This window comes from Lissotriton vulgaris, chromosome 7 (assembly GCF_964263255.1).
Source record: "Lissotriton vulgaris chromosome 7, aLisVul1.2, whole genome shotgun sequence".
NCBI classification, from domain to species: Eukaryota; Metazoa; Chordata; class Amphibia; order Caudata; family Salamandridae; genus Lissotriton; species Lissotriton vulgaris.
In genome coordinates this window covers 440,117,738-440,189,826 of record NC_141695.1, presented here as the reverse complement: position 1 = coordinate 440,189,826, position 72,089 = coordinate 440,117,738, and the positions used below count along the sequence as shown (strand labels likewise).

Here is a 72,089-nt window from a genome sequence, read left to right as displayed (position 1 = left end):
GCACCACTCTGCAGCACCACTCTGCACCACCACAGCACCACCACAGCATCACTCAGCAACACCACAGCATCACTCAGCACCACCACAGCACCACTCAGCACTACCACATTATCACTCAGCACCACCACATTATCACTCAGCTCCACCGCAGCATCACTCAGCACCACCACAGCACCACTCAACACCACCCCAGCATCACTCAGCACCACCACAGCATCACTCAGCGCAACCACAGCATCACTCAGCGTAACCACAGCATCACTCAGCGTAACAACAGCATCACTCACTGCAACCACAGCATCACTCAGCGCAACAACAGCATCACTCAGCACCACCACAGCATCACTGGTTCAAATATGTTCTTTCAATGTTTTGAGCAGTTTTCAAGCTTACAAGCTTTATTACAAATCACAAAAAGATGTTAATTTTTCACTTCTGGTCTTGGATTTTCGACACAATAAAAAACACTGAACATAATCTTCACAAAAGTTATTTACAAAACTTAAAGCTATTGACATTACAAATTAAATAAATTATTTAAGTATTAATTATTTAAAAAAATTAAAAGCCATTGTTATTTGTAGGATCAATACATCTAAGTCACGTAAATACAATACATGTTGCATTACAAATGCTATAGGTGTCACATTTGCGAAAGTTATAATTATTGGTATTGTAAATGACATTGGGTCCGATTCACAGAATGAACTTAAGACTCAATCCTAAACTTACTACTGTTTTGGTATTCACAGATTGCACTTACTACTTTTGGTATTCACAGAATGAACTTACTACTTTTGGCATTCACAGAATGCACTTACTACTTTTGGTATTCACAGAATGAACTTACTCATTTCGGTATTCACAGAAGTTAGGACTCCTAACTTTAGGACTCCTAAATGCCTTCTGTAAATACCGAAAGTCTTAAAATTAGGATTTTTCTCAATTTAGTAGTAGTAAAGTTAGGACTCCTAACTTTAGGACTCCTAAATGCCTTCTGTGAATACCGAAAGTCCTCAAATTACGATTGTTCTCAATTTAGTAGTAGTAAAGTTAGGACTACTAACTTTAGGACTCCTAAATGCCTTCTGTGAATACCGAAAGTCTTAAAATTAGGATTTTTCTCAATTTAGTAGTAGAAAAGTTAGGACTCCTAAATGCCTTCTGTGAATACCGAAAGTCCTCAAATTACGATTGTTCTCAATTTAGTAGTAGTAAAGTTAGGACTACTAACTTTAGGACTCCTAAATGCCTTCTGTGAATACCGAAAGTCTTAAAATTAGGATTTTTCTCAATTTAGTAGTAGTAAAGTTAGGACTCCTAACTTTAGGACTCCTAAATGCCTTCTGTGAATACCGAAAGTCCTAAAATTACGATTTTTCTCAATTTAGTAGTAGTAAAATTAGGACTACTAACTTTAGGACTCCTAAATGCCTTCTGTGAATACCGAAAGTCTTAAAATTAGGATTTTTCTCAATTTAGTAGTAGTAAAGTTAGCTAGTACAACCTAGGAAATTTCTTGTCTTTTTAAAGTTGATCTCACTTCTTCGTCTATTCGATCAGCATTTAATTTTTCATCACTATCTCCACTTATTTGCAAATTCTCGAAATCTTCAAGAATTACATATGTTCATTTTGGACCCTTGTATATATTATTCAGTCTTTGCAATCGTGGGCTTCTCCTTCTTGACTTTTCAGTGGATGGCCCAGTTTGGCTTGTTACTTCATTTATTTGGTAAGGTTCTTCATTTATTGTCTTAAGGCGCTATTTCAGTCTCGTTATAATACTTGGCCAAGTATCACCTTTCCTGAGTCTTTTAGCTTGCACTGTGCTTTCAGTTCCTTTAAATGGTCTTTTGTTTTTGTTGAATTGTGGCACAACTTGATTATTTCCGTCTTCTGGATTCCTCTCCATCTGACCTTGTCCAGGACTTGTTACCTTAGCCGTTTCTGCCTGGAGGTATTCTTCTTCTCTATGCTAACCCTGCTCAGGATTCTGTTGGATTTTAGTTTGTTCTCCTTCTTGTTCCTGAACTTGTTTTTCTTTACCTAACTGGTCTTGCTCAGGTCTTATAGTTTCCTGATTTTCTTCTGCTTGGGTATTTTCTCTAATGCCTATCTGTCCCTCCTCAAACTCATGGGGGTTACTTCTATTTTCTTCTGTCTGAGTATATTGTTCTTTACTCATCTGGGCCTCCTCAGATTTAATGTCAGATTTGTCTTCTTTAATCTGAGTGCATTCTTCTATTCCTGACTCGTCCTCACTATCACTCTGTCTTTCTAATCGTGTTTGACTCCCTGTTCTCACATTAATTTCAGGTATGTCCACTACTGGGATCCAGTCATCCTGACTAGTGTTAGGTTATTCTTCATCAGCTACCTCAGGATCGATTGCCTGTAATCCTTTGGCTGTACAACTGTCAGCTGCCTCAACTGTTTCAGTCTGTTGTTGATCTACTTCATCAGGTCTTTTAGTATGGCTTGCATGAATCCAATTAGGCAAGCCTGCAAATTTTACAGCTGTTTGTTGTAACCAATATAACCTGACTGTGTTTTTCCCATCTTAGTGCTAGGCACGACTCTCCTGTGTGAATTTTCACTACTACCCAGTCGCCAGGATTCAGATCATGCACTTGGTTCGGCTGCCTGGCAACGGCGTCATACCCAACCTCGTGAGAGATAGAAAGCACTTGGTCAGCCAACTCTTTGCAACAGTCCAGAACCAAATCATCAGATATATTCAACAGCTTGTGTCCTGGTATACATGCTTGCCTCATTGCCCTTCCCATGAGTATTTCATAGGGACTCAAGCCTGTATTCTTGTCTGGGATACTTCTGAGTCCCATCAGGACAAGAGGTAAAGCATCAGGCCACTCCAGTGAGGTGGATGCACACACCTTTCCCAGTCTTGACATGATCGTGCCATTCGATTGCTCTACCACTCCAGAAGTCTCTGGGCGGTATGCACAGTGCAATTTTTGTTCAATCTTAAATGCTTCACAAATTAATCGAATTATTTCATTAATAAAATGAGACCCACTATCTGATTCAATAGTTACTGGAAAGACGAAATGAGGTATGAGTTCCCTCAGAAAAAAGTTTGGCCACTGTCAAGCGGTCATTTCTTCTGGTCGGTTTATGCCTCCACCCACTTTGAAAATAAACAAACAATGACAAGTACATATTTCAATCCTCGACAAGCAGGTAACTGAATGAAATCAATTTGAAGTCTTATGAATGGACCCTCAGCCTTTCCAATTTTCCCTTTGCAGACCAAAGTTTTCCTGCCGGGGTTCATTTGTTGACAAATTAAGCATCTCTGGCAAAGATTCTCTGCTACATTCCTGAATCTTACATTGAACCAATCTTGTCTGAAAAGTCTAATCATTGCATCTCTGCCTATATGTGTGTCTCCGTGAAACATTCTAGCCATAAGTGCAAGCATACAGTCATGTAACACAGGTCTTCCATCTAGATAAATCCACACACCATCATCAGCCCTTCTCTGACAACCTATTTTCTCCCACTATTCCTTTTCTTTTTCCTCTGCTTCATCTTGTAAGAGTCTCATTTCCTCCCATGTTCCTACATTCCCAAGTAGCATAAGTTGGCAGCTGATTCCACATGCATCAATTTTCTTGTTTACTGCTATTTTGTATTTAGCACAATGCTGGGCCACTTGGTCAGCATGATGATTACCAGCTGTAACATTATCGTTTCCTAACTGGTGAGCTGCGCATTTGACCACGGCCACTACTTTTGACAACTGAATAGCTTCAATTAATATTTTGACAAAATGTCCATTTTTAATAGGGGTTCCTGAAGAAGTCATGAAATCCCTTTGCATCCAAAACTGGCCAAAGTCATGCACAACCCCATAACCATACTGACGGTCAGCATATATGGTCACCCTCCAATTTTTCCCAATTTTGCAAGCTTTAATTAAAGCTACTAATTTGGCTATTTGTGCAGACTTGACTCCTGGTAAATAGGATGCTTCGACTATTGCAGCCAATGAGCTTACAGCATAAGCAGCACGAGCCATCTACGAACAGCTCATGTTCTGCATTCTTCAAAGGTTCTTCCTGTATGTCCGGACGAGGTTTGGTACTTAAATCAGTAACGTCGAGACATTCACGTTCAACGTCATCTATTACTTCTCCAAAATGTGGATCTGGCAACAAGGTTGCTGGATTTAAAACTGTACATCTGACTATTGTTACATTCTCAGCCTCTAGTATAGCTCGCTCATATTTAGTCAGCCGACTAGGAGTAAGGTACTGAGTACGAGTTCTTGTTAACAAAATCACGACTGCATGAGGAACATGCACTTCTACAGGCCATCCCATTACAATGGATTCACTTTGTTCCAGACTAATACATGTCACAGCTACTGCTTTTAGACACCCTGGCAATGCAGATGCCACTGGGTCCAATGTTGCAGAAAAGTATGCCACTGGCCGTCGTATTAAGCCATGTCTCTGTGTTAAGACTGAAAGTGCACAATTGTCTCTCTCATCACAGAAGAATGCAAAGTCTTTTGAATAATCTGGCACACCTAGAGCAGGTGCTTCACATACACAGTTTCGTAATTTTACAAAAGCTGTCATGCTTTCATCATCTCATTCTACTGGATCTTTTGCTTGTTTCTTAGTCATTTGTATCAGAGGTTTGGCTAGTACTGCGAATCCCAAAATCCACTGTCTACAGTAACCTACGACGCCAAGAAACATTCTAATTTCTTTCTGGGTCTGTGGTAACTGCATATTCCTTATTACTTTTATTCTTTGTGAGGTCACTCTTCTGACTCCTCTTTCTACTTGGTGTCCCGAATATTTGACTGAAGTGGTGCAACATTTTTATTTATCTGGTGACACTTTATGTCCACCTTCAGCCAGGTGATTCAATAATGCAATTGAATCAATAAAACAGTCACTTCTGGTTTTTGACACGACTAGTAAGTCATCAATGTACTGCACCAAGACTGATTGTCTAAGCAACACCAGAGATTCCAGACTTTTTTTCAAAATGTGAATAAAAATCGATGGACTTTCAGTATATCCTTGCGGAACACGATTCTAAACATAAACATGCTCATCGAATTTAAAAGAAAATACAAATTGGCTGTCTGGTTGCAATGGAATGGAGAAAAAGGCATGGCATAAATCAATGAAAGTGAACCATCCTGCATGCCATGGAATCTGATATAAAATTACTGCTGGATTTTGCACTATGGGACAACATGGTACGACAAATTTTATTAATTTTCCTCAAATCTTGGACCACCCTATATTTTCCGTTTGGTTTCTTTATACCAATTATAAGCGAATTACAAGCACTGCTCATTATTTCCTTTAATATGCCTTGCTCAATCAATCGTAAAATTTCTGCTGCAACACCAGCATTAATTTCTGGGCTCATTTTGTATTGACGAGTTTTTGGATAAACTGCACCTTCTTTTACAGTTACTTTTACTGGATCTACATTTGCCATTAATCCTACTTCTTTTCCGGTAACATCCCACACATTAGGATTTACGGTATTTTGGACCTTATCTGGTAACTCGTCTGGTGTCATCATAGAAAATGTCATTCACTTCTGTGCCCTACTTGGCTAACATGATCTTGTATACTTCATCTTCATCAGAAGTCTGAATTGCAACACCATCCGGCGTGCAAAATATTGTGGAATTCATTTTTCACAACAAGTCCCTTCCTAACAAGTTCACGGGGCACAAGTCACACACCACGAACTTGTGCATTTCTTTAAAATTGCCAATACACACCTCCATTGGTTCGGTAATTGGGATCCTAATTTTTTTATTAGAAACGCCCACTACTTGGATCGCTTCTCCCGAGAGGGGTAGGTTTGGGATGTCTGCTGTTCTCACAGTTGAACGTGTAGCACCAGTATCCAATAAGAAGGTGATTTAATTTCCTTCAACTTTACCACCTATAAATTAACGTGATTGATCTACCAGCAAGGATGTGCCAAGTACGCATTCCTCTACCCCCCCTCTCAGGCACCGTCATTGTGAGTCTGCCTCAAAAAATGAATCATGTAAAAGAAACGGTGATGTTACAGAATTTTTCTTACCACTTTCCTCCCGGAATCCGGTGTCCACACAGTACTTGGCATGACTCACAAAATCTGGTATAGGGGCAGGTAGCAATTGACTCTGTACAATCTGCTGCGGTTGCCTCATTAACACTTCATTCTGCGTCTCTGGATTTAAATTTTGATTGTGGACATTATTTTGTATACGTTTACACTCGTTTTTCCAATGCCCCAATTGTCCGCACTGTGACAGGGAAACTTTTTCTTTGCCTCTTCTTTGCTCATTCGCTCTCTTGGTTTGCCCCCACTATTTTCACCTTGACCGTTTCCTTGGTTTTCTGCCTGATAATTTAGCTGAAGTTTTTGCTGCTCTGTAAATTTAACTTGAGCCCACATCACCTTTTCTTCTAAATTCTTTCGTCTATTGTCAATTTCATCCCCACAATACTTTGCTTACTTGAGGATTTCATCTGTGGGCTTTGCTTGCCAGCATAACATATGCTGTTGAATCATTTGGAATATCTCTGACCTTAACCTAAACACAAAACGATATACAAAATGTGTCATATCCTTGTTTTCAATGCTTTCGAACCCACTATACTGCTTGAACACCTGTAAAAGTCGTTCTTAATATGCATGTACTGACTCATCTTCTTCTTGAGGTTGTTCTGTCTATTTTTATTCAATCAGTTTCCTTTAGGGGAATTTTCCCTTTCAGAAAAGTAATTACCTGATGATATTTTTTCATTACATCGTCTGACGGGGCTCCTGTCTTTGCATCTCTTGGGTACTCGTCATTAGGCCAATCTACTGAAATTTACATTCTGCCCATAAATCAGCAGGAACAACAATGTCAAATAAACCATCCAAATCCTTCAGCAAAACTTTCGAAACCTTCACAAACCTTTCAACTTGCCTGTACCATTCTACTGGATTTTCTCTAAGCTTTGGGAAATCATTTGTAAATGACAAGATATCCTGTCGGGTCCATGGTACATGTACATAACCTTCTCCTGGAACTTCTCTCATTGGGCACAACCTTTCAACCTTTTCTACTTTTTCATTAAATACTCAGATGTCATTCGATTTGCCTGTGCTTCTTTTTCTTTGTCCACCTTACCTTCCATTTATCCAAATCTCCCCATTTTAGTAACAATGGGCCATATGTATCAACATCCTCATTTGCGATTCTCAAATAGCGATTTTTTAGAAATCGCTATTTGAGATTTGCAAAACGGGATGTATTAAAGAAATCACAATTTTTTATGCGAATTCTTAGTATTCTTTAATATCGATTAGCAAATTGCAAAATCGCAATTAAGGAATACTTTCCCATTCATTTCTATGGGCCAGGAGGCCCATGGGAATGAATGGAAAGTCTTCTCAATTTGCGATTCGCAATTTGAGAATCGCAAATTGAGAATAATTACAAGGGTGTCATAAGGACACCCTGATGCACCCCTGAAATGAACATGTGTGCGCATATGGCGCACATACATGCCATAAAGGCATGTATGTGCGCCACATAGCACCTTTACAAATGCAAAAAAATGCATTTGTGAAAGAAATCGCAAATTACCACCAACTTGAAGTTGGTGGTAATTTGCGATTTCTTAATGAGAAATCTCACAACTTGGGTGCTTGATACATAGCATTTAAGGAATCGAAATTTGGGATTCCTTAAATGCTTACGCAAAATTAAGGAATCGCAAATTTTGAGATTCCTTAATTTTGCGATGAGAAAACAGCTCGTACATCGCGTTTATCGATTTTTTTATTCGCAAACGCTGTATTTTTGCGAATTGCAGCGTTTGCGAATGAAAAATCGGTTGATACATATGCCTCAATGTCAATAATTACTTTATTTGTAATTTTCTCCCTGAAACATTCATGTTTTCTAAATCTTTGTTGGAGAATTCTGCTCTATATGGTTTCTGCAATACTTTGGATTTACCTATGGCAATCCCCATTTCCGAAGCCAAATTCATTCATTTTTCGTTAAATATTTTTGTCTTTCGGGTGATGCTTCGGCATATAAATAGCAACTCTTCTTCACTGAAAGTATTTAACCTTTCTATCCCTACATTTCCGGCTATCATTTCTTCTGATTCTACTCCCAATTTAAATATATCCAATAACTTTGGTTGTGTTTTTGGCTTTTCTATATCTCGTGTCCATCTTTCTATTTCTTCTGGGGTTACTACAGTAGCACTTTTTGTTCCTGTGGGTGTTTCGATCTGTACGCCTTTTGAGTATCCTGGTGTGACCTTTCTAAATGCATCGCGTATTAGCTTTCTTATTGGCAAATCTATTAATAAAATTATCAACTCACACTCACTTGCCTGATCATCTATTATTTATTTTTTCTATTCTGGGCTGTGTGATCGGTGTAGTCAGAACAGGAGTTTTAGGACAGCCTTGCTTATCTCCATATATAGGAACTACAGGACCTTTAGTCACTGGTATCTTAAGTGCTTCAGGATTTTTGTTTAACTGAGCTATTTTCTTAATTAATTCACTTCTATTTTTATTTATTGCTTCCCTTTCTTTTTCTTGAAGTACCCTTTCCATTGCAGTCTCATGTACAACCTGTGGAACCAAGGGTGTTTTCGGAAGCGGGGCACTAGGGGTAATTCTATTTAATTCTTCCTGATAAGGTGGAGGATTTTCCATCAAAATGTCTTCAAAATAATCATCTTCTGAATCTCCAGTACCAGTCATTAGATGTTTTGTTTTCTCTGTACTTTTGCTTCCTGTCGTTTCTTCTGTAGTCATTACAGGATATAATCCTTCTACCATCATAGCCTGTCTTCATTGTTTCATCTGTTTGTCTCGAGTCTCACGTGGAAATTTAGGATAAAACCTACTTAAATTCTGGTCACTTCGTAATCTATCTCTCTCAAAGGCCTCACTTTCCCATTCTTCTAAGGTTTCGTACTGAGTTATTCTAGGTCTTGGTTCTAACTCATTCATGCGAGTTCGCAAATTATGTAAAATTCTCCCGTTAAATGTTCCATACTTAGGGAAGGCTAATATTCCATCATCTTTTGTGTATTCTATCCAATTTTCCAAACATACACAAGTGTGGTAACCTCTTTCTATCATCATGTATGATGCAGGGGTTTTCGGGGGAGGAATTATAATTCTTTCTCTAGTTTTAATGGGTCTATCCTCTTTAAAATAATTCTTACTTTTCTACATAAATGACATTTTTCTTTTTTCTTCATACATTTTGTTTGAATTCCCTCTAAAATATTGCAGATGGGCAAATCCGAAAAATCTTCTATCTGGACGAGTCCCTATTATAGTTGGATTGTGTCTGCACATGCAATCCCCTCTGTCTATTAACATTGAAACTTCTATTTTATTGATTTCTTATTTGTTTTCCTTTTTACTCAAATGCTTCTCTAATGACAGCACGTCTTTTATTTTAATGACCAATTAACATTTAGTTTACTGAATTTGTTTAACCAATTCTTGCGCTGTTTTCCTGTGATGTTAGTTTCACTCCTCCTGACTCACCCCTCCTTTACAATTTTACCTAAGCTACACGCCCGCTGGCTCAACCAATCCCAGCGCGGCTCTCAGTGATGTCAGTGCAGCACCTGCAACTGACCCCTCCTCTGCAAGGTCATCCGAAACTCAATTTCTTTCAATTTTACTTACAAATTTCGTTAATTAACAATGTTGAAACATTCCCTACTATGCCTGATTTACTAAATTCAAGAAAAGACCATTTATTTCACTGCTAGTAAAACCTTTCTGTTTACCCCTCACACACTATGAGCAAAAAGCTCTTCTACTTACTCTTCACTCAAGCATCAAAGAACCTGCTACTCCTTTAGTATTACCCTTTCTAGGTGATATAAGACCAAAGTTTCACCAGCGAACTCCTTTGCTACCAATCATTCTCACTTTTATACATAAAAATAATTCCTAACCTGTGCTTCAAGTTCTACCTAACTTTCCACACTTACTTCATCAAGGCCAGTAACCTCACTGCAGAGCGGCTTCCACTTACCACCCACTATTCAATATTCCCGGGGGTTTCTGAACAACATAAAACAATACAAACGGGTTTTGGTTAATACACAAATCCATATTTAAACACAACTTAACTACCTATCTTAACTACAACCTAACCATAGCTCTGCTACCAAGAAATACTGTAGTAGCGGGATTACCAGCTTGGGTTATTCTAAACACCATACTCACCTGGGCCCATATACACTCATACAATAAGCTAGTAAATCATCTGCTGGAGATCAGGACTTAGTTTACCTGGTACTATAATTTACCTGTACACCAATTCATACCAAACCTTAATACCTAGCTCTTATTTTCCTCTGGACGATAGATCAGGTTGTTAGCATAATAGGCATAAATAACATTTACCTTTATTTCTTTGAATGACCACAGACTCAGGAAAGTTTTAAAATCTTTATCTATGCAAATATTTTGTGAGTCAAATACCAATGCATGTCAAACACCAACTTCTCAAAAAAATGTTACGATTAAAGCAAAACATAAAAACTTAGCAAGATCTCATGATGTTGGTACCTGGAAAGGGTGGAAAAGGAAACGTTACAAGGACATACCACATAGAATTATATTTACCTTGAATGGTGTGAAGACCAACCCCTAGCCAAGGGCTGGAAAAGGGTTCCCGAATAGTCAGGAGCCAACAGGACAGGTTCAGGACAGGACAGGTAACCTCTTCTAAGTGTAACTCCTGTGTTACACCCCTCTCTGGCACTGCTCTCAATTCTCCCCTTGTAAACGGACAGGTACGTATTCGTCAGCAACTTCCCCGATTCTTCTGTCAGAGTGGTCGAGCCCCGCCTCTGATCTCCGTGGCATCCACCGTCTTCTGCTGCAATGTTGGGTCGGTGACAGTTCCGTGACAAAGTCTGATAAGTTCGTGACAATCTAACTGACTGAGCCTACCTTAGTTATACTACCCTTGGTGTATGTACCACCCCCCAATGTTTCAATATCTGTGTATTCCTTTCATTCGATTGGTCAATGTGATGGGGAGAGGTCGTCACACCATACTATGTAATGTCAATTTTCTTAGGTTCATTGTTCTATGCACCCTCCTTTTACCTGGTATCCCATGCATGTATTTCCCACCTGCATTTCACATTGGGTTTACTACATTGGATATGAATTTTTAGTTTTCTGTTACCCCTCTTCGGGTGAAGAGGTGCTGTTCCCAGGCGCCTCATCTGGTCACTGTAATTTTGGCAGTCTTTCAATGTCACTTCGTGTAGGCCATAAAGTCCACTGCGCCTGCATCCCCCCGACAAAATGGCGCTTTCATTCACCCTCCAGGCCAAAATATGAACTAATAACAAAATCAAAGAAACACATATTAGAATACGAAAATAATTGAATACACTTTATACCCCTTATTCCTACTCTAATCCCTTTACTTTATTTAAACTATCGCATTAGTAATTAAGAAGACATGCAAGGTTTAGTATAAGCAAAAGCCTATAGCATGTGAGGTTCCAAGCGGCCATATTTAATACTACTGCGTAGCTGCAAAGATTTCCCACCAAAGCAAAAGACATCATACTACGTAGATGCAGTAGACGCATGCGCAGAAGAGTTCCTGTGTTTTCGGCAGCCATATTAAGACACTCTGGTTACTTGTTAGTAAAGCACATTGGAAAGTGTTCCTAGATGAAATAAATGTTGTGTGGTGCACGTATTAGTATTTACAAAACATGTTGGTTACATTATTACATGTTATTAGAGAGGGTTGAATCCAAGCAAGTTTCTTTACGTAAAAACCTTGCTCTATCACCTGGTAGAGCAAGTGCTTAATTTGTAAAATATGAAGTGCAGGTGCTCACATTTTTGTGGGAAGCCACACCCGCTTCTCCTGGCTCCACCCACTTCCTTCACTGGCTCCACCCACATCCTTAACTGGCTCGGCTGAAAGCCACATGTAATACCCGATTTGAATTCCTACCTTAGTAATATGATGGTTGACTTTAAACGTGCTGGTCTTGAGCTCCTTGGAAAGGATATCTTAATAAAATCAAGGCAAAACAGCAAAAGAAACTGGATGTCATGACTTTTGGAACCAAAGATAATGAATTTGTTCTGACCTTTAGAGACCTGACTCTAAAGTAATGCTGATATGACTATCATCGTCTGTTGTATTTTGTGCCTCCCCAGGCTTGACACTAAACTGTCCCGAACCAAACTTTTACTAAAATACAGTACCACTCTTTACACAATTCTCAATTCTTTTGCTCTGAGAATTTGGGGAATTTCCCACTGATATATGTAAATTTTTTAGCCAAAGCATACATGACATTACAGAGATCAGAGGTACAAGCCCACTATGACGGCATCTATCACATAAAGAATATATTTACTCTGCTAGAGCACACTATGCACCTCCCTGATATATATACAACTTGTAATGATGTTGGCACATCATTCAGTCCTGTAATAAGCCCAATATTGTAATTGTATTTATATAGCACTTCCACTCCTGACGAGGCGTCACAGCACTTTTCAGTGAGTAGTACGCTACTCCGGAAACCAAAAAGTATTAGTGGTGAGTTAATATAGGGAAATGTATGCTAATTTGAGTGATGGACATATCTGTCTGTTAGTTTCATTGAATGGTATAACGGATGAATGGACAAGGGAAGCACCTAGAAAGTGTTATTTAGGAGATAGTAGTAAAACAAGGTATTTGATGGGTGGAGGGAGGGCTAGAGGAGGGAAGAATCTAGAAAGGGTTATTAGGGAGATCAAAGTAGTAAGATGAACTTGGGTGGAGTAAAAGAAGAGATGGAGGAGGGATAAGTCTCTAGAAAGGGATTTACTCTCACAAGTGCATTGTAAATGGGAATAAACCGAACACATCTTACCCCAAATGGCACCCCTTAGCCCTTAAAATAATGTTCCCAGCATACAACAGGGCCTTTTGCTCCCTAACATGAAGGTAATACACAATGATGTAGCTGTCAAACCCCAACCATCACAGAACACAATTGACAACAGACTATAAAGAGGTCTATGTGCCTTGTGGAGTACCGCAGGGATCCTCGCTAAGCCCGACACTATTCAACATATATGTGTCTGACTTGGCGAGGGTCATAAAATCCTACGGAATCTCCCTCACTACATACGCTGACGACACCCAACTGGTGTTGTCCGTATACGATGATGGCACTTCGGTGGCAGCTAATTTCCAAAATGGAATGAAGGCAATAGGCTCCTGGATGTCATCCAACTGTCTTAAACTAAATTCTGATAAGACAGAAGTGATGACATTCGGGAGGTTGCAACCAACTTGGTCCCCGCAATGGTGGCCTCATCAGATGGGACAACCTCCTGAACCAGTAACCAAGGTACGAAACCTAGGTGTTATCTTCGACAACAAGATGTCCTTCCAGCAACATGCTAACTCAGTGGTTTCCTCTTCCTTCCACATATTAAAAAGGATCAAAAAGCTAATCCCTTACCTACCTCCATCCGCAGGCAAAACCTTAGTCAGCACATTAGTCTTCTCCAAAACAGACTATTGCAATGCCTTGCTACTGAACGCACAACAAAAGGTCCTTAACAAACTACAGACAGTGCAAAATGCAGCAGCCAGGACCCTGTTGTCCATCCCCAAATTTGCATCTGTCTCCCCCTACATCCGACAGTTACACTGGCTGCCGGTGAGGAGTCGTATTAAATTCAAAGCTTTATGCATAGCATATAAAGCTACCCACAACCACGGCCCTCTATTTTTAAAACAAGCCTTCCGCCCGCTCGAACACCCAAGAACATTGCGTTCATCCTCAGCTCACTTACTAAGAGTCCCGCGTACAAGAAGGGCTAACTGGGGCGACAAGCGTTTTTCTGTTGCCACAGCCAAATTGTGGAACACGATTCCCCTCCACATCAAATCTGCTCCGACTCTGCTTAACATTAGAAAAAAACTAAAAACTTGGTTGTTCCCAGCCTAATTCTCTCCCATCCACTTGAGAGTTCTGCAACTATAGCGCCGAGACACCCTGGGGTATTTGCACGCTCTAAAAATCGCCCAAATAAATAAATAAATAAATAAAATAAATATGTTTGACAAGGTGCATAGATGAAGAGACAATGGACCAAAATAATTTGAATGTTGATACCATCCTGTTTTGTTTTCATGTATACGCGACATTTGAAGGTTAGCAAACTCAACTGTACAAAATGCACTACACATATTACACATGCACAAAACACTTGAAACAGACAAATACACTCTGCTAGATTTCAGTACTAGTTTTTCATTCTGTCATTTTACCACTTAAAACGTTTAATGAATCAATACATTTTGTAATAATCAAACAGTAACCTTTCAACTGAAAAATGAAGGAAAAATCACACTAAACGCTTATATTGGTATTTGTCTTAAAAAAATCGAATTGAATAAAAAAAAAACACAAATGTGTCTTACACTTAAGAAAATTAATGAAACTCACAGCACATGTGGTGAAAGTGCATTCTGGCTGTGTTGTTCTTGAAAATAGAATGAAACAGTGCAGTGTCAAAGCAGAGTTTTAAAAATTAGTTATGGCCAAATCAGCTTACATGTATTTGGGGGCGAGGGAGGGATGCTGCAGCACCTTAAGTGCTATTACTAAAGTAAAATACAGCATTTTGTATTTGTGGCTATTCCAACTATTAAGATGTGTGTAAAGTAAAAGAAAAAAGGGAGGCTAAGTGTCTGTCTGGATTTGAACTGTTACATTTTCTACAAAGTTAAAAATACTATTCTGTTTAATCTCACCACACAAGGTTACAATGAGCACTGCAATCAGGGCTGTGTGAAGTGGAAGGGGTAGCCTTTCTAGGGGCAACCTTGGGGAACGTTGTTGCTGACTCGAGGTAAATCAGGGGTGGATGATTAATTTCGTCAATGCCCAGACAGCAAGATTTCTCGCAAGGGCACCGTTTAATGACTGTTTTTTCCAATGGACAAGTAGACGATAAATGATGATAAACTGATATGAAGTTATCCTCTGACCTTCAAGTTGCAAAACAGCACAGGAGCACTGTGTTTAACCCGAACTTGTATAGTGTTTGCAGGGAGTAGAAGGGACAAAAAGAGCTTTCAGAGACTCGCCTGTTGTAAATTAGATAAATGTGGGATTTTGGAACACCTGTGGGCATGCATGTTGTGAGACCAGAGCTATAGTTAGGGCCACTGGAATTCTGCGGCAGGAGAGAGCCAAATTATGTAGCAGGTTTGAGTAAATTACATGGCAAGTAAAAAGCAAATTATGCGACACAATGCAGCACATTTTGTAATAGAATGAGTTTGTTTTATCATTTTTAAACGTGCTAACACTCTGTGAGCATTACTTGCAACTCACTACTAGTTTAGCATCCAAACACAGCAATAAGCACCTGAGGTTTGACTATTCCAGCTTTACAAAAAGGGTTCCACTGTGAGGCAAATCTATAATCATGTGAAAATCGCCCGTAGTGACTCAGTCACATAATTACAGTGGCCCTGGCAATAGTCTCTGTGAAAGCCTGAGGTCGCATCACGTAGCAGATGTCAATTGATGGCCTTTGTCCTGGCTTAAAGAAATCACCCTTAGTCTAGCGCCCCAGTGCTGCTTTAAAGTCACAATTGGTGCTGCACATAACAGCTTATAAACCCCTCATAGTTTCAAGTGCAAGGTTTTGGTGACATTGTATTAATGACAGTAAGGCTTAGGCTTTTAGTTTGTGGTAAATGTATAACTGCAGACCTGCCTGCAAAAGCAAACTCTGTTCTGCACGTTTTGTTTTCTTTTTCTGGCCTCGGATTCCCAGGTGCTGGGGAAGGAATAAATCAAAGCGATCGGGGCTCATGAAAAGGAAAGTGATGGGGGTGGGTCTGTAGGCTGCATGCGAGACCCACAGAAAAAGTAATGTGCTTAAATGTAGACCTGGATGAAACATTAATGGCCGAGAATAGCGGTGAGAGGCACCGGATGAAAGTGACGGTAAGCAACTTGTGAAGGGAGGGCCGAAGAATTGCATGACAAGAGGAATTCAAAATTTGCAAACATTCGTGACAAGAATTTTCAATTCTATTAAGGACAAGGAGGCGAGGATTATGCTTTCTCATTTCTTTAATGAAATGCTCAGCAGCCAATCAAAAAACAGAACTACAAATCCCATGAACACTTGGGAATGACCCCAGGAAACACTATAAAAGGTCCATAAATCAGTCTTTCTTCCTCTTTCTTTGGGTAACAAGTTCGATATCAAACAATAATCCCAGATAAAGTAACAGTATCAGCTCCAGGCAAGCCGCCGAAATCCACAGGATCTTGAAGACGAAGGTGGAAGCATCCGGGGTCCGTGCACAAGGAGACAGATGAGGCTCACGATACATAACCAAATCACTTCTGGTCAGAACCTGAAACAGAGACAGAGCCGTAATATCCCAACATCGAGGGAATAAGAAATACAGGGGAGGGAAAAAATACAGAAATCTTCACAACTGTAATAATATACATTCAATATACAGTACATGCTAATACCAATTAAGCATAGTCCGGGTGGGATAATCCTCGCCTCCTTGTCCTTAATAGAATTGAAAATTCTTGTCACGAATGTTTGCAAATTTTGAATTCTATGTCAGGACAGGAGGCTCCGATTATGCTTGTTCAAAGCTCGTCTATCACAACAGAGGCAACACTAACGATAGGTTTATAATAGTACTGCTTAAAAACAGAATCCGAAGACCAGTCTGCAGCCTTCATGATGTCAAACAAAGTCACACCCATAGAGAAGGCTTTGGAGGCCATTGCCCCCCTAGCAGAATGCGCCCCAAACACAGAAACATCAATGCCCGCCTCGGACATAAGCCAGCGCACCCAGCGAGCCAACGTAGCTGGGGCTACGGGGCGAAAAGGCTTCTGTAAAGCTATCAATAGCTGACCTTGCAAATCTGCGCGCAAAGAAGCGGTACTCACCTCGTAATCCTTCAAACATTGCACAACACACAGGTTGGGGTGATCCGGGAATGAAGGATAGGAAATGGATGAGGTGTTGGTTTTAGTCCTTCGAGAAAGAGTAAAAGTAACACCTTCGGGAGTGAAGGAGCGGCCCGCCAGGTCCAAAGCCCGAATATCCGAAACACGTTTGCAAGAAACTAGGCACGATAACATTGTCAGTTTTGCAGACAACTGTTTCCGGGACAATAGAAGATTAGAAGGCCAGGCCTCCAAGAATCTCAGGACAACCGAAACATCCCACAAAGACACATACTTCGGTGTGGGAGGTTTCGCGAGGCGGATGCCTTTCAACAGTTTGGACAGCAAATGATGTTCCCCAACAGGTTTACCATCAATATGGACATGACCTGCCGAAATGGCCGACCGAAAACTATTAACGGTCCGATATGCAAGGCCCGACGTGGCCAAGGAAGTCAAGAAGTTTATAACTAGACTGACATCTGCCGAAACGGGATCAACCTCCCGTTGAGCACACCAATCACTCCAGCGTTTCCAAGCTCCTCGATACCGCTTGTGGGTATTGGGAGACCAGGCGTTACTGATGAAGTTGGCAGCTTCGCTAGAAATGCCTGGGACCGACCAACGATCCCCGAAATTCGCCATGCCAGTAATTGGAGAGTGCCGGCGAGAATGAGGGGATGCGGATACCCGAGAGGATCCTGCAACAGATTCCGCTTCTGGGGAAGAAGGAGAGGAGGCGCGCAGCACATTTCCAGGAGAACCGGGAACCATGGGAGCAATCAGAATCAGCTCCGCTCGAAAGCGTTTGGCGTAAGCCAGGACTCTGGGAAGCATCATAAACGGGGGAAACGCGTAGCAAAGAGTCGAGGGCCACTGTTGGAGAAAAGCATCCGTGGCCAGAGCTGATGGGTCCGGTCTCCAGCTGTAAAACTGGGGAAGCTGCGTATTGAGGCGAGATGCAAAAAGATCCAGGTGACACTGGCCCCAATGATGAATAATGGCACGGAAGACTCGAGGATGAAGTCTCCAGTCGCTGTAGTCCCGAAGATGACGGGAGTGCCAGTCCGCCACTTGATTGTTGCGGCCCGGAAGATACTCGGCAATAACTGTGATCTTCCGGTGAAGGCAAAAGTGCCAAAAATCCTTGGCAATCTCCGCTAAAATCTTGGACCGTGTCCCGCCCAGTTTGTTCACATAACGGACTGCCGACACGTTGTCCATCCGGAGAAGGATGCAACAATTCGCCTGCATGGGGGGAAAACACCGAATCGCAAAAGAACCCGCCAGGAGTTCCAGGCAATTGATATGTAGGGACAACTCCTGGGGAGACCAACGACCCCCCGTCGAGATGGGTCCGCAACGGGCTCCCCAGCCCCATTGGCTGGCATCCGATTCTATCACCAGCTCCGGAGAAGACCCGAACAGGGCTCGACCGTTCCAGGCCTCCATGTGGTCTAGCCACCATTGCATCTCCATCCGCACTTTCTCCGAAAGAGGAATTTGATCTGAATAGCGGAGACCTTTCCGAAGATGCTGGATTTTCAAGCGTTGCATCGCCCGGTAATGTAAGGGACCCGGGAAGATCGCCTGAATGGAGGACGCCAGAAGGCCCACTACACGCGCCAACGACCTCAACGACACAGTCTGTCTGGAAATAACAGATGTCAACTCTCTCCTGATGTAACGGAGTTTCTGGTTGGGTAAGAGTAGTTGACAAGTCAACGAATCGATCCGAAAACCCAGAAAATCGATAGACTGAGCGGGAACCAAAACCGATTTGGGCACATTGACTAGAAAACCCAGAGATTGTAAAAGGGTGATGGACCACTCCAGATGCTGTAGGAGCTTGAGAGGACAATCCGCCATAAAAAGGATGTCGTCCAGGTAAATAATCAGTCTGACCCCCCTGGAACGAAGATGTTCCACTACAGGCCTCAGCAATTTCGTGAAGCACCACGGTGCTGACGAAAGGCCGAACGGGAGAACCTGATACTCGTACCACTGACCCAGCCATTGAAACTGGAGGAACCTGCGATGGGGACTGTATATCGGGATGGACAAATAAGCATCTTTCAGGTCCAGACGGACCATCCAATCCCCTTCCCGAAGGAGATCCCGCAGAAGATGGATGCCCTCCATCTTGAAATGCCTGTATACAACTCCGCTGTTGAAGTCTTTCAGGTTGAGAACCAGGCGGGATCCGCCTCCCTTTTTCTCCACCAGAAAGACTGAGCTGACAAAGCCCTGAGGATGGCGTACTGTTGGAACAATCGCCCCCTTGCTTAGGAGTTCCTTTATCTCCTTTGACATACATGCTCGAGAGTGACTTGAAAAAAGCATAGGGGTCGGCAGACGGGTCTGATGAATTGGGTGATAGAACTCGATTCTGAACCCTTGAACGGTTTCCAGCACCCAAGCATCGCTGGAGATTAAGCGCCAATTGTTCAGAAAAAACTGTATCCTGCCCCCCAGCATCACATTGCATGCTTGAATTAGGCTCACCTGCAGCTCCGGAATCTTGATACTGTCCCTGGTGACCACCAGATCTGCCTTTGCCGTACTGGCCTTTTCCTTTCCGGGAAGGATAGAAGTTTGCGCGGGTGGAATAACCGGAGTCGTACTGACCCCCGCGCTGCTGAGGAACTCCCCTGTGGGACTGCTGCTGCGACCCGCGGCCGAACGACCGTCCCCGTCGTCCGGCCTTGCTGAAAACCGGACGCATGGCCCGGCGCAAAGACGCCTGCGCTTTGTCAATGCCGCTGAAGGCGGAAACAAATTTGGTCAACTCCTTGAGGAAAGGCTGACCGAAAAGAAGGCCTTGCGCCTCCGGGCCGGCTTCAGACGTAGCCAATTCCGCCAACTTCGGGTCAAGCTTGAGGAGAATAGACCTGCGTCTCTCCGCGGAAATGGCGCAATTCACATTTCCAAACATACAGACAGCTCGCTGAGCCCATTCAATCAGTTCGTCTGGGTTGACGGTTGCGGAAGCCTCTTTGGCCTTGTAGCCCAAATCCAGGATCTTAGAGAGAGGTCCCAGCATGTCCATCAACTTGTCCTGACAGGACCTCCACGAGCGGTCAAGACCTTTCTTAGGGTCTTTGGCGTACTTCTTGAGGTACGTTACCATCATGGGGTCCACCTCCGGTGTCTCCGCCATGTTGTCCGCAAGATCAGGCCTCGGACACTCCGAGCGCAGACGAGCCCTGACAGGAGCCTCGAAAGGGTGGCGAACGTGCGCCTCAAGATATGCGGCCACCGCCGGAGCCGGCAACCAGGACGTGGAGTTAGGGTGGATGATATCCTCCGGCTCAAAATTCAAGAGTAGGGGACGCTCAGGTGCGTCCACAAAACGTTCCTTGCGGAGACGCTTCTTTGGGGGTGAAGAGTCGTGCTCCAAAGAAGCCTGAGCCTGGTCCGACTCCTCGACAGGTTGAGACACAGAAGCTTTGGTTTTGTCTGAAGACAAGGCCCTTGCCAGCCTTTGAAAGTCCGATTTATGCGGATTGTGAGGGGACTTCGCGGCCTTTTGAGAAGGCGGCAACCACCCCTGCTGCACAGCATAGTCACTGAGATGTCTTTTCAGAGGGGTAATGGCTCGAACCAAGGCCTTGTTAACCGAAAACTGGACACCCTTGTCCAACTCCTCGACCAGGTTGTACTCCATGGAGTCATCCTCCTCCTCATCGTAATAGCAGTCATCGTCTGCGTCGTAATACTCAGACATTGTAACGAAGTACAAAATTGAATGCCCACTTGATGACTGACTGAAATATGGGGTATCGAGATACCAATAAGGGGGAGTGAGAACCCCAAAGCAGGCCCAAGTGATGGTCGAAAGAACCAAGCTCCAAAAGACAATAGAACGTGGAGGGAGAGAGCCTGCCAACAAATCACTCTAGGCAGAGCCTATGCAACAATTATCAGCCAAAACACCTCAGCGTGCTCCGGCGTAGACGGGGTCGAAAGTTCAGGGCTGTGGGCGTGAGCGCTGGTGAGAAGCGTTCCTTCACTCGACCGGCGTGAGGCGAACAGCCAGAAACCGGAAACAAGCAACGCGCATGCGCGACGTCGCTGCCGCTGAAACACCGGCTCGAGAGCGCTCGCGCTCTCCCAAGAAGCCGACGACCCCTGCTCCCACTCCACCAAAGCAACCGGGCACAAGGACGCGGCCAGGCGCAGGGAGGTGAACACACGCTCCCAGGAAGACACGCCGCTAACGGACGCTGGAAAGAGTATCGGTAATGAACACCGAACAAGAGTACACAAGCAACGCGCAATAAAGCACAGGTAGCGCAATACAAGGCAAGTGTACACACCAAAGCAGAGCAATTACAAGAAAAGCAATGCAAGTAAGGTAAAAGAGACTTAACTGGCTGCGGAGCAGCAAAGAAAGAGGAAGAAAGACTGATTTATGGACCTTTTATAGTGTTTCCTGGGGTCATTCCCAAGTGTTCATGGGATTTGTAGTTCTGTTTTTTGATTGGCTGCTGAGCATTTCATTAAAGAAATGAGAAAGCATAATCGGAGCCTCCTGTCCTGACATAGAATCAAGGTGCTTCACTGCAAGCCTCGGAAGTGAAGGAAGGGGAGAGGAGCGGAGCGACCTCGGTTGAGCACAAGAGGCCCAAGGGTGGAGCAAAAGAAAAAGCAGGAGGACCAGAAGGGGTAAAAAGATAACTTGGAGGTTTAGCCCCGCATGCACAGTGTTTAAGAGGTAAAATTAGAGTTCTTAAAATCCATGTGCACACTCTCGGCACTGTGATTTTCTGAGCGTTAGCTCCATAAAGCTATGCATCCTATGTAATAACAAGCGGTAATGGATCACTGCCTGCATCATGCCTCACTTTTTAAAACAATCGGTACCTGGGGTGAGCAGAGCCATTCATAACTCATTTCTCCTGGCTGGAGTCTGACTCGACTGCCCGGGCGGGTTCAATTATCATAAACAAGCTCCTCTGCATCCTGGAAGAATTTGTCATGTGTGCGTGGCTGGAGGGATCTCGGCCTGAAATGTCAGTGTCTGTTTAACTTGAGCAACTCCCTAGACCTTCATTAACCAATAGGGAGCTGCTGAAGGCCTACGTGACAGGTAACGGGCATTAAGAGTCCAGCCTTCTTCCGCTCATCAAGGGGCTCTGTAACTTGCTCGAAGGGAGGGGGAAGGGGCTCTCCAACTTGCTCGAAGGGAGGGGCTCTGTAACTTGCTCGAAGGGAGGGGGAAGATTAACCACGGAAATAAAGACCGCTCGTGGGGAGCCCGTTTGCTTTTTTTTATTAAAGCACGAAAGTTGAAATCCAGCCGCCAGCCAGCCAGGAGTCAGTGAATGCCTTGATGAATGGGAGACAGTGAGAGGCTGAGCAGCACAGACGACGTGGAAAAAGTTAAGCTGTCTCAATCTGTGTCTGTATTTTTGAAAAATTACCTTCACCAACACTGCCTCCTGAAAGACATGTATAGCCCCGGCCCTGACAATAAAGTACTGGTGCTGAGCACCGGAAAGCTCCGGCACAAATTAAGCCCTGGCAATGACTAGGACTGATGGGCCAGCCTTCCCTGATTACTTTCCCTTGAAGCAGGCCAGGTCTCGAGTTGAAGACAGTGCTGGTGCAGCATTTTGATAATGGCCTTAGCACTGCTGGGATCACTGCAGTGCCTGTTCAGGCACCATCACTTTGGTGGCATAGGGGTCCAGGGTGACAGCCTCCTCACATTATAGTACTTTACTATTTCAGCTGAAACTAACAGTTATGTACTGTGTGAGCACTCAGCTGAAACTGTCTGCGCAACAGCGCCAGTGCAGGTGAATGTGTTACATTAACCTAACATACGTGAGGAGTCCTGAGAGAGCTGAGCCTGCATGCAAGCTGCACACCCGGCGCGCTGCCAGCTTTCTGGTTTATTTAGTAACGCTACGGCTTGGTTTGATAGCCCAGCAGGTGCTATATAAATGTGTGACTTTTAGCATTGCAGTGCGATGATGCAGACCACCACACTGAAATACGTTAGTCTAACGCCTGATGCATGGCACTTGGCCGGGCTGTTCTTCCACGTCAAGTTGTTAACTCCAGAGATATGATGTTCGTCATTTGTGGAATCGAGATGTCACAGCTTCTAATTCCCAAGCTCATGTTTCTTAATGTTTCTGGTGTGAAAGATGCAGGAGCATCTTATAATGTCTGCAAAAAGAGAACATGCATGCCAGTGAAGTATAAGGATTATTTATTATATTAACGTTTGTTTTAATTTTATTCAGTTATACAGGCATAGGTTTTGATATATTATTAATTTACTGTTTCCATTTTCTTCCTTTTCTTTTGTTCTGTGGAAAGAGAGAAGCTATATTCATGGGTTACTTTTCTTTTAGGTATCTGTTTTCCTTCACGTCGTTATGTTTTGCTCGCTTTGGGGTTCTATTGTTGCCCTGAGAGTCATTCTAGTCTCGGGCTCACTGGACGGCAGTTTACAATGGAGCTCCATGTGGTCACCTCTTAGGCCTTATTACCTTTGCAAGATGTAATTGATAATACACCTCTTTATCGTGTTTCCCGACATTGCATACCACAAAATTTAGCACTGCTATTCGATTCTTATTCTTGGGTTTTCAGTCCCGTTACGAATGAGCAAATGTATACACACGCATATCCGCACAAGTCACTGGAAAGGGTTTTTAAGTTATTAAATGACGGTAGGGTACGTTAGTAAATGGAGTTCAATGTGCTTTCGAAATGGCTACCCTGTTTGTCATAGGTAGAGGCGTACGTTTGCATCTTTCGATGCGACTAACTCATTAAGGAATGGAAGCGGCCATATTGAGTGTTAGCTAAATCCGTGAAAGGTTTGCCCTGGCAACTACCTTTCTAGTGTGCGCTCCTCTCCAGGAAGTGACGTAACAGGGGGGGTGGGAGTCAGAGGCCCAGATTCTTCCCCTAGCTCCTTTAGTTCCTTTTCCCTGATCCCAGCTGTCGGTGGGTGGCTGCTGTACAATAGTCCGTCGCGTTTCTGCCTGTCAGCAGCTCCACGGGTTCGGTGGACGATTTGCGTTCAGCGTGGGCATAAGCTCACGCGATATTTGTTTTTTTGGGGTGTTCTTTGTCTCGCGCTAATTGTCTAAGGCATCGTGTAGACGCAACTGTTTTTATTTTATTGGCTACTTAATTGACTATCTTTTTCCCACCGCCGCGGGCGTTTTTTCTCGTCCTGGACCCTTTTTATATTTTGTTAAGTTGTAAATTATGGTCTATTTATATTTTAAAATATATATGTGCGTGTGTTCGCTGTATAGCCTCACGACAGCCTCTACGTAACTAGCGCGTAGAACACATCGTCAGAAGCGTGGAGCGAATACTGCTCTGTTGATTGGCTGATTTTGCTCGAAATTTTTCTTTTTGATTGGCCGCAAATGTTACAGCTTATCCTCAGTGGTTGCCTTCTTCAGTGCGGTAGATGATTGGCTGTTGAGATTTGCTGGGCGGGCGGACTCGCCCTCATACCGCCTCTTTTTTTGCAGGAGATAGTCGTTTGGGTCACCGTCTTCTCTTTCCTTGGCTACGGCAGGAGGGGTCGAGAGAAGCCCCCGGCAGCGGCGGCGACACCACCACCACCATCAGGGTGTCCAACATGTCCGAATTCGACGAGTTTGAGCGGCAACTGAACGAAAACAAACAAGGTGAGGCGCGCGGTAGAGGGGGAACTTAAGCGGTGCCAACAATCGATGTGCGCAGCGGCCTATCGCGGGAAAATGGAGGACGCTCTAGGCCTAAAGCCTGTTCTCGAGTAGTTTGGGGGATTTTTTCTTAGTATTTCTAGGCTAATTACGCACGCTGCAGAGACTTGACAAGGGCACCTGTGAACGAATGTTGGTCGTGGGGCACGAAATGCGTTTTTATAAGTGCACCGTGGTCAAGCTCACGTACTTGACCGACGGGATATTTCATTGTTCACCCCATTCCCTCTTACCAGCAATGACCCAGCCAGACCTCCACTTTGAGCGCATTGGTTGTAGCACCGCGGGAGAGCACTGATGCTAGAGCTCTGTCTCGGTCTCTTTCATCCCTTTTTCCTGGCGGCTCGTTGCACATGGCTTTTGGTCTAGGCACATGAACAGTGTTGTGCCTTGAAAACTTTCAACGGGTAGAGGGGTGCAGGCTTTGAGGTGTTAATATAACTTGCCACTTTTATTATAAAGTATGACTATGTTTTAGATCTCTCCATAGCACACTTGTTAAGTGACATTTTAAATACTGTAATGGGTTGTTTGGCTCGAATAGCGATAGATACTTGAAAGTATGAGGTCTAAAAACATTGGCTTGTGTTCATACTGCATTTAATGCCACTGGGGTTTACTGTGGAAACCTGATGAAGGCACGACTACTCCTTATATATTTGTCTGGCAAAGCAGTACGGTTGCACTCGTGCGCTCTCTCTGATTACAGTATTTTATGCCAGGCAGTTAGTCAGAACTTTTTATTCGGTCAATACGACTGTCAAAAGTGCAAAGACGTACAAAACAGTGTATTTACCAACGCATGCATTGCCATAATTTCTTCTGCAAACAAGTGTTAACTGACAGATTAAAATATATCAACTTCATAAACTGTTAAAATAGGGACGTGTGTGGTGAGTAAGCCGAATGATGCTCGCACACAATAGAACCGTACAAAGCCTAGCGTTAATGCATTATAAGTGCAACGTCCGAATTCCTATTAGGTGGATCCATCAGCTAGACTGGCCGCTAAAACTGATTTATAGAAATCCATTTAGAAGTCTATGCCGGTAGAATAAAACTTAGACAGAATTACACTAAGGAGATTGCTCTCACGGGTTAGACCTCCTAGGTAGATTTAAAAAAAAGTGCAAGTGCTTTTAGTGGGTACCATATTGCATACATATTAGGAAATCCAATGGGAGCACAACTTGCATTGTTGGTCACTTAGCTTCGTTACAAATGAGCATTGGTAGTGCAAGTGCATTTAGTGGGTACAAATGAGCATTGGTAGTGCACGTGCATTTAGTGGGTACCATATTGCATACATATGAGGAAAACCAATGGGAGCACAATTTGTATTGTTGGTCACTTAGCTTCGTTAGAAATGAGCATTTGTAAGATAAATGAAGCAATGTGTACAAAATAGTTCGGTAGGGTTGCCGTTCTAAATTGCTATACGAACACTTTAAGTTCATCCGAGCCTACCTCGTCTTGCTCATTTGTTACTACGTTGCTTTTTGTTTGAAACTAAATCCTTTTTTTTCCACTTTATAGAACGTGACAAGGAGAACCGTCACAGGAAACGAAGTCACAGTCGCTCTAGGAGCCGCGAGCGAAAGCGTCGTAGCCGCAGTAGGGAAAGGCGTGGCAGAGACCAGCGTAGTGGCTCCCGGGACCGAAGACGTCGCAGGTATGGGTGTGCCGTTCGTTGGCTTAGACCAGTGAAAGGGCGGGACCACCGTTTTTATTTCCATATCTTTTATAAGTATTGCATGCTTTTTTGGTCAGTCCACGTTCGCATAATTCCTTTGCCACAAATCTCCACCCACGTTCGCATAATTCCATTGCCACAAATTCCACCCCCCCCCCTTAATCAGTTTCCTCAATGTATATATACATTGTGCATTCTACCTATGCGTTTTAATTGCTTTGTTAAAGACTGCTTATTCCTTTCTGATGTATGTTTTGTTACAATGGAAAATTGATTAACCACTCGTTTTACTCCTTATCGATTTTTGTCTAGGGATAACCTTGTAGAACACATACAGCCATCGTTTGATAAGAGGTTAGCATACCAATTACGGGCTCCTGACATAGTTGGGTGCTTTCACACATTTCGCTATTTCTGTCTCAGCCACTGCAAGTCTTTATTGTTTCTCCTGTTCACAGCAGGTCTCCCAGGCATGAGAAGAAAAAGAAGATCCGCAAGTACTGGGATGTCCCACCTCCTGGGTTTGAACACATCACACCAATGCAGTATAAAGCCATGCAAGGTATATATGTTAACGCGCATCCCATGCCAACATACCAAATCGCTTGTTGTATAGATGTACGTGCATGTATGTACACTACCACAATTAGCTATTTCCCTATGGGCATCTATTGGATGTCGTCATTGGTGGGCTTAAGTATGTGTCTACGAAAGCAACGTTTAAGCATATTTGCAATTCAATTGGGCTTCTTGAACAGCGCCCTAGCAAACTGCAACTCAGTGGAGTGTTTGTATATATATACACTGTACAGACATACACACAAGCAACTGGAGGAATCCTCTGGTATTCATTTTGTATTCACGCTACACCCATGTTTTGTGTGTATGAACCCTTTTGATATTTGGAAAAAAAACTTGCTTCTCTTGGTCCATAGTCTTTTTCTTTATAACAGGTTCTCTCTTGTCTTGCTTCCTTCGGCGAATCGTATCCACCTCTGGTACAGGGATAGTGTTTGTTTTGAATGTTTGGATTGGTGTTTCTCTCTCCTAGCCGCGGGTCAGATTCCAGCAACAGCTCTCCTTCCGACCATGACCCCAGATGGACTGGCCGTGACCCCTACCCCTGTGCCCGTCGTCGGCAGCCAGATGACCAGGCAGGCCCGCCGACTCTACGTTGGAAATATCCCCTTCGGAATCACTGAGGTACCCGTGGTTTCCATATGCCGTCCTCCGTTCTCTCCTACCGAGAAGCTTTGTGTGCAGTAGGTGTATAGTAAAGATTGCATTGGAACCTGGTCACAAAACTAACTACCTTTTTCCCCCCATTTTCAGCTCCTCGTATCTTATATTTCAGGTTTTGTGGCCGTTCAGTTAGTCCCACCAGGATTCTGTCCGTGTTTCACTTTCCTCTAGCGGTGCATGTTTCAGATAAACAGGCTTTTTTTCTGCCCTATAATTTGTTGGATATACACACACGAGGAAATTGAATCTTCTTTGGAATCCAAGCTATTGCATTTTAATTAAGCTTGGTGCACTGTAGCCCTATTATTGTGTCCTTTTGTTTGAACCGGCTGCCACGTGTTGGAATCGAGCTGTGCATCTCCGCAGCTGTTTTCAGCTTTTATATCCCAATTCTCTGTAAACTATTTCTGTAATGGCCGCCGTTCAAATAATAAAACCTGCCATGGCTAGACTGTCAAGGCTTCGTTCACCGAGTGAGTCAACCGCCACCTTTAGAAGTTGTGCAAGATACATTAAACAAAAAAAAGGACAGTCTGATCGTCAATAGTGCAAAATATAGAACATGTACTTTTAGTAGGCCAGGAGGCAGCCTGTCTGGGCAATTAATTGAATACAAATACCTCTGCACAATAAGAGGACGTAGGGATTCGGGGTTTAACAGTATATATTTAATTGTGCAGTAGTTACTTTTAGGGAGCGGTGATGTTGCTGCTAGACTTCCTGGACGGTTCCCATTTGTCTAGGTTTCTAAACTGGTTGTGGGTTTGTTTGTATTCCCCTGCCCATGGTCGCTGGTGAGGGTGGGCGTTAGTTGTTCCTTTTCGTGGGCACCTGGATATAACCATGTAATGGACTGCATCAGGATAACCCATTCCAAAATTACATGGCTGACTAATGTGTTTATTTGACCATAAGCTTCTTTTGCAGCTAGCGATCAAAGGTCAATTGGTGTTAGATTTTTCTTTTAAAATGGAAAGTATACAAATAAAATTGACTCCCTCTTAATAAAAACAAAGATCAAAGAGTTGTTTCCATTTCTTTTTTAAGTGAATTGTGGGGCTGAAATCCCTTCGTAGCAAAATAAGTTTGCTGCCATCGTCCAAGGCAAGTAGGAGCATCTAGATTTTAAGCCTGCTCTTTGTTATATATTCAGCGGGTTGGTGCCACATAAACCCTATATCATGTTGGTGTTATTTTGTGTTTCCTTCTTCATTTTCTGCCTCCTCTGCAGGAAGCCATGATGGATTTCTTCAACGCCCAGATGCGCCTTGGAGGTCTGACACAGGCCCCAGGAAACCCTGTGCTGGCTGTGCAAATAAACCAAGACAAAAACTTTGCATTCCTGGAGGTGAGATTCTAATTCGGTATCTATTCCAAGTCATGTTTTAGTCGTGTCTCCCCCCCCCCCCCCCCCCCCCCCCCCCCCCCCCCCATTCACACCCACCTCTGCCACTTAAGCGATCTCGGCATGGTTTTATAGAAGGTACACTTTTCGAAAGGGAGTTTGGGGCTGCATGTGACTTCATTCATGCATGTACCACAGTGGCCTTCGTTGCCTCTTTACTAGCGATTGGCTCCGGGATAACTTCCCGTAGGAATCATTTGCGGTTTATCGCACATTGCCCAATTTGCATCTGTAATATATGTCCTAGTAATGTAGATTTTGAGCATGACTTGAGTTGATATTGAATGGGCAGCGATACTTCTGGGATTGTCATCGGTCACTATCGTGTTTACAGCCGGGATCCTGGTTGACAGTCCGTATAATAACTATCATTGCTGTTTACTATCCACGTGCAATGGTGTCGAGTTTGAGTTCTGGCATAAACTCGTTTCTTCGTTTTAGGGTCCTTGAAGTACACCCCACGTTTTTGCCGTGCAACGTTGTATCTCTGGAGGGTATGAAACGTTTGTACAGATTGCCAGATTTTCCCTCTTTTGCAGTTCCGCTCGGTGGATGAAACGACACAGGCCATGGCTTTCGATGGTATCATTTTCCAGGGGCAGTCTTTAAAGATCCGTCGACCACACGATTATCAGCCACTTCCTGGCATGTCTGAAAATCCTTCCGTATACGTACCAGGTAAGACTAATTACAAAATGCGTGTCGGTAATTCGGTAGAATTTTAATTAGCGTGTCATTGTCATAGCATGCTTGACACTTGAGTGCACAACTAGCCAGCAAATAAAGTGGTACTTCCCATTTAACCCATATCTTTGCTGATCGCATGGTCTCTTCCTACAGGTGTGGTATCTACTGTGGTGCCAGACTCTGCACACAAGCTGTTTATTGGAGGTTTACCCAACTATCTGAATGATGACCAGGTAACCATGGCATACTTTGTAACATTTGCTGTACTGGTTTTTCTCTGTACATTGAATATTTATTATGGTCCGCTCAAGTTGGTATTAAGTTTCCGGCTAGAAGAGGAGTTAAGTGGTAGGGCATAGAGCGTCCCATAAACTGTGCTGCAGAAACCAAATCTTTAAATATGTTTTTACCCATGGCGGCCAAAACAATCAATAATACATATGAAACAGTGGTGAATTCATAACATTACATGAAGTTAAAATGCAAATAGTTCAAAACAATCAGCAATTTTAAGAGTTGCTGTTACCATTGACCATCTTGCCGTCTTACAGTTTTGCTTTCTTAATTTTCGCTGAGCCCCAGCGCATGCGCTGCGAGACAGAGTGTGGGCTTTTAAAAGTACTACCACGCGCTATTGGCTGGCATGGAGCGTGCTGTTACGTGCACAATGACGAGCAGAGGCGCCATATGGCTTTACTCTCTCGTCGCGGTGCGCTCACACCACTTCATTTTTGCGTGCGAGCACAACTCCCGGGCCTGAATTGTCTGTTGGCGTGTGAGCCCGATTGTGGCTGCACCGGTGTATAAGCAGAATTTGGTTTGAACGTCTGCCTTAAAAGTACGATTATTTGATGTGATTTTTATAGTTTTTTTGTAAATGTGTATTTAACCATCTCTAAACTTTGTGCAACTGTTCATGTGTCCATCATGCTGTCCAAGTAGCTTTTAGCCTACCTTCAGGGCCAATGTTAACTCCGAGATAATAGGAAGGCAAATGGTTTTTTTATAACTCGTATGCTAAAAAAATTCATATTTTTGTCCGGATGCACGATCTCCCCCCTAGATTAGTTATACTCGGTGTTTAAATGTACCATGTGAATATATTTTACACTGACGTCTGATTCGTGGAGCTATTAAGAAGGGTCAGTAGGTTACGTCCTGCTGCAGAGACCTGTACTTCTCTGCAAGTTATCGGTCCAACCACAACACGACCAACAGGGTTTCACACACAATAGAGGAGTGAAATAAGTACCAGCAAGTTGGCTAGCAATAGACCCATATTGCATTAGAGCTTTGTGATAGTTTGAAAGGTTGATATTGCTATATGTTCTTTTGTTTACTTGTTTTCCAATCACTGGGTCTGCTCAGGTTGCAGAGTGTGCTTAAGCCTAATCGCATCTCTTCATACAAAGAGGTTCCAAGTTCTGAATGAATTATGTTTTTATTTGAACTCCCACGAGTGAAATGCTTCCTTGCTAAAGCATACCATTATAGCCTTAGTTGCAGGTCAAGGCCTTATGACAAGACTGAGGGACTTTAACTAATGGTAGAGCACCCAGGCATGAGAATTTTATTAGAACATTCCACCCACCAAGGGTAGATTTTTATTAGTTAAAAAGGGACAAACAGTGGAATGTTGGCGCATACGATCCATATTAGTCGTTTTTTTGCTATAAAACCCCATATTAGTCCCTTGTAATGCTCTGAAGCAGCTATCTTGCTAACTTATAAAAAATCTTGCCCTCAAGGAAGTGGCCTTATAAATGGGCCCATGTTGGGTGTAGGCAGGTTCAGAGGGTTTCCTTCCAGTTCAGAACATTTGAGTCTGAGGTGAGCACCAAAAATGACATTTAAGATGACTCTCCAAAGTAAAAAAAAAAATATATAAAATTTCAGTAATTTTCAGTCCTATATTTAATTCATAATATAAAAGAAATGAGACCCCTTTGACCAAACCAGGGCAGTAGGGAATTATTGACAAGTGAAAAATGGAATTCCCTTGGTGGTTAGATACATTTTCTAGCGGAAATATTTGCACACTCTATAGGTATCCACCCATGTGTTAGAACTTGCACATTCCCAACTGAAACTACACTCATAAAAAAAAAAACTAGTTTTATTTTATAAAAAACATGAACATCATAGTAAAAACATTTGGCATTCAATTAAAAAAACTAGTTACAATATTACAAATACATCAAATTATTGGAGAAAGTCTGGAGAAGGGAACCGACACCGGACAACAGGACCTCCTTCAAACTTGCCACCCGGAAACACCACCAGCTGATCCGCGCCGCCAAGAAAACAGCATTCAAGGACCGATTGGACAACAACGCACACAACTGCAAGGAACTCTTCAACATCGTGAAAGAGCTTTCCAACCCCAGCGCAGGAAACAACGACATCACCCCATCGCAAGACCTCTGCAACTCCCTCGCTTCATACTTCCACAACAAGATCGCGGACATACACAACAGCTTCAACAACCAACCAACGCACACCATGACCGAGCAACCACCACCACCCTCCACGCCTGGACCCCGATCAGCACCGAAGACACCATCCGCACGATGAACTCAATCCACTCCGGATCACCGACCGACCCCTGCCCTCACCACGTCTTCAACAAGGCCGACGCTGTCATCGCACCCCACCTGCGAGACATCAACACATCCTTCGACACCACCATCTTCCCTGAGAGCTGGAAACACGCCGAACTCAGCGCTCTACTCAAGAAACCAACAGTGGACCCCACCGACCTCAAGAATTACCGCCCCATCTCGCTCCTCCCGTTTCCAGCCAAAGTCATCGAGAAGACCGTCAACAAGCAGATGGCCGCCTTCCTCGAGACGAACGGATCCCTCGACCCCCTCACAGTCCGGCTTCCGAGCCAACCACAGCACCGAGACCGCCCGCATCGCCGCCACCGATGACATCCGAGCCCTGATGGACAATGGAGAAACAGCGGCCCTCATCCTCCTAGACCTCTCCGCGGCATTCGACGCGGTCTGCCACCGCACCCTAGTACGGCGCCTCAGCAACATCGGAATCCAGGACAAGGCGCTGGAATGGATCATCTCCTTCCTCGACGGAAGAACACAGAGTCCGCCTACCACCGTACAAGTCAGAGGCCTCCGAAGTCATCTGCGGCGTCCCCCAAGGATTATCTCTGAGCCCCACCCTCTTCAACGTCTACATGAGCCCCCTCGCGGCCATCGTACGCAAACACAACCTCAGCATAATCTCCTGCGCTGACGGCACCCAGCTGATCCTCTCCCTGACCAACGACCCCGCCACCAGAGCCAACCTGCACGAAGGGATGAAAGAGGTAGCCGAGTGGATGACGACCAGCCGCCTGAAACTGAACTCTGACAAGACGGAGGTCCTCATCCTGGGCTCCTCACCCTCCGCCTGGGACGACCTCTGGTGGCCTCCCGCCCTGGGCACCGCACCCAAACCGACAGACCATGCCCGCAACCTGGGCTTCATCCTGTACCCCTCCCTCTCCATGACCAGGCAAGTCAACAACGTCTCCTCGGCGTGCTTCAACATCCTACGCATGCTACGGAAGATCTTCTGGTGGATCCCCACCGAGACCAGGAAGTCCGTCACCCAGGCCCTCGTCACCAGTCGACTGGACTACGGCAACGCCCTCTACGCCGGTACCACCGCCAAGCTCCAGAAGAGACTCCAGCGGATCCAGAACGCCTCAGCCAGACTCATCCTCGACATCCCACGAACCAGCCACATCTCCGGACATCTGAAAGACCTTCACTGGCTCCCCGTCAACAAAAGAATCACCTTCTGCCTCCTCACCCACGCACACAAAGCCCTACACGACCAAGGCCCGAGCTACCTCAACTGCCGAGTCAACTTCTACGCTCCCAAACGCCACCTCCGATCAGCCAACCACGCCCTCGCCGCCGTCCCCCGCATCCGAAGAGCCACCACAGGAGGAAGGTCCTTCTCCTACATGGCCGCCAAGACCTGGAACTCCCTCCCGCCCGACCTGCGCCTGACCCAAGACCACCTCTACTTCAGGAAGAAGCTGAAGACCTGGCTGTTCGAGCAGTAGCGCCCCCCCCGGCAACTCTGGGCATTAGCTTGCCTCGTCTTCACAACGGCCCCCCCCAGACCGCCGGGGATGTTTGGTCGCACCTTGGAGATACCCATTAGGTACCATCTCTCAGGGTGAGCCAGGACGGGTTCCCCAGTGGTCGAAGCGCGGAGATACTCCTCCGGGAGTCGATTCTAGCGCTATATAAACCCTAAATGAAATTAAATTAAAATTAAAATTAAAAAACCAAAGTATGTGTACTTTTGTTAAACAGTTAAAAAGGGATGTTTATATACCAAGACTACACACAATATACACTGACGGGCAACTAACAGACACAAAGACCATCTATTTTGTCAGAAAGCCACACCAAGGTAAACTGTTTTTCTTGGCTGATCCTAGATATACTTAATATTTTATCTATAGGATGAGCTGTCCCCCCCCCCCCCCCCCCCCCCCCCCATCGATTGCGTGAATTGCAGCGTCAATGCGTTTCGATGGTTAAAAATGATATTCCATCTTTTTCAAGACAAAGATTTATACGTCTCTTATTTAGGGCACTGGTTGGTTCCCTATTTCTCTTGTATCTTGAGGGCAGAAAAAATTGAATATTTTTTTTACAGTAGGGCAATCTGACTATCCCATAGGTCAGTTGGAAAAGGTGACCACATCCTCAGTACTACTTATGCTATGTTTTATCAGGCATGCGAAAAAAAGACTTATCATTCTTTGTCTTGAAAAAGTTGGAATGTCATTTTTAACCATCGAAACACGTCGACATTGCAATTCACGCAATTGAGGGGGGCAGCTCATCCTATAGATAAAAAATATTAAGTATATTTAGGATCAGCCAAGAAACTGTTTACCTTGTATGGTTTTATAACAAAATAGATTCTCTTTTTTGTGTCTGTTAGTTGCATGTCAGTGTATATTGTGTGTAGTCTTGGTATAGAAATGTCCCTTTTTTATTCAACAAAAGTACACATACTTTTTTTTTATTCCCCTGTCTTGATGGGACAGTTTCATTATTTGTCAAATTATTTGATGTATTTGTAATATTGTAATTGGTTTTTTTAATTGAATGCCAAATGTTTTTACTATGATCATGGTTTTATAAAATAAAACGTTTTTTTACTTACTTTTTTGTATGATTGTAGTTTCAGTTGGGAATGTGTAAGTTCTAACACATGGGCTGATACCCATTGAGTGTGCATATATTTCCGTTAGACAGTGTATCTAACCACCAAGGCAATTACATTTTTCACTTGTCAATAGTACCCTACTCCCCTGGTTTGGTCAAAGAGGTCCCCCTTTTCTTTTATATTATGAGTTAAATATAGGACTGAAAATTACTAAATTTCTTTTTATATTTTTTTTTACTGGTGTCATCTTAAATTACATTTTTGATGCCCATTTGTAAGTTCTAACACATGGGCTGCCTATTGAGTCTGCATATGTTTTCGCTAGACAGTATCTAACCACCAAGGGAGTTACATTTTTCACTTTATTTAATTCATACAAGATCTATCTCAAAGAGAAAACCACACAGAAAGAAGTGACCCATAGACACAGCCGGGATTCTTTCAGGAGCCCTTTATTCACTAGTTGCACAGCATGATGCATTTCGGCGATTGAAGCCTTCTTCAGACGCTGCCTGCAACCGGATGGTGCCGTCTCCCTCCCTAATAGACTTCCACGGTGCTCCCATTGGTGGGAGAGCAGCTGACCCTGCTTGAGGAAGCTGTAGTCAGATGCGAGACCACAGCCCCCAGAATGCAACATGTGTATATCCTGTAGCAGGGAAATTAACACTCCATGTTAGTGCTGCAAATACCTTGTGAAGAGGGGGCTGTGTAGTGGCAGGTACCTTCCGCAATTCAAAGTGTCCGGGCACCCTCAAGTCCCCTATGTCCAAGCCACAAATTCAGAGTAGACCGGGCCATGTAAAACGCTGCAGTGAGCCCTCTCCCCCGTGGAGTCACGGTCTGTCTCCTGGCAGCAGCCGCATGAATGGTCAGTCTTCGTGGCGGTCCCAGGTAAACCAATCCCTTAAGTTGAAGTCTAGTGCCCGTGATACCAGAGACTCTTGGTGGAGCGGGTCCTTGTACTGCGTTTCTGGCCTGCACAGGAAACATCAAAGATAAGACCACTCAGAAAGAAGTGACCCATGGGCACAGCGAGGATTCTTTCAGGAGCCCTTTTATTCACTAGTTGCACAGCATGACGCTTTTCGCATATTGAAGCATCCTTCACAAGCTGCCTGCAACCGGGTGGTGCCGTCTCCCTCCCTAATAGATTTTCGCGGTGCTCCCATTGGTGGGAGAGCAACTGACCCTGCTTGAGGCAGCTGTAGTCAAATGCGATACCACAGCCCCTATATATATCTATATATCTCTATGTAATTCGTTTATCAGATCTGATATTGTGTTTACCTTGTTGCATGGGCACATTACAATTAATAGTACCTGCATATTTAGCATAAAATGTTCCCCAAGTTTTCTAAACCCCTTGTGAGCGCCTTCATTTGATTAATATTGTGTGACCCAAAATCCAGTAGTCAAGAGTTCCTCATTCATTTATCCTCTGATGGTAACAAGGTGTCTCCAGTTCCTTGATACTAGTGTTTCCATAAATCATTGCTTGGGTAATTATTACCATTCTTCGCTAATGCTTGTGTCACTGTAATTTAAACTTGTCTTACTGAGAATGCCGTTCACTATACCATTTTTTTCTCTTTATGCCTATAGACTGATCTACTTTGTACCTCTCCCCAGAAAACGTATAGTCGAATGATAAATTGAAAATTACTTTTTGATTTGTTGTATTTATAATAGATCACATTCATTGATCATATAATGGTATGTGTACAGAATTGCATACACTTTGGTATTTTGTTTCTAATGGTGGCTGAGAAAATCCTGTTGCTAATAACCAATGGACAATCTTCGTAGTGTTTGTTTACCATTCCAAAGAGGAGGGGGCTATAAGGTCACCCTTCCACTGATAATGCATCCTGGGCCTTGAACCTCCTGCATATCATACTAAAAACTAAACCTTTTACCCCCAAAGAAGACTACTTCGGAAATGTAAGCCTGTGGCGATTCTGTTCATTTATAGCCGTACAGTAAAACGATAGCAATAGAATCCCAGAGCCCTTTAAAAAGTTAAAATCAAGAACTTAAGACCACTGCTTGCCCCTCCACATGCTCAAGTTCATACTCTTCTATTGCAGCATACTTTGCATCATCAGTTTCTTCCTCCTAGGTTGACTTTCTCTAGATGCGCAGAACCTTGCAATACAGATTACTCAAGCATTATTCAGGTGAAAGAAATAAAGGAAGCAAATGGCAGGTGCTGGGCACACGACCATAGAATTTTTACGTGCTTGAGAATTCAATAAAAACAAGCATTGGCATAGCCAATACATCTCGCCTTTGGGACCTTCTTAGTGTTTAGACTTGCAACAGTTTATGTTGCACCAAGGATATTGTGCTGCATAACTAAATACTTATAAGGTCCCAAAAGCGAGACCTATTGGCTATGCCAATGCTTGTTCTCATTGGGGATCCTCCTCTGAATAGGCCACTCCGGTGTGCTACCCTTTAATGTGCTAAATGCGTGATTTGAGGTCAAATTAAAATACTGCAGAAACAAATGGCAGTCCACGCAGGTACGAATATATTCCCCACACCTGCCTAAAAGCAGATTGAATCCACTACGATGGTCGCCTCCTCACCCAGTAGACATTAACTAGAATTGAGCTACTTGTGCTGTTCCGCAAACAGTTAACTTTCCCCATGAAAAGACTGCGCCACTGTAGCAGCCATCCCATCCTGCCGTATAGTTTAGTATTTAGTGAGACTGGATGCTGAACGTGTGAGAATGTTTTCCTTCTCGAACATGGTTTTACCAGCAAGGATCCGGAAGAGTGTCTGGTTTTAACACTTAACACGTTACATTTCCCAAATCTCTTGTGCTTACCCTATTATATGAAATCTTCAGGGATTGTCTCCTGTGTTAATCCGTAATGCTTTTCAGCGCAAAAAATCCGGGAAATGTGTAACGTGTTAAAGTGCAAGATTGTCTTTTCGTCTCCTCCCTACCCCTTTATAGCAGGGGAAACAAACTCTCTTGAACACTGCGGATTCCATGTAGTTCATGTGAGAATTGCGCGTGCACAGAAATTCGCTCTCCCACCAAGCAAGACAAGCCAAGATCATCAAAGCAACCGGCCGCTTTGAGTCCATTTGCCACCAGCCACTTAACGCGCTCCGCAGGTCACAAACAGGACCATCTGCTCGTGAATGCTGGCATGCTTGTTTTTTAGGTCTCGCGACCTATCCATGCGCATTGAGAGAAGCGAGACTAAAGCCACTTAAACCGACTTTACCCAACTAGTATCCCAACTGGCGATTTGGTGCTGTGCCCGTGGCTTTTAGGTCAATGCGCAAGCGCATTGACCTAAAATGCGCGTGCACAGCATCAAATCGGCATCTGTTCCCCAGCAGCACTCCTCCCACACCTTTTAAGTGAAGCTTTCACTTCAAAGGCCCCTACTGCTTAACACCCTCATCGCCGCTCGGCCCCCTCCCCTGCCCGCCGTGTCGCATTTCTCCCCCCCCCTCCCCTTCTCTGCCTTCCCTCATCGTGATACGGTCGCTCTCCCCGCTTGGCCCCCTCCCCTGCCCGGTAGCCAAAATGCCTGTTTGCGATTTTTTTTTTTTATTCCTACTGTTTATTTGCTTGAGCTTCACCTTGATCATGTAGCTGTCATGTTTCAATCTTTTCAAACTTGCAGCTTTTTCTCAGTGGACGACGCCAAAGACACTCATACTGGCAGTGATGCATTCTTCAATGTTCCATGACCGAACTGCATCCTCATCTGAGACCTTGCTGAATTAACAATGCCAGACTAAATGGCGATCTCTCGTGATGGTTTTGCCTACTATTTCATCTTTTTTTAGGAGGCTAGATTGAATTTATAGTGGTCGTAGTCCACTTTCTTCTTTGTTAAGAATTTGTGTTTAGCACCTCTTATTTTCTGGTACGTGATGGTCTGGTGAAAGTTTTTTTTGCTCATCCTGCAGGTATCTTTTACAAGATTTTTTTTAGCATTGCTCATTTCAGGGTCTCACCTGTTTCTTGTGTTTTGTTTAAGTCATCAAAGTCCTAGAGCGACTCAGTCCATCCGGGGCATACGTCATTGCCAGGAATTATCGTTAGTTGCTCAGAGGGCCTTAAATTTGAGGCCGGGTTCTGGTTGACCTTCCTGTCTACAGACATGGTTTGTGTTGATGTTGTGTAATTACTTGATTGACTGCGCGCAGATTCTTTGTTATTATTGTTTTACTCCTGCTTTCTTTGGCCCAGTGTACAGATGTCTGGCTTTGTGATGGCTGTATCTGATATGTACGGTGTTCACTCATCTCTGCTATGAAAATTGAGGTCTGTATTTTTAGTCTGGCAAGACTGTGGCTTGGTGGGGTCATTTAATGTCCCAGCTTGTGTGGCACCACTTTGCCATCCAGGATGCTGCTGTCGCCGGGCATGTGGTTGTTCTTCTGGCTACGGTGATGGCTGGATCATCTTTGTTGGTTGCAATAGGTGCTTCGAGGCATCTAGTCTCCCCGTTCTCGGTACATATTTGTCTTGCAGTGCTGCGCTCTGCAGAAGGAAGAAGGCGTACATAGACCAAGGTGTTTCTTTATTTCCGAGTCCTGGCCTCATCTACTGAGGGGGGAGCCGGCCTCCGCCATGTCTGTCCTCGTCGTGGACTTTGAAACTGCCCCCTTCTGGCACTTCTCAGCATTTCTTGTCTCGGTCCCCAACTCTTCTTTGTGGCGCACGGGTCCGTAGGTGTGTGTGCGCAAGCAGGCACGCACACACACTGAATTCCATCACCGCTATCCCCTCCTCCACAGGCACACATACACACGCACTCGATATTCCCGCACACCCACCTACCCACCCCCGCTGTTCTCCCACACTACTGCTCCAAAGCCTCCCCCACGCATAACCTGCCCTCTCGTTCATCCTGTGCGCCGTGCCTCCGTCTCGCGCCAGCCACACATCCGCTCGCTTCTACAGTGCTACACCAAGCCTTCTCCCGCCATTCTGCCAGCCAGCCTCTCTTCCTCTCCACAGTGGCGTAGCAGGTGTCATGTGCCCTCGTGCAAGAAAAAAAACGGGACCCTGGTCGCAGTATGAACTGCAGCAATAATGATGGTCTACTGGACCGTTATTGCTTCTGGGCTCCGGTGCCACTGCACCTGCTGCACTAATGGAAGCTACACCAATGTCCCTCCCCCTGGCTCTCATCCTCTCCCTTCCTGATCCATTCACTCTGGTTTATTTCTTCCCAGGTACCCTTTTCATAGCAGCCATTATGCGATCACTACACATCTCCCTTCCTTTGTTGCCTGCTCTCCCCTTCATATTCTGCTATGCCTCCTTGTATAATAAATCCATGATCAGTCCTTCTTCTCTTCGCCTACCTACGTCTTCTCACAGCTCGTACCCACCTACTCAATTTCCCTCCTCCTCCCCTCTCCTCCAGCTTCTCTCTTTGTACATCCAATTCGCTTCACTCCCTCGTATCTTCTACCTATGGCGCCCTCTCCTCTCCTCTGTTCTTTTCAATTCATCGTCAACACCTTTCTCATTTTCATTATGTCCTTTATGCCCGTTCCCCCTTCCTCTACCTTATTGTCTCCATCACAACCTCACTCTTATCGCTTTTCTGCCTGGTTACCCTTTTTCATCTCATTTAAACCGACAGTATTGATCTCCACCCTTCTCCTCCTTTGTTTCCCCCCTCTCTTCCTCTGCTCTGCTCACCCAGTGTCTCACGCTTGCCACTGTCATTACTTTTCTCTATTCTTCATTATGTTTTCTTCTTTGCATCTTCTTTCAGCTCCCCTTCCTCTGTCCACTCTCCCCTCTCACCACCACTCTCCCCTCCCACCACTCTCCCCTCTCACCACCACTCTCCACTCTCCCCTCTCACCACCACTCTCCCCTCTCACCACCACTCTCCCCTCTCACCACCACTCTCCCCTCTCACCACCACTCTCCCCTCTCACCACCACTCTGCCCTCACCACTCTGCCCTCTCACCACCCTCCCCTCACCACTCTCCCCTATAACAACTATCTTCTCTCATCCCACCTCACCAGTATGCACTCTTACCACTCTCCCCATCACTCTCCCCTCCCTTCTCTTTTTCCCCTCACTCCTCACTCTCCCATCACTTTCACCTCCACCTCTATCCCCACTCTACCCTCCCTCTCACCACTCGCCACCCTCTCACCACTCGCCACCCTCTCACCACTCGCCACCCTCTCACCACTCTCCACCCTCTCACCACTCTCCACCCTCTCACCACTCTCCACCCTCTTACCACTCTCCCCTCTCACAACTCTCCTCTCTCTCCCCTCCCCTCTCCTCAAGGTACACACGATTGTCAATGAGCACTAACATAGCATCATTTATACCATTTCGGCATTAGTCAACATCACTAGTTTTTCCCTGTTGTTCTCATCTTCATCTCCCCCATGGTTACTCCTTTCCCAGGTCTATCTCCATTGCTCTGCCTTCCACCTCTCATGCCTCTCTCCCAAACTCATCTTCTCCCTTTCTATACTCAACTCTCTCCCTTTCTATAATCTCAGACTCCCTCTCCTTCTTCTCTCTCTTGCTTCGCTCTTGGGCACCCTGTCCGTACTTCTCGCCCCTGATACACTCTGTCTCCCTCTCCATGCTTCTGTCCCCTGCTGCACTCAGGCTCCCTGTCCGTGCATCTCACCCTTGCTTTACTCTTGGGCTCCCTCTCCGTGCTTCTCTTCCTTGCTGCGCTCTCTGCTCCCTCTCTGTGCTTCTCTCCCCTGCTGCACTCTTGTGCTCTCTAGAGATGTGGCCTAACGGCCAGAGCTGCCATCTAAGTCACGTAAATACAAAACATGTTGCATTCCAAATGTTGTAGGTGTCACATTCGCGAAAGTTATAACTATTGGCATTGTAAATGACAAAGCTATCCATTTAGCTATTTTAAAAACCAACACATAAATAAAATATTTGTCATTTACAAGACCAATAGCTCCAACTTTTCTAATGCGATACCTATTGCATTTCCAATGCTGGTTTTCAGATGCACCCAACAGAGCGCTTGTGAACTACCGTCCTATGAATGACCATTCATTTCATGGCACCCTCTGTGGTTGAGGCACTTACTGAAGGGGACGCTCAGTCACTATACCTGGGCCAGTCCACTAATGAGTCCCAAGTCCCACTGTGCTGACAGCCAAACCCATCTACCCCTCACGCCCCCTAACCATCACTGGCCTCTCTGCCTCCGAAACCTGTTCCCGCGCAGCGCTGACGCCCAGGGGGGAACCCACCAATTACTAATTTCTCTGGTTCAATGTTCCCCGCGCCGCTCTGCCAACAAAGCCTCCCCGGAGCGAGGCTGTGATTACTGCACCCCCATGACAGGCGATGGGGCCGCGATGTATCGGCGTCCCTCCAATGCTGGCTAAAAATAGGCCTTCGGGGGGCTCGGAGCGGCGGGAGGTGGTGGGGGTCGAGGCAGCTTCAGAGGAGCTGTGACTACAGCGCCCAGAGGCGAGCTGAGGCGCTACATCCAAGACTTTCAAGAATGAAAACTATTGCAGCAGTTTTCATGGAAGCCACCGAGGGCTCCAGAGTCGAGCATGACACACCCAGCCAGTCCAACAGCATGGTGCATGCTGGGAGTTACAGGCTTACGGTAGCCGGCATAGCCCAAGAGAAGCAGCACCAAGTTACTGATTCCTTACTTTACCAGGGAGTGGGAGTCACTGGAAATCCACAATATCCTGTTCCTCTAACCAACTGACACAATTGCATTTTACAAACCATCCTTGCATTAAATGACAGACAATTGTTGATCATTGCACTGAGATGAGAGGTTCTGCTGTTAAAAGGCGACCTCAGTCCTCCTCTTCCCCTAACTGATGCCCTCAGTGCTTCCAAAGAAAGAAGTCCGAGTTCACAAAGTAGGCTCTTTTGTAATTGCACTTATATAATGCTTACTATCCATGTGAGGTGTCACATCTGCAAAGTTTCCCAGGCCCTTGGGTGATGTCCTGCTGCAGTCCATTTTTTTCCCTTTGCTTTCAGTAACTAACTTGTAGTCCTGTTTTATGATGGAATACACAAGACTAGAAGCCCCAGAATTCAAGGGGAAATAAACGTTGTGCATCACCATGGACTTGGGGAACTTGGCAGGTATGAAGCCTTGTTGGTGCTGATAAAAGCAAAGTTGGGAGAAACTGTTAACATTTTAAAAGTTTCACAATACTTCACTTATCCTAAGACCGCCAACAGCATCTGTATTCAAGGGCGTGTAGTCTGCCAAGTACTGGCAAAAAAATACACACACAAAGCCATGTTGGCAAAATCTGTTTTGGGGCTTACTGGTGGATGGCACCATCAATAATTAGTGGGGGCAGGGACTCTTAAAAGAGGGTCCCAAGGGTGTCCGTCTCCAACCTCTCTGTAATGTTCCTGGCTGCCTGTCTGCCACCAGAAAGGCCATGTAAGGCACACGTATGGTCTGTGAGTCTGTCAGGCAGTACTGTGTCAGGGTGGTGGCTTGACAATCCTGTCATGAGGGGCCTCTAATGGTCTTTAAACAGGCAGCGGCGCAGTGCATCTGCCACTGTGATCCTCTTCGCTGTTTTTTTAATCTCCTTCCCACCTGATGTCACTTTCTCATTTCCTTTCGTCTTTTTAAAACTTTTACAATTAAAAGAAAGTGACCATTTTCACATTAAAATTTAAAACTAATCCGTCAGCGCTTTCTTGTGCAGGCATGGTGCCAAGTCGCTACATTTTGAGAGGTTTGTTGCAGGTGGCTCCATTAATAGCCCTGAGTCTATTCCCACCATGCACATGAATGCAAGCTTGCATTCTGACGCCCATACCCGTAAGTGGACACCCATCGCAAAAAAATGCTTGGAGTAGCCCTGACTTTTTGTACCTAAAGCGTCACTTCCCTTTCTCATTATGTGCAGAATAACACTAGCATTTCATGCTATTTCTGCAGAGCTGCAGGTTTCAGAACTGAGCTGTGCGAACTGCTGTTAGGTTTGTTTTTAAGTGTTGTGTAGTGTACAACAGGTGTACCTAAGTGCAATTTGTTTCCTAATTTCCTGTTTTACTTTGATCCTGCCCCCCTTCCGGCCGTGTTCAATATGCCCCCACCCGTTGTCTGCAGTTCCTTTGCTCCCGCAGCTCTCCCGCTGTATTTTCTTTTGCAGTTTTCTACTTTGCTCCTCCCTCCCACCCCCACCCAACCCCCCTTTCCGGTTGTGTTCACTATGCTCCTGCCCCCCTTCCCGCCATGTTCACCATGCTTCCGCCCCCTCCCGTTGTCTGCATTTCCTTTGCTGTATCCGTATCCCACACCGTAACTGAGTGCTATTTTTTTTGTTAGGCGCCACACGTGAGTGCATTCCAAAGGCGTGCTATGGAGCTCAACATACTGTGGGCGCTGTTCGCCAGAGCTACCTCTTAGCGCTATGGAGCGGTGCCCACATGGATGTTTCGGTACTCGGAGAGAATGAGCCGGTGTCTGTCTGCCTGAGGTTCTGTAGTAGGAGGATCTCTGTGTATAGTCATAATCTAGTGAATAGTCCCGCCCATGTGCGTGGACCCCGGCAATCCAAAATCTATTAAGTTGTCAAAACATGCCGAACTGCAAAGACACTTAAAAGAGAATTTAAAGACAAATAATGCAGCCTATATCCACAGGCTACACTTTCCAGTACTTCAACTAGAAATTCCACCACACATCACAGCCTGCCCAGTTTCCTCCATAGAGAAACTTGCCTCTGCCAGTAAAAGACTCTGGGATGATGGGGAGAAAGGCATGGACAGACAAGCCCCATAGGCTGCCATTATGTGGCTTAAATAGGATACCGTGCCTTTAAGAGAACTTTCCAGAACTTCTCCCAGTATCCCAGAATGCACAGCAGGTCCCTTTTTACTTTCAGTTCTTTTTGAAGGCGTAGCACACCAGACCTGTAGCACTCCTTACATGAATATCTTTCTCCACCGGGGAGGAGGGCGGGCGCTTAAGACTATAACAGAGATGCCCCTACTACAGAACTGGAGTTACAGGACTGAAAGTACTCCTTCTGTAGTAGGGGATCTCTGTGTATCGTCATAATCTAGTGAATAGAATGGCAAGCCCATCCCCACACCAAAGCGGCGGTGGAGAGAAGAAAATAAACACCACTATTGTGCGAACAAATTCCGCAGCGAAGCCTGCCCAACCTGAGCCTCTGCCCTGGCATCAGTGTCCAGACAGTAATGCTTAGCAAAGGTATGAACCGACTTCCAAGTGGCCGCCTTGTAGATCACTGGTATCGGAACATAACGGAGTAAAGCTGTCGTGGCAGCTTTTCCCCTGGTGGAATGAGCCTTAGGTTTACCGCCTAAGGTCTTATTAGCTTTTTGGTAACACAACTGTATGCAGGACACAATCCACCTAGAGATGGACTGCTTAGAGGTAGCAAGACCCGTCCTGACTGATCCATAATTGACAAATAATTGGTCTGACCTACGAATATCTTTGGTTTTATCCAGATAAAATGTGAACATCCTCCTAACATCCAGGGAATGTAAAGACCTTTCAGCTGGAGATAAAGGATTCTGAAAAAACGTAGGCAACGTTATGGTCTGGTTGACATGAAAATCAGAAATAACCTTGGGAAGAAATTTAGGGTGAGTACGCATAACAACCGTTGCAGCATGAAATACAGTATGAGGTTCTTGGCAACACAACACCTGAATTTCACTCACCCTGCGGGCCGATGTAATGGCCACGAGGAACGCCGCCTTCCAGGACAGGTGCTGCAACGAAGCCTTATGAATGGGTTCAAAAGGCTCCTTCATCAATCTGGACAGCACCATTCAATTCCCATGAAGACGAAGGAAGCCTGACAGGAGGGAACACTTTCTTTAAGCCTTCCAAAAAATCTTTGATCACAAGGATCTGGAAGAGGGAAGTCTGAAGGGCATTTCCTGTAGGCAGTCAATGCAGCAAGATTAACCTTAATGGAATGCACATTAAGTCCAGACTGCGCCAAATGTAGAAGATAAGGAAGGATGACGTCTTCCTTGCACGTCGTCGGGTCATAGTTCTTGGACTTGCACCAGATACAAAACCTCTTCCACTTGTAAGCATAGGAGGTCCGAGTGGAAGGTCTCTTTGACTCCTTCAGAATGTCCATGCAATCTTCGGGCAGATTCAAATGGCCATATTGCACTCTCTCAGGAGCCATGCCGCCAAACTCAAAGACGAGAGGTTGGGGTGCAACATCTGCCCCCCCGAACTTTGTGAGAAGGTTCGGCCGGCACGGCAGCCGTATGTGAGGAAGGAGAGACCGGTGAAGCAGGTCCGTGAACCACCACTGTCTGGGCCATTTAAGGGCAATGAATATCATCCGAGCCCTGGACCGGGCCAGCTTGATGAGTGCCGCCGGAATCAGGGGAATGGGTGGAAAAGCGTACAGAAAGCGGTTCGACCAGCTTATCCATATCTCATTCCCCAGGGTCCCCTGCTGATAGTACCTGGAGGCGAAGTCTAGGCATTTGCTGTTTTCGGCAGTGGCGAACAGATCTACGTCTGGAGTCCCCCCACCCTGCGAAGACTTCTCCTAGTACTTCGTCGTTTATGGCCCATTCGTGGTTTTCCTGAAGCAGTCTGCTCAGTGCGTCCGCCTGAACATTCTGCACACCTGGCAGATGGGTAGCCGTTATCGTCAGTCCTCTGGCCAGAAGCCAGTGCCAGATCACCTGCGCCTCCTGCGACCGGGTGCGCGATCTCGAACCCCCATGCTTGTTGAGGTAATACATCGTGGTCGTATTGTCCGTCTGTACAAGCAGAGAGTTGGTCTGAAAGGACGGAAGAAAGGCCTTCAGTGCCAAGTGAACAGCTCTGAGTTCTAGGAAATTGATGTGATACGTGGCCTCCATCGGGGACCACATTCCTTGAATTTAAGTCTCTAGTGCGCCCCCCCAACCGTGGAGAGAAGCATCCGTCATGGCAGTCTGCGTGGGAATGTCCTTGTGGAAGGGATACCCCTACTATAGAATTTATTTATTTATTTTTAGCATTTATTAAGCGCGAACAATTGCCCGCAGGCGTCTCGGTGCTGTACTGTGTTACCCTCCTATGTGATCTTAGGAATTTTTTCAGAGGTTAAATAACCAAGTTTTCAGTTTCTTCCTGAAGGACATTAGATTTGGGCTTGATCTTATGGTTTGTGGCAGTGTATTCCATAGTCTTGGGGCGGCAACTAGGAAACGTCTGTCTCCCCAGTTGACCAGCCTAGTCCGTGGCACTACCAAGTCATTCTGTCCTGCTGATCGTAGCATTCGAGTGGGAATGTATGGGACAAGATGGTCACACAGGAATTGAGGCGCTTAATGGTGTAGTGCCTTGTAGACGATACATAACGTCTTAAATTTAATTCGATTCCTAACAGGAAGCCAGTGAAGACTCCTCAAAGATTCAGTTATTGGCTTGAATTTGGGAATGTTAAGGAGAAGTCTGGCTGCTGCATTTTGGATTGTCTGCATTTTGGATTGTCTGCATTTTCTTAATAATCCTGACTTGGGCATTAGCAAACAAGCCATTGCAGTAATCCAGTGCTGATAGAACCATAGCGCTAACCAGTGTCTTTCCCACATTAGTAGGAAGAATCTTCCTGACCAGTCTTAACTTATAGAAGGCAGTTGAGGCCGTCTGATTGGCGTGAGCCATGAAATTTAGATTGTCATCAAATAGGACACCCAAATTTCTCACTTTCGTGACTGGTTTGGGTGCAACTCCAAAAGATGATGGCCACCAAATTGGGGACCAGCTGGGGCTGAGGTGGCCAAAAGTGACCACCTCGGTTTTATCGGAATTTAATTTCAGACAGTTTGCTGACATCCATTTTCCAATGGCCAGCATACCTGTCTTGAAATTTTCCGCCACTGTTTCCCCATCATTTCTGACAGCCAGTATCAGCTGTGTATCATCCGCATATGAGGTAAGGTTCATCCCGTGCGCTTTGGTATTAGCGAGGTCCGACACGTATATATTAAATAGTGTCGGACTAAGGGATGAACCTTGAGGTACCCCACATGGCAGTGATAACTCAGCGGATTCAAACTGGCCCAGTATAACTGCCTGGGATCTCTCTGCCAGAAAAGACGCTAGTAGATCTTTTGCTAGACCTTGCACGCCCATCTTTTCGACACGGTTGACTAGGATCTTATGGTCAACCGTGTCGAAAGCAGCCGATAAATCTAGGAGCACCAGTAGTGCTGTGCCACCTTGGTCTCTGATTAATCGGATATCATCCGCTGCTTTGAGCGCTGTTTCCGTTCCATGAAACTTGCGGAATCCAAATTGTGTTTCGTCGTGCAGATGGTGTTGCTCGATGAATTCCGCAAGTTGAGTATTCATGGCTTTTTCGACTATCTTAGCAAAGAAGGGTAAGTTCGCTATAGGCCTATAGTTTTTAAGTTCTGCTTTGTCTAAGGACAAACTACTCCATCTGCCCCACGCAGACACCATCCTCTTCACCGGAGGTTTGCTTAGTGCAAGTGGAACCCCACCGCCTTCTTAACTTTTGTTGAAACAGTTTTTTGTTTTACTGTACTCTTCTTATTGCTATAAATGAGAATTACAATATGAGCACCTACTGCATGTTTAAGGAATTGGTGATTAAATACTACAATGTTAGTATGACTGTTATACCACTCACTGGAGGAGTATTTTAGCAGCCTTTTTGGCAGGAGTTTCCTTGCATGTCGCTGCACTTTCATTTAATTCTAAGTGACCTAAACAGGCGAACTGTAATTCTTAGTGGTATTTAGAAGCTCGTGCACTGTACCCCCTGCACGGTTTCGTTAGTTTTCCCTCGTGTCACGTTTTTTGTGTGCGCCTCACACTGTCCTTCTCCCTCCTCTGTTCTTCACTGTCCTTCTCCCTCCTCTGTCCCTCACTGTCCTTCTCCCTCCTCTGTCCCTCACGGTCTCTCTTCTCCCTCATTGTGCTTCATCTCCCTGACGCTCACTGTCCTCGGTCACTCGCTGTCCTTTGTTCTCCATCCTCTGTCCTCCTCCTTCCTTGTCGCTCACTGTCCTTTTACCTCCTGTCGCTCACAGCCCCTCTCCTCAGTCCCTCACTGTCCTTCACTGTCCTTCACCCTTCACTGTCTCACTGACCTACTTCTCTCTCCTCTGTCCCTCACTGTCTTTGTTTTCCCTTCTGTTACTCACTGCCCGTGTTCTGTCCCTCACTGCCCTTCTCTGTCCCTCACTGCCCTTCTCTGTCCCCCATTGTCGTTCTTCTCCCTAATCTGTCCTTCACTGTCATTCTCTCTCCTGTCCGTCAGTGTCCTTCTCCTTCTATCTCCCTCCCTCCCTCTTATCTATTGCATCACTCGGGGGCACCACAACATCACTATGCGCTACCACAGCATCACTGAACGTCACCGCATCACTAGTCGCCACCACAACATCACTTAGCACCACCACAGCATCAATCTGCAACCATTCAACAACTGGTTCAAATATGTTCTCTCAATGTTTCAAGCTTTATTACAAATGTCACAAAGATGTTAATAATCCACTTCTGTTCTTGGATTTTCTTCACAATAAAATGCACTCAACATTATCTTCACAAGTTATTTACAAAAGTTTAAGCTATTGCCATTATAAATTACAATAACGTTTAAGTATCAATTATTAAACAAATACATGCCATTGTTATTTGTAATATCAATACATCTAAGTCGCGTAAATAAACACATATTGTATTACAAATGCTATAGGTGTCACATTTGCAAAAGTTCAAACTATTGGTATTGTAAATGACAAAACTATTTTTTACTATTTTCAAAACAAACACATGAATACAAAATTTGTCATTTACAATACCAATAGCTCAATCTTTCCTAATGCAAGACCTATTGCATTTCAAAAGCTTGTTGTGTGGTGGCTGTCGCCAACTAACTGGTGTACTAAACTATCTATCATCTCGGTATAAGATCTAAGAGGTGCGTGTAGAGAAAGTAGCCCCTCCCCCGGCAGTGCCCTTGGATACCTGCTTTGTCCAGGATGCAATTTATGACCATTGTCAATGTTGTCTTTTACCCCCTAACCTGGGCAGTATTTCAGCCGTGGCGGTACTGGTTCACATGGCAAAACTTATATCTAGCATGGGGAAAATGAGCAATTTTAAGCTTTCTCATTGCTGTGTATTTGGCTGTAGAGAAACAATCTGGTTTCAGCTGGAGTAGATGGCGAACATGGGGTAGAACACCAATTTTAATCTGATAGTCATTATGTAGCCTGCACCGGAAAGTGTCTTCTGCCGAATTTGCAATGAACCTATTCTCCTGTTTCCATTTATGTTGATCTAGTAGTTGAGTGTACTTCTGCGTTCTTTGGTCTTCTGCAGTACAGCTCATGGCCTACTAGCTTCCTTGCTAGATTAGTTTAAGTCGCCACTTTATAGTATCTGAAGCTGGCGTTGCTTAGAGGCTGGTGTTATTTGGGGGGTTTTTAATGTCTCTCTACAATATAAAATTAAGGTTGTGCCAATATTGGGGATGAACTGTTTATCACAGGAGTAATATCGCAGTATTTAATCATACCCAAGACAAGTAATCTGTAAATTCTGAAGTGTAAGTATGCTTTTCACGAAGTTCGTTTTTTGACTGCCTTATTTTTTCTAGGTCAAGGAGCTTCTCACTTCTTTTGGGCCTCTGAAAGCGTTTAACTTGGTGAAAGACAGTGCTACTGGGTTGTCCAAGGGATATGCCTTCTGCGAGTACGTTGATATTAACGTCACAGACCAGGTAGGAGTTTCTAACGCCATTTTGTTTTCTCCCAATGTGTTGGGATTAAAGCCAATGAGTGGTGAGTCTACTTAATGGAAGGCACACACTAGCCTGCATTTCAAATGGCACGTGAGTTTTTGGCCCTGATCACACGAGGTTGTGTATGTTTAAAGTCAGGATAGCTGCAGACGTGATACCCCGTGGGTGTGACCATAAACTGCCTCGCTTCCCCTTGTAAAGGCGGCTTTAAGCGTTTTGCTACTGTATGTCTACTGTAGTTTAAGGCCTATATACAGATTTATTTTCAAACCCTCACTATAATGGATTCTCTCTTCTTCCCGCTGTGCTTTTTGTTATAGCGGGAGGAGGAGGAAGAGGCTGATACTGCTTGGTCTGCCCCAGCGCTAGTTGTAAAATGCAAGTATATTTTATGTATTTCTTGTTTTAAAACGAACTCCTAGTGCAGTGGGTGTACGTGTAGCTTAAGGTTTGCTTAGTTCGGCAACCTTCAGATCCCACACATTGGTGATTTTCAAAATCGGCGTTAATCTTGCCTGCCCTCCAGTACGATATATGGGTATTTGGGACTGGTAACGTGTATTATGTGAACTTTTTTAAACCTAATCTGTTAATCGCTTCTTTATTGCTGTATCTTAAGACCTTCTCAGAATGCCTGTGTAAAGGGCATAGTGGAGTCATGGTACCGTTGGGAAACCTGAATATAACGCATAGCCGAAATGGAGGGTAACCCAAATAAGTGATCTAATTCCATTTGCATGAGCTGATCTTGTGCGGTTTCTACGGGAGTGCCGTTTGTTATACGGATTGCATGACCAGTCTAATACTTGACGCTAGGTTCTCTTGGGGCAACCTTTAGTGGCTAGAGCTGTCCACAAACTATGGAAATACTGACTTAGCACTTTTATTCCAGCCATGCATACAGTGCATTGGAAATTTAGGGTACAATTGAGGGTTGAAGAACTACTTAAGCCTCAACTTGGTCGTGTCGGCAGTGCCTCCATTACTTTATAATAATCGGATCTTTTTAAACGAACAGGCGATAGCTGGACTAAACGGCATGCAGCTAGGAGACAAGAAGCTTCTGGTTCAAAGAGCAAGTGTTGGCGCTAAAAATGCTACTCTAGTAAGTGCCTTTTCCCTATTTCCTTTGTAACCTTTTCCACTTCAGGTTCTCAGGATATTTGGTAATGCTGTTGAATTTGCTGTCATGTGGATATCTTCTAATGCTTGATTTACTTTTTTATTCCGTTCCCCTCGTTCCATTATTAAGGGTAATGATGCATATGTACAGAATTTTAAAACCAGATGCAATGGATGCTTATCTCTCATTTTAGTCGATAATGCGGTTTGCCTCGCGTTGCCTAAACATGCTTTAGTTATTAAATGCGTTTCCATGGTTTACTTACAATAAACTAGATAACTATAATCATATAATTACGTAGCAGTGGAGGAAGTGTCACTTTGATTCCCTTATTTTTATTTTTTTCGTGCAGAGTACAATAAACCAAACACCCGTGACGCTGCAGGTGCCGGGCTTGATGAGCTCACAGGTTCAAATGGGTGGTCACCCTACCGAGGTACTATGCCTCATGAACATGGTGCTACCTGAAGAACTACTAGACGATGATGAGTATGAAGAGATAGTGGAGGATGTAAGAGAAGAATGCAGTAAATACGGCATTGTTAAATCCATTGAGATTCCTCGTCCCGTGGATGGAGTTGAGGTACCTGGTTGTGGCAAGGTATGTATTTTAGTGCGAGGAAATTAAAACCTATTCTTGAATACTGTCTTTACCTTCCAGCTGTTGTATCTTAAATTTTTCTTCCCTTGGTGACAAGTAATGGCGATTCTGGTCCTAATCGGTTTGGGCCCAACAAAAAAGTTAGACTACAAAAGGAGTGAGCACTATCTGGGACGGGGACTGGGAGGAGAATACTATGCTATCTGCAGCTGTTGGCACTAGCTTTTTTGCTGGTTTGCTTTCAAGGGGTTTTCTAGAAAAAGTGGCAAAGTGACAATGTGCACATGAAACTGGGGTATTATTGCCCTAACTTCCATTTTTCGCTCTTAACTTTTCTTTATCTACTTTCCAGATTTATGTGGAATTCACTTCAGTCTTTGATTGCCAGAAAGCCATGCAAGGACTCACAGGCCGCAAGTTTGCCAACAGAGTGGTGGTCACAAAATATTGTGACCCAGACGGGTACCACCGCCGTGACTTCTGGTAGAAGCTGGAAAATATTTAAATTCCCAACAACTTTTTGGAAAAAGGGGTGGGGTGCCTTGGGGCAACGTTTGAAGGAGAGGGAGGGAGGAACTTGCAAAGACAGTTTGCTGGTCCTTTATGAGAAGTGTGTTAATATTTTATGGCCAAATATTTTTTTGATATAGTTTTCATGACCTGCCCATTATACCCATAACAAAAACAAACTCTACCCCCATAATCCTCCGCTAGCAATACTCTGGCAGTGCTCCTTCCTTCCAAAGGACCATGAAATATCTGTGGTGGTTATGCTGTAGTGCAGATGTTGTCTTTTTCCTTAATTTCTGTCTGGCATTTTCTTATTGCTGAGACAAATTTTCTCATTAAACATTTGTTGTATTTTACTTGTGTGTGAATGTTATTTAAGTACGTTTGAGGTCACGCTGTTAAAGCAATAAAAACAATTAAACTATTGAATGGTGGCTGTCTGCATCAAGATTGGGAATGTATTTTGTGACCGTGTGGGCACTACTGTGTAGTTTATCCTCGAAGTAGCGCAACAGATTAATATTGTTTGTGGTGGAGTCTATTGCACAGTTGGTTGCACTGTACATTTGATAATACAAAACCACTGTTGGTATCATAACCATAAAGTAATACTATAAGGTGAGCATTGTGATCTAGGCACTCAGTTTTGATGGATGTCTGACTAGACATTCAATCACTCCTTTATAGAGTTGGAGACCTGCTATCCTTAACACCTGTGTTGGAGGCCAAAGTGAAGGTCTTGCTAAACAGCAATCTCATTTCTTAACGGCCTTGGCCCGGCCTTTCTCAGATGCAGGCTAAAGCCTGTTCAGTCTGCCTGAGCTCTCAGATCTAATCATCTTCGCCTCCTCCACTCTCACCGTTGTTGCCGCTCCAGAACGGGGGGGGGGGGGGGAAGAGCCTTTGCTGTAGACTGCTAAACTGTGGAATAGCATACCACTGTGTCTACGGCTGACCGCATCTGAATCTCTATTCCGACGCAATCTGAAAACCTGCTTGTTTTCCAACCTCTAGCCGCGTTAGTTTTCTGCTGCCTCCAGTCCATTGGGGGTAGCCGCGTGCTTGATAAGCTCATAAATAAAAAATGTGTTTATCTGCAAGCCACACATTTTCATTGAGAGTTCAATTCATAGTCCATGGCATTATACAAGTATGTGCAACAGGTGTCTCCATCCAGTTGATTGCGAGCTGTCAGTAGCTCCCAGACACCTTCAAAGTAACTCTGAACCGTGAGTTCATTTTAAAATAAGCCCAGGGACACATTTGTCTTAACTTAAGGGGAACTGTGTTTACTTTATCAGGCTGCAGATGGCAGAACCTAAAGAGCAGCGCTGAGTAAAATTTAACGGCCAGGCTGAGTCACACAGGTGAAGAACTGAAGTATTTTAACTTTTAAGTAAAAAAAGGAACAATGATTAATGTGAACGCTGTTGAATGAGGGAATCAAAAGGAAAATATACCATAATTAACTTGCGTTACCATATTAACTTATTTCCCCCTGTTTCAAAGTGTTGCATTAATGGACGCCTCTCGCTCTGGTCTGTAGATACTGCCACATTTAGAATTTTTTTTTCAAATGGGAGAAATTTGAAACTCAGAAAAACGTTTCTATGAAGCATTAAGTATTCTCTCCACTTTCAAATAAGACCGATCCGGTTAATAAATCCTTTTTATTCACTTAAAATTCTTCCCATTTAAAAAACTATTTTCTATCAAACATGGTATGTCTACAGGATACTGGGAGCAAAATGCTTGGTGTTTGTAAATGTGACACTTTGAAATGGGGGAAAATGTAAACTTTTATGAAACTCGCAGAAACCAAGTTAACTCTTCCATTTAATGTTCTGGATGGTGTCGTATTTTTGCAAAAAATACAACCATTATTTTAACTTTGAGAAATTTAAAGAGCAGAATGTTTACTCTGAACATTTTTGCGGCATGTCTCTGCAGTTTACATTTCCCCCATTTGTGTTCTACATGTAACTGTACCACATATGGTTAAAGATATATTCTCTGCCACAAGTACATACGAAAGTCTGTCACCCGTAACCACATCCCATTCATACACTTATGTTCATACATCCCCAAAGACCATGCTCACTGACACCCATGGCAGCCCTTTCCTATTGCCCCCTGTCAAAGTATTTTGTTCAAACCATAGCATCTGGCTCTACGGACAGGGCTTAAAGCCAAGTTAGCTGGGTATGGTAGCAATGCACAAGTTGCTTAGCCTGAAGTCGCTCACAATGATATTCAGATTTTTACTGATCTGAAGTAGCTCTTGCACTGAAGAGGTTTGAGACCCCTGGTGTGATACCACTGTGATGTTTTTAGTTACATGGTTATAATTTTCCCATTTATGTATAGGATATTGGTAGTAAGGATTGCCTACCCTTGTCCAAAAATTGTATGTACAGTCCGCCTTTGACAGCAATTATTTAGGATTATTCCTCACACAGCACTTTTGTACCATTGTATTTGATTTCCGATTGCACGAGATACCAATTTCACGTTCTCGGCTGGAGTTCAGTCTGTGATCAGATTGATCACTGTCTTGCAGACAATTATGTGCATTGTAGTGGCGAACGCTGCATCAGTTGTATGGCCATTTGGCACTAATGCCCTAATTCTGTTGGGCATGTTTCATCTGGTCAACGTGCTACTGTCACAAATGGACTGGGAGTTAGGAGTATTTGGTAGAATTTCTTTCCACTATTCCCCACAACTGGCAGGTTTTCTCAATGTTTATGGTTCTCTGTGTGTATTGGTCTTCCCTATATTTGCAAGTGTTTCGTGAACATGACCAGGTTTTGCAAAATGTTGTGAAAAGGCCGTACATTTTTCTGAATGTTTAAATCCCTTGTCATTACTGTTCGGTGTAAATTAAACATAACTGGAAAAAAACATGCAAGTGTTCCTTTGGTAAATTGCATCCCTGGTGTCAGTTTACAATAAGAGTATTGGTAGGAGAGAATACATTTATATCCAAGGCTTAACTTGCCTAATAAGTTTCAGTTTCATGTATTGCTTCTAAAATGGGAAAACTTTCCATGAAAAACTGAGACAAATTAGGACATTTAACCTAGGTCATTCTATTATCCATCTAATACACTTAGATTGAAACGGTACATGTAGTAATAACTGGTAATGACCGCTTTCACAATGGATTCCCACAACTTGTATATTTAAGGGTTTTGAGTGTGCCGTTAGACTGTAAAATAATAGTTTATAATATGCAAGTATATAAACTAAAATGTAAACTTTTTTTTCATAAAATCAGAAATGTAGGCTTGGAACATTGAAGGGAGAGGTGTGGGGAAAGGGGAAACCAATATAAGGAGTTAAAATAAACATATAGGTATGTAGTAAGGAAAGAATTTACAGGATAATAGAAATGAATGTTAGAAAATAAAGGATGTGTGAAATTTCAGAGTATCTACAATTTAGTCTTGAACAAAAGGCTTTAATTGTATTGGTTTTAATGGTAACCAATCCACCTTGAGGTTTTGAGTGAGACTTGGCCTAGTGCTTACATTTTTTTTTCTTTTTTTTCTTCCACCATTGCAATACCATTAAAGAGGAGACCGGAGAAAGATCTCCAATATAAGGTGATCTGCTAAAAAAAATGGACGGAAAAAGAGCTAATATTTTTAAAGTTGTCAGTAAAGTTAGTCTTTTCCTAAAGTGAAAGATCACAAAAAAAATTTGAAGGGGGCAATTTCAATTTCAGAATTTAGTTCACTTAGGCACATTCTTGAAATTAAACACTTCACAGGAACAAGAATGTTAGTATAAATACAAAATATGAATTGATATTGTGCCAGTTTTTTTATGAATTTTGTTCCACAGACCAACATACAGATCAATCTCTCTCCCTCTTCGTTCAGTCGGAGATTTAGTTCTTGGAGAGTGACATTGGTCCGGCTCAATTGATGTAGGAAGCACAGGAATATTGGCCTCGGGAAATAGCTTGTAGGAGAAACAGGTGTGTAAGAAATCAAATATAGCTGGTATAATATAATTTTAAATCTTGAAAATGCATTTTTGGTTAGAGTAAAATCTTAGCATAAACTGAAGAAATCTGCCCCAGCATTCACGTCTCTTTGGCTGTTTGCTTTAATTACCCATATACTATCTAATGTTGCTTTGATTATGAGCTTACTGCTTCAGTCAAGCGCAGGCTCAGATTCTAGATATTTCCCCATTTTAAAATTATTTCAGCCTATAAAGCCTTGTTGTAAGACTAAAATTTCCAATTCATAAGCATATTTGTGAAAAACAAAATAGTTTATGCAATCCCTTTATATTCGAAATGCGCAAGTAGCAAAAAAAAATTGGGATCATGTCTTGGGTCAAATCAGCCTTGCATGCTGCATATATTGACTGCCAGAGGTAAAAAAAAAAGCTTCAGAGTCTGCAAAGGGGGGACCACCCTGCAATGTCTGATCTAATTTATAAACCATGGACATTGTCTCCTCACCTGGGGTTATGCCACTTTGTCCTTAATGCAGAGTATCACTAATTCGGTAGCTCTGCTATCCTGATATAGGTAGAACTGGTAGGAAATGGAGGCCCTCGTACAACACCTTCCAGAGGCATGTAGAGGGCGAGCCCTGGCGAAGCCAATAGCTTTTTGCCTGTATGATATATTTACTTTTGCAATATTTTTACAGCCTGGTATAAAGTAAAGAGCGCTATGGCATGGCCAGCATTAACTCTCCCATTGGCTGCAGATTGTGTGACCATTCCACCCCCTTTGCCATTCTGCCCCAGGGATATGTTTACACTGAAGCGCATGGCGTTTGTGCGTGTAGTTTGGGGCAAAGCTGAACTGTAGCTTACTAGGTGCCCTCTCCCTCAAGGTAGTGTAGGAGAACAAGGGTACCCCGAAATGTGAACCTGGGGTTAGAGTATGTTTGGGGAGAGCAATGGTTAAAGTTTGGCCTCAATGGGTCCCGAGCAAGAAGACCCCGAAGGGGTAATGCTAACACAATTTAAACTAGACAATCAATTAACAAGGAAGCAAGGATTTAGGGAAACCTATATAATGTGTAAAAAAAAGAGGTTTATTTTACACTGATTGTATTTTGGTACTTGTAAAATATTGTCAGGTGCTCACAGTGAGTGATACGGTAAGTAATGTGACAGTGAGGGTGAACTAAAAACATAACATTACATTGACAAGAATGAATGAAACTCCACATGAGTATATACAATGGAAGGGGTTCCTGTTGTAAGGGTCGACGGCAATTCGATCTTTTAATGATTTCAGATTTTCAGGACAAATAGTGGGCAATCTGAAATCTAAATAGCGAGGCTCATCCATGAGGAGAGTTGTCACTTTAGTGTGTTAGTCAAGCCTCATGCCTGGGGAGGCTGTTAAGATTAAGTTAACGTCCAAAGTGGCGTCAACGCAATTTTACACTCGGTCAAGGCAGCAGGGATTCTAGGCGCATAAAGTGATTTGGGTTAGTGGTGCTGAAATATCGAACACCGGAAACGTCCAAAGTGGTGAGACGGTGATGCTACTTCCAGTTAGCGTCAGTTCTATGGACAGACAAGGATTCGAGTTATCGGTGGATTATCTTTTGCAAGAAGAGGTCCTGGTCGGTTTGTACAGTCTGCTGCGCTTTCAATGTGGTTTGTGTGAAACTGAAGGGATGGGCACTCTTAGGAGCTAGTGGGCGATCCTCGTTAATTTCTGTAAAACAATCTGGTTAATCCTGAAAAGCTTGGGTGTTACTCTGCCAGGACTGTTTTGCTGTATCCCCCAAAACAAGTCAAGCATTACGTTAGCTCAGTGGGTTTGAAGCACTTTATACACTTCTAGCTGTATTTAATCTGATCCAGCTGCTTTCCCTGAGAGTAGATCTTTTATTTCAGTTAATACCTCTTCTATTGTGATGTCAGCTTCTAACTCGCTCCTGCTGGCTTGATCTAAAATGGTCCCTAGCTCTGCCTCCGATACTACTTTGTCTAGGGATGCCTCGCAATCGTCCGTATATAATTGTTGATAGTAACCCTGGAGCACATGGAGTGTATCTATAGTCTCTGTATAAATGTGTCCATCGCTCCTTATTGAGGTTATCAAGCTCCTAGTTATTTTCTAACGTGTACCAAGTGCCGGCCTTCTCCCAATAGTCTCTCCGTACTTGGATAAATCATTTTTGTCTGAAATTCCTCCACTGATCGCTGAGCGTACCAACCATTTATCTTGGTTTTTAATCCGTTGGCTGCTTCCGCTTTTTTGCATCTTGTTACAGGCTACATAGAATGATACGTAAAGTGCTTCCTCTCCTACCCAGTCAAGCCAAAAAACTGCTGGTCCAAGCTCTAATTCTGTCTCGGATAGAGTATAGCAATGCCCTCTACTTGGGTGCCCCAAGTTCAGCTATCACGAAACTAGATTGTGCAGAACTCTGCTGCTCCTGGGGACCCACAACCGCTGCTCAGCAAAACCTGCTCTGCGCGCTCTAATCTGGGTCCCGGATCCATTTTAAAGCCATGTGCGTTGCCCATAAGTCTATGGGAGGAAACGGACCACCCATTATCAAAAATCTGATCTGTCCTTACAAGGCAAATTGAAGATTACTCTCAGATGAGCTCCACCTAGCAGCAATACCAAAGATCAAGGAGGCCAGAAGCGGGTGTCCGCTCTTCTCTTAAAACACCTGCAAACTCTGAAATACCCTCCTGCTGGACCACTGTTAAGAATCCAACCACCTCACATTCCGAAAACATCTGAAGACCTTGCTCTTTCTGTAGAGGCTCACTTCAACTCTAGTTAGTCACAGCGCTTGGAATGCCTCCGGGTAGCCATGCGCTTTATAAAAACCCTTTTCATTTCATTTCAGCCTGTTAATTCCGGGAGGGCAGTACATAATAGCTCGACCACATAAGCTAGAGTGTCTGATCCCTCAATTCCTTCAGGGACACCAAGGAGTCATAGGCTATTAAGCCTCTGACTGTTCTCATGGTCCTCCAGCTTCCAATGTATATCCATTAGATGAGACTCTGCGCTTCTGTTTGAACCAGAGTGGTCCCCGGGTCTGTCATCTTTGAGACAACTCTTGCCTCAAGATCTGACATAGTTCCCCAATGGAGTTACAAGTTTCCTGACCACTCCCTGTACCTTCCTTAAGGATGTTTGGTCTGTATGACTATCTTGGTGTCTCTTCCCGGTAAGACAAAATTGCCTGCTATATGGCATCCAATGTGGGGGGTTCTGGGGATCCAATGCCCTGACCCATCCCTGAATGGGAGCCAGTAAGGTGCTCAGTAGGGTTATAAACCCATGTGAGATCCCCCCCCTCCCAGCTCGCTGGCTCGGTTTCCTTCCCATCTTTCGAGCAGTCGAAATTCGGCCACCACTGTTTTCTTCACGATCACTGTCCTCATCATCCAGTTAACGAAGCTCTGTGGAGGAGGTAGAGCCATCAGCTGACCATTCAGCTCGGTCTAACAATGCGTAAAAGCAATCACTCTGCTCCTTGTCAGGGTCACATCTGTCCACCCATCTGTGAAGGGCCCATTTTGTGTCGCACCCCCCCTTACTCGCTGCCATTGATTATTAGTTGGAAATCTTAGTTGGAGGAGGGTTCGACTGAGCCAGTAGAGCTAAGTTGGAGGTAACCTTTGTATCGGACAGAAAGGGGTCAATATCCCGTCTTTTAAGCTCGCTGGTTGTGGTATAGTTTGCTGTGAAGGCTACCTGCCCCCTTGTCTTTTTTCAACCCCCCCCCTACTGAGGTTCTCTAAAAGAGAAGTGAGAATTTCCCTGCATAACTTTCCCTAGTAGCTGTACATGAGACTCAGCTGCTGGTTGTTCTCCAGAGGGTTGGTCCTCGACAGTTTTCTTTACTGTCTGTCTTTTTTGGGGGCTGTTGCTCCGCTCCTTGGACTCTATGGTTACGTATCCCTGTATCTGTCGGTTCTGCCTCTGAGGAGATCAGCAACCGTGGAGCTGGCTGGCCGGGAGCTCCCAGCGGCCTTGCCCCTTCTCTTCTGTGGAATTTCCTAGTCTTGCAAGCTGCGGCGTCCGGTTTCTCTGGGTCGATCCCCCTACATTCTCTGCACATGGGGGTGTGCGCCCTTCGCCTTTCCGGCACCAGCAGCAGGTTTTGGATCCATAATTGCCACCAGTAATGCTATGGTGGCAGAAGAGCAGCCAGAGTGGTCCAAGGCTGTTGCGGCGAGCTGCCTTAACACAATCAAACTTGCTGTGATCAACACCACCCTGACCAACCACTTATCGCACCTAAATCTCCTCTGTCGGGGGGGGGGGGGGGGGGCGGCGGTCTCACCATCTGCTACTCCAAGGTCAGTCGCTATTTTTCAGCCAGCATTGGGTCAGTGTGCCACTAACAAACACTTGAGCGGTCACCATCTTGCTCCTCCGATGAAACTGTTTCCAACTCCCCCGCCTCAATGTTAACTTCTTCCCACACTACTTTGGTTCTGCTGAAAACCTAGAAGAGGGACTTCATGCACAAAACTATCAATCAAGGTTAAAACTACTAATGTGGCCATCTTAAGGACACTGCGTCAACATATCTGTACTGACAATTATTGGGAGAAGAAACTAAGCACATCTATAATTTGTAGAATAGTTACTTTTTCTTTATGCTCAAAATCAGTACTTCGCCGTTAGATTTTATTGAATCAAAGACTTAAAGTGACCCACAGAGGATGTTCTTGTAACGTTTTAACTAGTGTGTTCTGTACATTGTAATTTGAAAAATACAAGAGTCCAGGTTCTGAGTTCCAAATTTGTAAATGATTGTGCCCTTTTTGAAAGACAGTGGATGGTGTTCGAACCACTCGCCGTAAGGTTGTTATTTTAGTGTCTATTCACTTTTCATGTCTTTGATACAGACTGTTCGGGCTGTCATGGCAGCCCCCAGTTGGTGTTGCTGCCGCCCTGGGATGTTGCTGTGTCTGCTGCAAAGAGGAGTGGGAGCCAGGGCATTTAGATACTGGGTGGGAAAGCATGCCTTCATTTGACCAAGTTAGTTAAGAGATGCCCAGAGCTGAGCTTGGAGCAATAAACCTGCAGCGAGTGTGGGGGTTGATGTGGGGTGGGGGAGGTAAGGAGCAGTAGAATAGACCACACTGGTGGATCAGCACATTTGCTACGTGTGTGAGGTAGATAAAAAGTATAGGACAAAACACTTGTGCCCTAAATGTGTGAGCAGTACTGTGCAAACACCCAAAAGAATCAACACCTGGGCAATTGTTCACTGTTACTGTAGATTAGTGATAAAAACAAGTGGCAAATGTCTTACTCTCCTCTCATGGACATAGTGGTCGAAGTGGGGGGGTGGGAGTTGGGGAACTGTAGGTTGTAGAATCAAGAGTGTGGGGAACAACCAGAGGGTGTGGGCAGAATGAGAATGTGCAAAGCACCCCAAATTTTAGGTTGAGGCTGGGCCAGCACGCAAGTGCTGCTCTGCGAAGATCTGTGGTAGTTTAGTATGGAGAAGCTTTGCCTGCTCCCCTGCCTTTATTTTTGATTGGCTTTTGCCTTTGCCCTTCGTAAATGCTGGCCTCTGATTCATTATGAGGCTTATTAGTTCCTCCTTAGTACAGCCATTTGTTGGAAAGTGGGTTATTGGTAGGGGCAAATGTAGGTCTGCCACTGGCAATAAGACCACTAACACATGATAGGACTCAGCATAGGTCTTAGGAAAGTATTCCTTTGCTCAACCCTTGGTAACGTGGCTGCGAGCAGACGGCTTAACTTCAAAGACAGGTATGTAAAGCATTTAAAAACACAATTTCAGTAAAGACGCAACACAAAATAAAAATCCAACACCAATTTATAAAAATAGCTAATTTTTCTTTTAAATGACACAAAATGAAAATAATCCACTGTAGAGCCGAAAGAGTTTGGAGGGTGTCTTATGACAATCAGGCTAGGGAACTGTTCTTGGAAAAAAGGCGCCTTCACCATAGGCTGATTAAAAAGTCTAAGGCAGCCTACTATGCAGGACAAATCCTGGGGGCGGAAAACTCGGCCAAAGAACTCTTCGGCATATACAAGTCTCTGACCACGGTAAATTCACCTACAGAGCCGGAGAGTTGCTCAACTGAGTCATGTGACCGTTTTGCCGAATATTTCTCTACTAAAGTCGAGAAGATCTACTCGACTTTCCCTAATCCGCCGACAGGGACTGACTTTGAGGTAGCATTGGGGGACACGGAGACCGCAGGGCATCTTACAAACTTCCGCACCCCCCCTTTTGAGGATCTAGTAGTGGTGTGTCGTTCTGTCAAATCAGGGTCCCCGTGGGACCCGGTGTCACCCAAACGCTTGGTGACCAGCCTGGAAGTTCTGGAGCCTTATATGAGGCACGTCCTGGATACCTCTTTCGGATCGGGAAAGTTGCCTGAGGGGTGGAAACAGGCGGTGGTGCTCCCGCTCCGGAAGAAACCCCACTTAGGCTTCGAGGTATTAGAGAATCTGAGGCCCATCTCACTCCTGCCTTTTCTGTCCAAAGTGGCGGAAAAGGTGGTTAATACCCAAATTATGAAGCATGTGGAAGAGACGGGACTGCTCCACGCGACGCAGTTTGGCTTTAGGCCACGCCACTCTACCGAGTCCGCCCTCCTTATGGCTACGGAACATCTGAGAGAGGGTGTGGATGCAGGCCAAACTATGGCTTTGATCCTATTGGACCTCAGCGCGGCGTTCAACACTGTAGCTCACAACATCTTGCTACAGTGTCTGAACAGAGGTGGCATCTCTGGTACCGCGCTGAGATGGATCCAGGACTTCCTCAAGGGGAGAAGCTTTCGAGTTAGGCAAGGAGACTGCTATTCAAAGGGGGTTCCCCTGGGCCAAGGCGTGCCGCAGGGCTCGTCATTGAGCCCGACCCTTTTTAATATGTATGTCGCGCCTGTTGCCTCGATTGTGGAGAGTCATGGTCTCCAATTGGTTTCGTATGCCGACGATACGCAGCTGGTGATCTCCCTGTCGCACGCGCCCTGTCTTGCTGCCGATGGCTTCCGGTCGTGCATGAAAGATCTTTGCCGAGTGGATGGCTATCAACTGTTTGAAGCTTAATGGCAGCAAGACAGAGGTGCTGGTGGTGGGGAGAGCCCAGTGTGCTTGGTTGTCGGCATGGTGGCCACCCTGTCTTGGACCAACCCCAACCCCCTGCCAAGAGGCACGCAATCTGGGGGTGTGGTTTGATGCGGGTCTTACTTTTGGCCCCCAGATCAACCGGGTGGTGGGAGTTTGTTTTGGGATTTTGAAGAAACTGAGAAAGGTCCTTGACTTACTCCCGATCGGTGCCCGTCAAACCCTGGTTCATGCTTTGGTGACAGCTAGGTCGGATTACGGGAACCTGCAGTACCTGGGGGCTCCAGAAAAAAGCATGGCACGCCTGCAAGTGCTGCAGAATGCGGCAGCACGTTTGATCCTCAGGCTGCCCAAAAGAGCACCTTCTAAAGCGGCCCTCCAGACGCTACACTGGCTCCCTGTGAGGAGAAGAGTGGAATACAAAGCCCTCTGCACCTGTCATCGAATCTTGAATGGCAGGGCACCCGACCCTCTGAATAAACGGATCGAAGTGTATCAACCAACACGAGCGCTTAGATCCGCAGGGGGCGGTCTACTGAGGATCCCTAGAGTTAAGAAAGCCCGCATGGGAGGTAGGTCCTTTAGATGCTTAGCGGCAAATAATTGGAATAAACTACCAGCGGACCTGCGCCTGGAACCGGAGGAAGCTAGGTTCCGAGCGAAACTTACAACATTCCTTTATACTAAATAATTGTCTGCTCAGTTTTTTGTGCTCCCTGCACGCTGCCTCTCCCACTTTTAGCACGTGGACACGCCGGTGTGCGTAACGCAGCGCTTTATAAATGTCCCAATAATAATAAGGGAACCGGAGATATGAATTTTTAAAGATTAGTCACTTTCTAGTGCTTAGAAACCAACAGTGCCCCTTTAAGTCATTTCGTTTTCTATGTCCGGGACACACCTTTATAAATTGTTCTGAAGAATTCTCACCACTGTAGTGGGCCGCCTTATTCAGCAAACTGGTCCAGTTCTGCTTGCAGGTACCAAATTATCCAACACACAATCCAATGTTCTGGAATCTCCAAGAGGGTACCTGCAAGTGTGAAACTTCAATTCCTCAATCCACTTGAACAAAATCCTTACAAATCCACTGGTACTCCAGGCTTTGAATTTTGTGGGGCTGTTCTGGTGAGCTCTGTTAACCTGTAGCTTGCAGGGAGTTTCCACTCTTGAGTCTTTTGGCAGCAAGGTAATGCACAGGGCTGCAGTTTCAGAGGGTGCAGTCTTCATAGGTCATGCCTTAGAGTTCCTTGCACACAGCAAAATCTTCAGCAGGACACTTCTTGCTTCATTCAGTTTCAAGCAGCAGATCTGGAGGGCTCTGCCCCTCTCAGATACTTATTCAAAATTCTCTGGGTCAAGCACCAGGTCACTGCTGACCAATGAGAGCAGGGCATTCCTCCTACTTATGACCACATCCGGTGGAGTGTGGCATTAGTTTTCCCAGAGCGCATCATCCTTCCAAATCCATAATGGCTGATTTTCCAGCAAGGAGGTTAGAGCTGGCTAAACACACCCCCTGGGATATCTCATTTCCATGGACCATCCCAGTAACATCTGCAAATACCTTTCTGTAGTAGGGGATCTCTGTGTATAGTCATAATCTAGTGAATAGTCCCGCCCATGTGCGTGGACCCCGGAGCAATCAAAAATAATCTCTTAAAGTGTCGGAAAAATGCAGAACGGCACAGACACTGAAGAGAGAAGTTAAAGACATATAATGCAGCCTACAAACAGGCTACACTGTCCAGTACTTCAACTAGAAATTCCACCAAAAATCCACAAAACAGCAAAGCCTGTCCAGATTTCCCTTGCCTTCAGCAAAAACCCCTCTGGAATGATAGCGAGGAAGACCTGGACAGACAAGCCCCATAGGCTGCCATTATGTGGCTCAGAACAGGATACTGTGCCTTTAAGAGAACTTTCCAGAACTCCACAGTATCCCCTGCAGGTCCCTCTTACTTTCAGTTCTTTTTTACGGCTCCTGCTAGCAGGACCCTGGAGCATTGAGCTCTCCCTTTTTGGGACTTATTTGGTGTTTTTTTCACTAATTTTCACAGCTTTTGCACTTTATTGTGCTGTGGGGCTTTTCTTCTTGGTTTCTCACTCTGTTTTTTGTCGCATATGCCTGCATTTTTCAACAAATGCCCAGAGTGCTCCAGGAAAAAGGCCAGGTCGGACCACCATGAGGTGTATCCTCTGCCTTCCAGCTTCTCATGTTCCAGAGGAGTGATTATCTGCCAAGGCTTCTCTGGAAGGACCCCGAGGGAAAGGAACAAGATCAGACTTCAGGGTCTCGAAGAAAGAAGACTGACGGCACAAGGTGGGTCTGAAGGGGCTTCTTCTGCCCATGCTGAGGCCCCTGGGGGGCTCCCCAGGGGCAGGAAGACCAGCAAGTCAAGTCATAGAATTTATATAGCGCACTACATACCCAGAAGGTTTCAAGGCGCTTAGGAAGGGGAGGAGGATTACTTGTCGAAGATCCACGTTTTAAGTTGCTTTCTGAATGCTAGGTGGTTCTGGGTCAGGCGAAGGTAAGCGGGGAGTGAGTTCCATGTTTTAGCAGCCAGGTATGAAAAGGATCTGCCTCCCATGGTGGACTTGTTGATGCGAGGTACGGTGGCGAGGGCTTGGCTGGAAGAATGTAGTTGGCGGGAGGGGGTGTAGAAGGACAGTCGTGAGTTGAGGCATTCTGGTCCGATGTCGTAGAGTGATTTGTGAGCGTGGGTAAGCAGACGGAAAGTGATCCTCTTATTGACGGGTAGCCAGTGGAGGTCTTTAAGGTGACCAGAGATGTGTTCGTTGCGTGGGATGTCTAATATGAGCCTGGCTGAGGTGTTTTGGATTCGTTGGAGTTTCTTCTGGAGTTTTGCAGTAGTACCTGCGTAGAGGGTGTTTCCGTAGTCCAGTCGGCTCGTGACCAGAGCGTGGGTGACCGTTTTCCTTGTTTCGGAGGGGATCCAGCGAAATGTTTTTCTGAGCATGCGAAGAATGTTGAAGCAGAAAGAGGATACGGCGCTGACTTGTCTGTTCATTGAGAGTGAAGAATCCAGGATGACGCCTAGGTTCCGTGCGTGGTCTGTCGGGATGGGTGCTTTTCCGAGGGCTTCCGGCCACCAGGAGTCGTCCCATGCAGAGGGGGATGTACCTAAGATGAGGACTTCTGTTTTGTCTGAGTTCAGTTTCAGACGGCTTTGTGTCATCCATTCGGCAACTTCTTTCATTCCTTCGTGTAGGTTAGTTTTGGCGGTGCTGGGGTCATTGGTGAGAGAGAGGATTAGTTGAGTGTCATCCGCATAAGAGATGATGTTGAGGTTGTGTTGGCGTGCGATGGCCGCGAGGGGGCTCATGTATACGTTGAAGAGGGTGGGACTGAGTGAGGCCGCAGATGACTTCAGAGGCCTCGGACTTGAATGGTGGAAGGCGGACTCTCTGGGTTCTTCCGGTGAGGAACGAGGTGATCCATTCAAGTGCTTTTCCTTGGATTCCGATGTTATTGAGGCGTTGTAAGAGGGTGCTGTGGCAGACTGTGTCGAATGCTGCAGAGAGGTCAAGGAGGATGAGGGCGACTGTGTCTCCATTGTCCAGTAGAGTTCGAATGTCGTCTGTTGCTGCGATGAGGGCGGTCTCAGTGCTGTGTTTTGCTCGGAAGCCAGATTGTGAGGGGTCGAGGGATTTGTTGGCTTCGAGGAAGGCGGCGAGCTGGTTGTTGACAGCTTTCTCGATGACTTTGGCCGGGAATGGAAGAAGCGAGATGGGGCGGTAATTTTTGAGTTCGGTGGGGTCCGCTGTGGGTTTTTTCAGAAGGGCGGTGAGTTCAGCGTGTTTCCAGTCTTCCGGGAAGGTGGCGGAGTTGAAGGAGCAGTTGATGACGTCTCGGAGGTGCGGTGCTATGACGGAGTCTGCTTTGTTGAAGATGTGGTGAGGACATGGGTCTGTGGGGGATCCTGAGTGGATGGAATTCATCAGGCGGATGGTGTCCTCAGTGGAGATTGGGTTCCAGTCGTTAAGGGTGTTCACGGGGGGAAGATGATCAGCAAATGGTAGGGTAGGTTGGTTTCCGGGTTGGTTGTCAAAGCTGTTGTGGATGTCTGCAATCTTGTTGTGGAAAAATGAGGCTAGGGAGTCGCAGAGGGTTTGAGAGGGGGTGATGTCGTTGGAGCTGGCCGAGGGATTGGAAAATTCCTTGACGATGTTGAAAAGTTCCTTGCTGTTGTGGGCGTTGTTGTCAAGTCGATCCTTGAATGCTGTTTTCTTGGCTTTTCGGATTAGTTGGTGGTGAGTGCGGGTGACGTTTTTGAAGGCGTCCTTGGTGCTAGTGGTTGGGTCTTTTTTCCAGGCCTTTTAAGGGAGCGGCAGAGTTTCTTGGACTTCTTGAGATCGTTGAACCATGAGGCCTTCTTGCTGCCAGGTTTGTTTTGACGTTTTTTCAGAGGTGCTAAGGTGTCAGCGGTGTTGGATAACCATAGCGTGAGGTTGGTGGCGGCTTCGTTAGCGTTAGAAGAGAGGGCTGGGGTGTTTCGAAGGAGCGATTCGGAGATTTGGTCCGTGGTGATTTTGTTCCAGTTTCTTTGCAGGGTAGGTTGGAGGTGGATGCTGGGTTTTGGTTTGTTGTAGGTGAAGTGAACGCAGCTGTGGTCAGTCCAGAGGAGGTCCGTGGTGTGGCTGAAGGAGACATGGTTGCTGGATGTGAAGATGGGGTCGAGTGTGTGACCTGCGATGTGGGTGGGGGAAGTGACTAGTTGTTTAAGTCCGAGGTTGGCGAGGTTGTCCACGAGGGTGGCGGTGTTGCGGTCGTTGATCTTTTCAAGGTGAAAGTTGAGGTCTCCCAGAAGGATGTAGTCTTTGGAGGGGAGAGCGTGTGGAGTGATTAAGTCCGTGATGAGGAGGCCACCGTCGAGGCGCAGGAGGCGTTTGATGCCGAGGAAGAGGCACTCGACGTCCAGGGGCCAACGCTCGCCGTATGGTCGCCGTTCTTCGACGCCGAAAAGAGGTGGAAGGAGACCTGACGCCGTGGGAGGTTCACCTACGTCCCAGGCTGGACGAGAAGGGAATTCGCCGCACTCGGTGTATACCCCGTCGGGGAAGGTGACTCCCCTCCTCCGTTACCGAGGGTCCCCCTCAGAGGACGCCTACTCTGCCTCCACCGCAACCTGGGTCAGGGTTGCCTGAGAAGCCACCTTCGGTTCCACCGAGGTAGACTTTGTTACCTAAGCTTCCGACGCCTCCCAAGGGTACACCTAGACCGAAGGCTCCGTCCAAACCTAAGTCGCCCGTTCCGGTGGACCCGGTTGATCGTCCTCGGCCGAGGAGGTCCCGTTCACGCTCCGGATGGAGAGGAAGATCAAGGAGTCGACATAGATCCTCCACCAGATCAAGGCGTCGCCATAGGAGGCGGGGGTCTAGGTCCCGCACGGACTCTTACAGGACCCATTCCTGCTTGCCGACCTTATCGGACTCTCCTGAGACCAGGATCTCTCCAGTGGACGACATTGCCACATTCCAGGAAGTTCTCCTGATGGGAGCTGCGTAGCTGGGTATCACGTGACGGCTCCAACACCTACGACATCCGTGATATTCGAGACGCTTCACAAGAAGCACTTGTCTCGCCCTCTTCTGCCTCTGGTACCTGGATTGAAGGAACCTGCGGAGGAGCCGTTCCTCACGCCAGCGGTGGTGAAGGCCGCTCCGTCCCGGCTTCTAAAGAAGTACAGGGCCCCGGATTCGGACGCTGCCTTTCTGAGTGGATCCGGTATCGGATTCAGTGATTGTGACGGCGGCCAGGAAATTGCATTCTACCTCCCCGTCATCCACAGTGCCGCCAGATAGAGTCGATGGATCGACTTGGCGGGTAGGAAAGCGCGTGGGACCGCTTCCGCAGCCATGAAGGCTGCCAGCGATACAGCTCTGCTGGGCCATTACGACCGGGCGCTGTGGGACTCCCTACAACAGTTCTGTGAGAAGTTGGCCTGATATTCAGTGTTCACTATTCTAGTGAGCACTTTGCATCAGTCCAAACAACCCTTATTGATTGGTTGTAAGTCAACCTTATAGACCAGCTATCCTAGTAGCATGGATACGAGCAGTCTTCGGGCTGAACTCTAGAGGGCGTGTTAAGCCAGCAGTTATACCATCACATATACCCCTTGAACACCAAGTGAAAGGACACCACACAAGTGTTATGAAAATTAACAGTGTATTTATTTAGATCACAACAGCCCTGTACTCTTTATGAGGACAGGGTACTAAGCACACAACAAAACTCTTACGAAAATACTTTAAGTTGCACAATTTACACAAATGCCCGAGGAGCACGGAAAACCATATACTATGGAAGTGGAATGCGAAATTACTAGCAGGTAAGTACTGGACTAATAGGCTTTGGAATCGCTAGGACTACGTTACTGAACCTTCAGATTACTAGTAGGAGGCCTAGGGGACTCGGGTGCAGAGTGTGCACTCACGCGGGATGCGGGACAACTTCTATGGTGGCTAGTAAAAGCAAAGTTAGTGTTCTCGGGCGAACCCGATAAGGTAGGTTGAAAACGAAAGTGGATCTGGACCCTTGGATAGTGAGGCTATGCTGGGGCACCGAAATGCCGAAGTTACCTAGCCCAGGGGCTGCGGCTGCATAGGTCTGAAAAGACGTCGGAAACCTTCGTTGACGAACCAGGAGCCTGAAAGGAGTTGCTGGCAGGCGACCAGTGAAAATTGTTCGATGGATCCAAGCCTGGATCGAAGATGGAAGACACCTGTAAGCAGAGGGGACCAAGTCCTAAATCACTAGCCAGTGATCAGATGGGCACCAAGATGGCACCGGATGGAGTCACCTCGACCAGGTGAGTGGACGACGCTGGGCTCTGCAGTCTCACGGACCAGGAGGCGTTGTCGGCAACCAGGATGGAGGTGCGAGCTGTCCCACGATGGTTGATGCTGTCGACGTCGCTGGACCCAGGATTGGGGCAACATGTCTTGGCATATTCAAGCTCATGTGGTGGACCTAAAATGGCATCTGGAGTGGACCAGGAAGGTCCGGGTTGCTCCTCTTTTGGAAGAGAGCAAGGGCCAGTCTGGAGCAACCAGACTAGCAGTGGTGATGTCGTCGGTCGTCGTCGGGAAGGCCACAAGCCAGTGGGCTAGTAGCCAGACAACGCGGTGAGCAGCCAAAAAGCAGAAGGGCCCCACGCAGATCTCGTGGATGCTGGGGGGCTGGTCTTCGGTGCTGGAGCTGCTCAGGGTCGGGGCTTCTCGGACCCCAAAGCACTCACCAGAGGATCCCTCGGCGGTCGTGCTGGATAGAAGTCGTGCAGTTCTGATGATGGCCGGTCCCTCGAGGTCTCGTCGCACCTACGGTTCTCAGCTTAGCTGTAGAGGTAGGTAGAGGTCAGGTGCCAGGGGAGCCGGGTCTCGTCGAGCTGGTCAGTCGGATTCCGGAGGAAGGACGTGCAGCAAACCGCAGTGTTCTTAGATGGTGCCTGCGGGTGCAGGGTGACTACTCCTTAGCCACAATGGAGAAATCTTGAGAAGAAGTTGAGAGTTCCTTTCGTAGAAAGTAGTTTCTTGATTCAAAGATCTAATTTGGAAGGGTCCCCGCTCCTGCCTTTATCCTAAAGAAAGGGGTGGGTACACGACTAGGTCCTGCCCTAGGGGTGGGACCAGTAAGGGGGTGGTTACACCCCTCTCCCATGCCGGACTTTCCCCAGCTCAGGGGCTGGTGTGCCCCTGGAACTGGTTCTAGCCGGCAGATGCTTAGTGAGCACCGGGGTGCCACTTGCAGTCACCTTCCTGTAAAGCCCTGCCTACCCAGGATACACAAAACCCTGTCTGGGATGGTGCTAGCACCGCCCCTGACAGGAAACCCTTTGTCCAAGCTCCCCTCGCTGGAAGGACTCCCAGCTGCAGGGGGTCAGACTTGTGTCTGTGGTGACAGCATCCATTTTGTGATGCTGAGGCTTGAGTTAACTTTAACCGGGGTTCACAGTTACATACATGTCGTGTCCCTCT

General features: G+C 45.3%; 1 protein-coding gene across 6 annotated transcripts; it reads left to right on the top strand.

Annotated features, from left to right (window-relative positions):
* Nucleotides 1–23,930: 23,930 nt before the first annotated feature.
* U2AF2 (U2 small nuclear RNA auxiliary factor 2) lies at nt 23,931–53,358 on the top strand. Of its 6 annotated transcripts, none has more exons than XM_086930444.1 (12): nt 23,931–24,706; nt 26,300–26,435; nt 26,769–26,810; nt 26,915–27,018; nt 27,508–27,659; nt 28,930–29,046; nt 29,643–29,781; nt 29,944–30,023; nt 50,625–50,747; nt 51,787–51,873; nt 52,244–52,492; nt 52,845–53,358. In XM_086930444.1, exons 1-12 carry the CDS (start codon nt 24,658–24,660, stop codon nt 52,977–52,979), a joined length of 1,413 nt encoding a protein of 470 aa, XP_086786570.1. In that variant the 5' UTR covers nt 23,931–24,657; the 3' UTR covers nt 52,980–53,358. The 6 variants fall into 6 exon arrangements, with proteins under 6 accessions (XP_086786570.1, XP_086786569.1, XP_086786572.1 ...); XM_086930443.1 differs by having other exon boundaries at nt 50,625–50,751; nt 51,788–51,873; XM_086930446.1 differs by having other exon boundaries at nt 23,948–24,706; nt 26,918–27,018.
* The last annotated feature ends 18,731 nt before the right edge of the window (nt 53,359–72,089 follow it).

Coding starts and splice junctions, on each gene's coding strand:
- U2AF2 (XM_086930443.1), top strand. CDS start 24,658: ATGTCCGAATTCGACGAGTTTGAGCGGCAACTGAACGAAAACAAACAA. Junction 24,707..26,299: donor ACTGAACGAAAACAAACAAG/GTGAGGCGCGCG, acceptor TCCACTTTATAG/AACGTGACAAGGAGAACCGT. Junction 29,782..29,943: donor TCCTTCCGTATACGTACCAG/GTAAGACTAATT, acceptor CTCTTCCTACAG/GTGTGGTATCTACTGTGGTG.